Below are 72,089 nucleotides of genomic sequence, written 5' to 3'. Positions count from 1 at the left end.
GGTGTACAGCACCCACGGACCACGACTGGGATGCGAAGAGGATGAACTGCAAACACCGACTGTGACTGCTATGCGAAGCCGGTGTACAGCACCCACGGACCACGACTGGGATGCGAAGAGGATGAACTGCAAACACTGACTGTGACTGCTATGCGAAGCTGGTGTACAGCACCCACGGACCACGACTGGGATGCGAAGAGGATGAACTGCAAACACCGACTGTGACTGCTATGCGAAGCTGGTGTACAGCACCCACGGACCACGACTGGGATGCGAAGAGGATGAACTGCAAACACCGACTGTGACTGCTATGCGAAGCCGGTGTACAGCACCCACGGATCACGACTGTGATGCAAAGAGGATGAACTGCAAACACCGACTGTGACTGTTATGCGAAGCTGGTGTACAGCACCCACGGACCACGACTGGGATGCAAAGAGGATGAACTGCAAACACCGACTGTGACTGCTATGCGAAGCCAGTGTACAGCACCCACGGACCACGACTGGGATGCGAAGAGGATGAACTGCAAACACCGACAGTGACTGCTATGCGAAGCCAGTGTACAGCACCCACGGACCACGACTGGGATGCGAAGAGGATGAACTGCAAACACCAACTGCAACTGCTATGTGAAGCCAGTGTACTGCATCCACCGAGTGCGACTACGATGCAAAGCCGATGATTTCATCGCCTGGACGCAGTAAAACACCGAGCCCTTGCCCCAAATGGCTTCTTATTCTTTTTTGTTTCTTGTACTGCCGTCGCCCCTGGATCGAGTCCTGCCATGTCTGTGTCACATGAAGTGGCACGGCAACTTGGCTTGGTGACGAAAAGGTGCTATCTGTCAGTTACGATATGCTACTGCAGTCAAGCAAAGACATATTGTAACTGACGTACACTGTATAGTTCCGAAGATATAATCAATATGCAGGTTCAGTTTTAACGGTCGATTGTCGAGGGCGTAAGCGCATTGGTAACAGTAGCTTTAGTAGTATTCATGATTATAAAAATTTCCTTATCATGGTCTTGTTTATTATTTTGTCGACATAGCAACCCAAAGGTGTTCACTTTCTGTCAAGTTTCCACAGCAATTGATCTTTCGTCCTTACAACATATACTGTTGGAACAGTTTATGATTTTTCACTAAAAAAAACACAGACTCAGTTTCACTTTTAAAGAATAATTGGCTTTTGGACTAGTTACAAGTAACATTTTTCCATAATTAGTATGACTTTCCTCTTTAAAGTTACATTTAATGTAACTTACAATATCCAGCAACTTTAGTATAGTGGTCCGCTGCAGCTGCGCTTCAAGTACAAAGATAATCTTTGTCTGTTGATTTATAACTGTCACTTGAAACCTAATTTCGTCCGTAATTTGATAAACCTTCGTTTCTGCAATGTTATGAAATTATATTTACGTTTTGTATGCCTGCTAAAGAAAATCTCAGAATCCTAATCGCCATGAGTTGTAGTCATAAAATATAACGTCTGTGGATCCAATACTGCAAAGATCCCTGAGACACAATCACCCCGGAACTGTTCCAGCGTGACTGTGTCTCAGCGATCGCTCCCGAAGATGGCGGCCAGATGAGAGAGATGAAGTCCCATGCTTCTTGACAGAGCGTAGGGGAACGATGCGGGAGACCCGCACCGCCTTACTAGGCAAGGTCCTAATGGAGGTGGTTTGCCGTTGCCTTCCTCCGACCGTAATGGGGATGAATGATGATGATGAAGACAACACAACACCCAGTCATCTCGAGGCAGGAAAATTCCCTGACCCCGCCGGGAATCGAACCCGGGACCCCGTGCTCGGGAAGCGAGAACGCTACCGCGAGACCACGAGGAGCGGCCAGATGGATCGCCGAAATATCGTGTATTGAAGACGATCATATCCGGCAACATACCCGTGAAGAGCATAATCAGCTTGTATTGTTGTTTCTTAAACGTGAGAATGTACACACAAAACTATTGAAAACTGTCGGTTGTGTCATAAGACTAAACCCACCAGTGCCAACAGGCAGACTGAACTGTACTCTATTCTTCCAACAAAACCAATAAATATAGTATCAGTAGATCCTGCAGGACCTCTCCCCCTGGATAGGGGTAGTGTCAAACATTTCATAGCTATTTACGATATTTTCTGCACTTATGTTAAACTTTAAATGCTGCCAAGTCCTCTTGAGCAGCTCCCATTATTAGGCGGCTGATAGATAACTACATTGTAGCTGTCAGGAAACCCGACATCCTACTGTCAGACAATGCTGCGAATTTCACTCGTCAAAAATGGAAGGAATTTTTAAAAGAACAAGGAATCAAGCATGTGCTAATCTCAAAATTTCATCCTTAAGCGAACCTGGTTTCCAGGTTTTTGAGGAATTTAAACGTTTTATTACAACTTATGTGGCCAATCAATAGACAGAATGGGTTAACTATCTTGGCCTTTTTGAAGAAATTGTAAGTTAACTACAGTTTAGCTCGACTACATAGGCTCCAGAAAAAGTCGAAGAAAAGGTAAAAGAGAGCAGCGAGTGGGTAGACTCACTTCTGAAGTTTCTTAGGGGGGGCGTACTTTGGGAAGATAAGGTAAGGAAAATTCTAGTTACACTCATAGATGCAGCAAATTTGTGCAAGGAATATGATGATAGGTGTGTTGGTCAATCTCAAAAATGTATCACAGACGACCTATTGATCTTAAAGGCACATATTAAGTCTTCCTTATGGCATCAGAAAAATCAGCTGTGGCAATTATTTTATACAGGTCTATGTGAAATCATATGAATATCACATGGTAACAGCTACTTCCTGGCTTTGTCGAAAACAAAGAAAATAAAGGGACTATATCCCTTCTAGGATCTTGAGAGACATTACTCATAATTTAGTGTTAAGCAATCAATGGTTTTTATTGTTTTGTGTTATGCATGTATTTTTTCAGTGATTTACATTATTCCATGTGAACTGTTTACCTAGTTCAGTAAGCAATGGTGTAGCACAAAATATGCCTTAATATGTGAATATTTCTTGGAGAAGAGGGTTTTTTTTTTTTTTTGCTATGCATATAATAGCTTTCTCTCTAGAAGAATGAGAGGAATCATGGTCCTCACTGGACGCTGTATATAGTATTTTTAAAACCATAATTTAAATTACATAGCAGAAATTAATGCTCGATGAAAAGTAGGAAATAATAGTTTGTACTGTTTGCGTAGTCTTAACTCTTAGGTAGTCAGTAAAAGTTACACTTAGAGAAAGAACACTGTAATATTACTGAGATGAAATATATATACAGGGTAATTCTAATTAAAGTTAAACTTTCAAACCGCTGTAGAAATAACACAGCTGGTCAGAATGACATCAAGTTGCAACGAAATATTATCGGAGAACGGGGAAAACGTATGGCAGAAGAAAAATAAATGGTTACATAATGTAGCAATAGATGGCGCTTTAAGCATCATAATTTAATAGTGGTCGACTACAAATGACAAATGAATGATGCAACATTGCCTAGGGTACACGTTTGACGTTAAACAAACTGTACCACTCAGTGTGCATGAGTGCACAGGTGTGATACTGTTAGTTACGTAAGCCCATCCACCACGGCAAGGTCATAGTACTGGATAGGAAAAATCGGTTTTTAATTGTCCTGAGGCCAAAAACTGCATAAAAAGCATCAATCATACCGATTTTTAATTGTCCTGAGGCTAAAAACTGCATAAAAATATGAATCAAATTCAAATCGGATTATTAATTTTCGTGTGATTGGCGCAAAACATGTTCAATATGCTGTCCACCGTTTTCTGCAACAAGTTGAAATCGAGAAGCAGCATGTTTCACAACTAATCGAAATGTTTCCGGGGTCATATTCAGAATGTGTTGTGCTATACGTGCCTTCTATGCAGCTAAGTTTTCAGTCGGAACACTGAACACAACATCTTTCAGATAGCCCCCAAGCCAGAAGTCACACGGATTAAGATCAGGTGATCGGGACGGCCAGGCTGTTGGGAATTGGCGGCTGATAATTCTAGCATTTCCGAAATGGCCCTTCAGCAGCTGCTTAACTGTATTTTCAATGTGCAGAGGTGCGGCGTTTTGCATGTAAATGATCGCATCCACACATCCACACTGTTGGAGAGCTGGAATGTCGTGGTTGCGCAAAAGACACTCATAGCGCTTACCAGTGACAGTCCGGGTAACAGGACGGGAAGTACCTGCCTTTTCGAAAAAATGTGGCCCTACGATAAATGATGCCGTGAACCCGCACCACACAATGACCTTTTCAGGGTGAAGTGGTACTCGTTGATTTGCGTGTGGATTTTTCGTTGTCCATATTCGACGATTCTATGTATTGACATATCCTGTCAAATGGGAGTGGGCGTCGTCTGTCCACAAAATCTTCCACGGCCAATAATTGTCCACTTCCATGCGAGCAAGACATTCTGAAGCGAAGGTCTCTCTTGCTGGCAGGTAAACAGAAATCAATTCGTGCACATGGGTAATTTTGATTGGATAGGAAAGAAATATGTCTCGTGGGATTTTACGCACCGTGCTCACGGGTATGTCGAATGTTCGGGCAATTCTCCGTGCTCTACACATTTGCACACCACCACACGTCTCCTCCTGCATTGCTGTGGCCACTGCTTCCACTGACGTCGAATCAATCCGTTTCCTCCCTCTACCAGGTTGCACACCAAAAGAACCCGTCTTTTCGAATTTCCGAATCATTTTCTCCAGACCCACGGCAGTCATCGGACCAACGATTTTTTCAAACCCTTCAGTATCGGGAACTTCTGCAGAGCGACGTGTGCACGGTCATCATTCTTGTAACACAGCTTTACAAGCAGAGCGCGATCCTGCATTGAGAACGTCGGACACGCGAAAGGAGGAAAAGCCGTGTACCTGGCGTGTTTATACCAACTTCAATGAGTCGTGCGCATGACAGGTGTTTTCATTTACGTATTTTGACACTTACAGCGCCACTTGTTGGTCAATTTTCACACTATTTTGTTTCTTGTGCCATACGGCTTTCCCCTTCATCGATAATATTCCGTTGCAATTTGACGTCATTTTGACAAGCGTTTTGAAAATTTAATTATAATAACCCTGTGGATACATGTATATACAGGATCAGTCACCTAACATTACCGCTGGATATATATTTCGTAAACCACATCAAATACTGACGATTCGATTCCACAGACCGAACGTGAGGAGAGGGGCTAGTGTAATTGGTTAACACAAACCATACAAAAATGCACGGAAGTATGTTTTTTAACACAAACCTACGTTTTTTTAAACGGAACCACGTTAGTTTTGTTAGCACATCTGAACATATAAACAAATACGTAATCAGTGCCGTTTGTTGCATTGTAAAATGTTAATTACATCCCGAGATATTGTAACCTAAAGTTGACGCTTGAGTACCACTCCTCCGCTGTTCGATCGTGTGTGTCGGAGAGCACCGAATTACGTAGGGATCCAAAGGGAACGGTGATGGACCTTAGGTACAGAAGAGACTGGAACAGCACATTACGTCCACATGCTAACACCTTTTTATTGGTCTTTTTCACTGACGCACATGTACATTCCAATGAGGGGTGAGGTAAACGTACACACCTGGTTTCCGTTTTAAATTACGGAGTGGAATAGAGTGTGTCCCTACATGTCAGGCCAATAGATGTTCAATGTGGTAGCCATCATTTGCTGCACACAATTGCAATCTCTAGCGTAATGAATGTCGTACACGCCGCAGTACATCTGGTGTAATGTCGCCGCAGGCTGCCACAGTACGTTGTTTCATATCCTCTGGGGTTGTAGGCACATCACGGTACACATTCTCCTTTAACGTACCCCACAGAAAGAAGTCCAGAGAAGTGAGATCAGGAGAACGGGCTGGCCAATTTATGCGTCCTCCACGTCCTATGAAACGTCCGTCGAACATCCTGTCAAGGGTCAGCCTAGTGTTAATTGTGTAATGTGCAGGTGCACCATATGCTGATACCACATACGTCGACGCGTTTCCAGTGGGACATTTTCGAGCAACGTTGGCAGATCATCACCGTCCCCTCTGGATCCCTACGTAATTCGGTGCTCTCCGATACACACGATCGAACAGCGGAGGAGTGGTATTCAAGCGTCAACTTCAAGTTACAATATCTCCGGATGTAATTAACATTTTACAATACAACAAGCGGCACAGATTACGTATTTGTTTATATGTTCAGATGTGCTAACAAAACTAACGTGGTTCCATTTAAGAAAACGTAGGTTTGTGTTAAAAAACATACTTCCGTGCATTTTTGTATGGTTTGTATTAAACAATTACACTAGCCCCTCTCCTGACGTTCGGTCTGTGGTATCGGTTCGTCAGTATTTGATGTGGTTTACGAAATATATCCAGCGGTAACGTTAGGTGACTCACCCTGTATATAATACTGTCTGCAGAGCTTTGCTGTTATTTCCCTAATTGAAATTGACAGAGGGGACAGCCTTTTGGACACCGATGAATTTAGCTATCCATGGTCCATGCTTAGCACAATTGTGATTAGAAGAATTACATTATGCTGCAGTGCCTTTGCTCATGGTAGGCAACTGTGTTTGTAAGTAAACATTGTGGATAAAAACTTGTCAGGCGAATACCAAAACGAAGTTGTTGCTGCCTTCCGCCAGCACATCTCGTGATTAATACTGCATAAATCACGTGTAAGCCTGGTGTAAAATTTACCAATTGAACTGATGAGTTTGATGATCAATAATGTCCTTTGTGAAGCAAATGTAATGGAGAAAAATGAATAAGCACTGACCGCTATGTGTAGCGCGAAATAATATGTAAATATTGTTAATATGTATGAGTTTGCTTACTTGTTGGTCATAAGTACGTGAGTGACGTGAGACGCTGTAAACGTGCCAAACAGAAAGTAATAAATGAATAGTGGACACACACTGTTAGTCAAACACTAGTTAAAGTTATTAGTGTTAATGTCAGAATTGCTGGAACGATATTTTTCGTCCTGATACGTCAGTGAGAGTGTTATCTATGGCGGTGATTACGATGTGCTACACTTTTGACGCATAGTGTGATGGACGGTGGCGAAGGACAGCAAAGTTAATGTGATTCCTGACAGACTGTTTTCGGAGAGGGTCAGCAAGAATAATGCAAACCTCATGGCCAGCCCACTGGGAGCCGACTCACAATATGTCGCATAAACCTGGCCTATGTACATGTCGTAATGAGCATGCATGTTAACATGCAAAGAACTTTTCTTAATGCAATAATTATGTGTACGACGCCAAATAAAACATAGATTACGCGAGATATTACATAAATTAACGATTTCATGTGTTGTGTCTGTATGACTTAATGTGATAGCACATGCTCCATTTCAGACAATAATATGTTGTGAAAGTGCTGTATATACGAGTACATTAATGCCCTTGTTTAATCTTACATGTGCTCTACGGCTGATGGCTAGTGACAAATCTGCCAGTGACAATATAAACTATCAGCAAGATGAAAAACCTGTCATAACCCATGGTATGGCAGATTGCTGAGCCATTACCATGCATGACTTCTGAAGCCAGTTCCCATGACACCCAACTCTGACCATCCACCTGCTCCATCTGTTTACCTGACAGGCCTTCCGTCAAATGCAACCTATCTGATAAATGTAAACTGTTAAACTTAATTATGTACTCATAACTGTATATATCTGAACATAAATTATTAGAGGATCGTTAAAATCACTCGAATTTTAGCGTAAGCTTTGTCAACCCTTTACTGTAATTTAAATTTGATCTATTCATTGAGCGAAAATTTTTAACATCTGTGGTAAATGTGGTCTCGCCGAATTGTGTCATTAAAATAAATTATTTAACATCGAATTTCAGACAGTTCTGATCAAAACAGACCAGTGAGATAAATTAACATGACTTTATCTTTACCAAGATACACTGATGAATGTGTAACGACTGTAATTAGTACTATCACATCTAGAAGAAACTTCATTGCTCTATAAAAAGTATGTAAGTCTACCTATCTTAATTGGTAAAAGCCTAAACTGTAAAATATTCTTACAAAGTACAAGCATAATTACTGTGTAAAACCAGGCCAAAATTCTCTGATTTCTGTATGTAGTGGTTTTTATAACTGCACAAACTTATCCTAGGTAATCTAATAATTGGCGATGCATAATTTCTGATTGTAGATAGAAACAAGCTCACACAATAAAACCATTGAATATTTTGTAAATAATTTTGGATAATGAAGATACTAGCTTATAAAACTGAGTTACAGTTATGTATGCAGTATGTATATACACGACTTTTAATTCAGTTGTAAGGGACTATACCGATATTTGTATACGGTTTTGAACAAAATTCCCGGAAATCAGAGTTACTGCGCCTTGTAAAAGTATACTAAGTGTTATGGAAACACTAAAAAAGTGATGGTATGTGTACGGGTGTACTCAATTAGTGTTTCACACTGTGATTATGAAGCAGCTATCAAATTTTAACTTGTACCACAGTAATACAGCCTGATACAGGTGAATGGCAGCACCGAAAACTCTAAGATCGTGCCGCTGCCATTCAGAGGGATGTGTAACCCCTTCAGATAAATTTAGAAATTTCTCTACAAAGTCATGGTTCATGAATACTGTATTGGACATTGTTAATAATTAGATTTATCATTTTTCCGAAACATGAATTCTACGAGTTCTATGAAAATCTAAGGAAAGACGACAATACGATTGCATATCGAAAAATATGTATAGCGTATAATGTGATTGATCTAGCATCAGTGAACTCTATAATAACTTTAATGGACGATAAGACCTGCTACCGACTATTGTTCTCTTCCCTTCTGTATCTTGAACCAGGCATGTAAGCAACTGCTTTCGTCCACTAGCGAATTTTGTTAGTTCAACAATAATTAATTCAGATAATAGCTCGTTTTGTTTCAAGGGATTTGACTCTGTATCCTATTGACAAATGTTAACAAGAATCTAATTGTTGCTCGTCAGGATTTGGTAACATTAAGTTGACTAGAACATTCGATCACATACCAGCAGGCACAAATCGAGTCTTCTTAAAGTACAAATCTTGTTATGAAAGTAAATTTACTTTTGATGTAGCGGATAACAATTAGATTCTTTCTAAACCAATGTTAATTTAGGGCGGCAGTTTCAATTTCTAGCGCGTAATCAATTATTGACATGCCAATAACGATATACTTTACGCCCTGGCAGGGATAGCTGGATAAAAATTATACAGAGTTCTCATTGTAACTTCCAATGAAGATGATCAGTTGAGGAATCATTTTACTTTTTAGCAGTTCTGTGTGTAACTGAAGCCAAATTACCTACTTTCGACTTACGTCATGGGACTGCTAATTGTAACGTTTCTGCCCTCCCATATCTTAAATACAAATTTAACTTTAATTAAAGATAATTTTGTTTCCCCATTCTCCTATTCACGGGAACGCTATAATTTCCAGCTTACACTTTATGACCTAATTTTTATTCTTTGTCGTTGTCAATTCTCAATTTTTTTTGTGTCATAGTGAAAGGTTTGAAACTGCTTTAGTAGGAAGAAAACTAGTGATATATATTTTTGGCCTTTTATTTCACTTTTTTTAAAAAAAAAAAAGAGACTTCAGAATCTCGTCAGGTCATAATGGTCCAGTCACGACAGATATTACTTCATGAGAACTGATTCTCATAAAAACGATTTTCTCTCTCACTGGCATCTTACGATGGGAACATTTTGAACGAGTTCTTGGTTCTATATTGTAAATAGAGCAATCTTACATTTTCCATGGTTTGCAATAAAATATAGTCTTGAGCTCCAGGATTTTTGGTGCAAATTTCATTTGAAAGTGAAAAACCCTGCTTTCTTCTTTCGTTCTGAAAATAATAGGGAGATATTTCTTGTTATCCACTGCCATTTTCAGACTGAATTTCTTCAGCTTCTGGAGAATAAGAGGAAATATTTTGTTGGAGATAACGTATGTTCTGCTGACATTTTTTGTTTGTTTTGCCTGTAAATTTATGAGTTTAAATTATTCAAGAAATTATTTTGTTTCAGAATCATCACTTTCCTAAATTGATGTATCAATATCAGATTTGGAAAACTTCTAGAGTAACTGCATTATCTCCTTATCTTCCAATTTTCTTGCCATGGCCTGTCATGCAAAATCTTGAAGCTAGAGACTACGGAATTGGGGAAAAATTTGAAAATTAATTTATCACAGTAAATACCCAAAACCAAGCACAAAATTACCCACATCCCACTACACACAACTGAATAGCGTAAGAACCACAGAACACCGAAAGGTCAACAGTGCAGGGCCATTGTTAATATGTGAAAACAAAAAGATAGCAGCGCTCCTACAGGCCTGGCAGTGAACTTAGAGTACTTGAAAATATGGTGAGAGATTCCGTACTTTTACTCTAAATATGTCGTTTAGATGGCGATATTTTTCATTTATACTTTGTGGCTTGGCCTCGTAGTCTAGCAATAAAGCGCGCCTGGAAACCGAAACGAGTAGAAATATGATCTACTGATTTCCTTATTAAAAACTCCACCAACATTAAAGGTTCTGTAAGTAATGACGTCACGGTTATTAATACTTTTGAAGCCACCAATACCCTCAATAGCCATGATAAGCCTTCCAGTGCCATGACTAAATTTATCATCCTTTATAACTGAGAAATTCAAAATGCCACCTGCAAAAACACAAGGACCATCAATGATAGCATGGGAAGCAGTGCCTTTCACCTGAACTTTATTTTTCTCCTTGGTCCCAGCAGCGATTTCAGTATTATCAATGGTCTTGTAAACAGTAGCGTGTACTCCTTAGCGCAGATAAAAAGGAAAAATGTTATCTGATATGACATGACATGGCAGCTGGTTCCACTGCATTGCATTCTTGATTACATTTTCTTGTATGTATTGTAATCTTGCAGTTGCATTGTGAATATGTTGTCCGTGTTGTGCTTTATTCTTGCAAGCATCCATAATATTGGGTGGAGTAAATGATTTCATTTTGTTTTTGTTTCATACAGAAAAGAAGCTTGTTTTGTTGCATAGTTTTCTGTGGACATTTGTTCCTGCCTACGAATACATCTGTGATCTGCTCGATGTAAATGCGTTGTAAGTGTACCGCTCCTCTCTCTTTTACTTTAGTTAGTATCCGTTTTTCGTTCTTTCTCGTATTTAATGGAGAATCCCAGAATAAACAGCTTTTGACGGTCTTGTTATTTAACTAAATTACATCTTGTCATAGAATGAGTAGGGCCAATGCGTTTCTGCTTTGAATCGTGTTGCTTCCTGCAAAAGAGAACGCCTTGTAGTCTTGGTGAATGAGGGCTTCTGCCTTGGAAATGCTAAAACTACAACAGTAATTACCAAAATAGTGTGTTCACACGTTATTAACAGGTACTAAAAGCAATATATTTTGACAAAAATCAGTTTACTACTACCATCTCCCCTCTCCAACGAAAATTTGAAAGCAAATAATACACGTCGTCATGGTTTTATCATCGTATCAACTAGTGAATACAGTAGCATTCAATGAGGTGGAAGTACGTTCACGCTATACCACACAGTGTTATGTGTAAATATGCACTTCGATGTAAAATATTTTTTCTGTTTAATCGTATCTGGCACTGTAACTACGTACTCCGTCACTAATACTACAAAGCATACTCAGTTACAAGAAGCAACAACTTGCAAAGCAGAAAAACACACTATTTCCACGACACGAGGCAATGTAGTTGAATATCAATACTGTCAATAGCTGCTTATGAAAAACTTACCCGAACTAAAATAAGTTGAATAGGAACAATGTACTATACTTCTAATGCTTCTAAATCGAGCAGCTCACACATGGGTAAGTAGGCAAGAATAAATGTCACAGAACGGTATCTGACGAAACCAGATTCAGTTATACATTAAATAAAAAATGGCAACATTCACTCCACTAAGTATATGGTTGAAAATCAAGCAGAATACAAGCAACGTATTTATGATGCAGTGGCAAGCGAAATACACACATTAGTTCGTAGTCATGAACGAAACAAAAACCAATATGGACGACTTTAAATCGCCCAGCTAGAAACCGAGATGTTGAATTGATAAACGTGCAGTACTTAGAGTGGGATATCAGCGAAGCGTGTTACCCTAAGTCCCTATATGAGTTTCACCCCCGTGTTAAGGACTGCAAGTGTTGAGATTCAAACCGCTCTGGAGTCACAGACAGGACAGACTAGGATATCTTAGGAAAGTACCAACCTAAGAATAAACGGAGGTAAGGAGACCTGCCTCACTCCTAACGAAAGAGAATATTTTTAAGGTCGCCTCAGAATCCGCGTCAGATTATAAGGGGTAAGAAGTCACTGGTGGTTTCTTTGCGGAAGATCGCGAAATTACGTTTGCCATGAATGTTTATCTTAATGTCTAAGAAAATAGTAGATTTATTAACTTCTGTTTGCACCGTGAAAATAGTGATGTACTCTTAAACTGCAATTGCATTAAGTTACATGTGTCGTCAAAAGGGAGCATGACATCAGCCAACTACAAATCTATGGTAGTAAATAAATTTTATACGAAGTTCATTTGCCAATTTAAGGACCCATCTGAAGAACTGAAAATGAAATTCATATTCACGCGACTCATAGTGAGTAGCAAAAAATTAGAAAATGCATTTCGGTGTGTTAAGACTCATTAAAACTCCATGTATAAAATGAACTATACATCCATGCTTTAGCGGAAGGTGCACGTCTCTCTACTGGCCATTTGAACAAATGTAACAAAACGTGATTTCTTGACAATTCATACAGTGGACAGTTTTTAAATACACGTGTTAAAACTATTGAAATGAAACTGAATGAAATGTCCAGTGCTCCGCTATAGCTGTATTTGTTTGTGAGAGTTTACAAGTGACTTTGAGAAATACAGCTATAGCGGACCATTGGAGATTTCATTCAGTTTCATTTTCACATTTTTAAAATCTGTGTTTAAAAAACTGTTCACCGTATGAATTGTCAAGCAATCATGTATAACTATTTTGCTGCGGTTGCCCCAGTTTTAAAATTATCTGAAACAAAACGTCGTAATGGCTTTACAACGATCCACAAAAGACGTTTAAGACTTTTTAGAAATTAGTTACAACAATTTTTACAATATAGCGTTTATTGAACAAAAGTATTGAAATATGGTTATACAATAAATAAATCCATGAATATGACACATGCAAAACAGCTGCGTCCATAAAACGTGAAATTCATAGCTCCGGAATGTCATGGTATTGTAAGTTGCTATACATATAAAAAATAAACTACCTCTTAACTGCAATTCATACATCATTCATCTTGAGCACCATGCTACTTCCTCTCAAACAGGATTTTGTTGTGTTAATTTCTAGCATTATCATTTTCGTGTAACTTACATTTTTCAAATCCCAGCATGTGAGATTCGATTAGGATATCTGCGAGTATGAAGGGTAGCTACGGTTTTGTTTTTTTACAATCTTCAGCTGCGACGTAACTCCAGTAACGAAGGGGAAGATGATGGAAATAAGGTAAGACGTGCATTTATACAGTAAGTACGATATACCAGCTGCATTAATGTATTGCATATTAAGTGCACGTTCTTTGAATCACTGCTCATCCCCAGGCCGATACTTTTGATCGTTTATATAATTCACGGCAATTTTGACATCTACTGTGTGTTCTGTTTCTTATTCGCCGAAGTAGTCGTCTTAAGCAGCCCTTGAGTTTTTATATATGATTTCTAATAATACTGACACAGCACGACGTACCTAAACCATGGGAATTTATATGATAAATGTGTTGTTGCAGTAATCTTCTTTACAGGATTTCTAAGTCTAGTTGCTCTACAGAAGGTATACCGAAACTTCTCTGAGAGACTGTATACATTTTTCAGCGTCTTCACTGTATCTTTAAGGTCGTAGTAGTATCGCTGGTTTGACAGGAAGAAGCACAAGTGCCCGTGTGTCCTAAAAGTTTATATGTGGGTCAGTAATCAGGAACTATTCAGTGGATGAGGTAACGTACAGGTACATAATATTCAATACGGCAGGGTCTAAAATGTCCGCACATTCATCGCTCGAATGCCGTGCCGCTGACTGCCGCGATGAAAGTGCGCGTCCTTTTTTTTTTTTTTTTTAACTTTTTTCTCGCAGTCCCGCACGGGACCGGTTTGTAGTAATTCCCCCCAGTGGCTGGCTGGGTGATTGCCGCGGCCAGCGAGCCTCAGCAGTGTGAGAGGTCTGGCAGCGGCTTGTCCTTGCAGCGCTTGGTCCATCCGTGCCACGCGTTGAAGCCCTGCCGCGAGAAGATAAGGTGCGCACACTCGCAGTCGTCGTCGATGTCGTCGTCCAGCAGGTCTGCGGGCACAGCGAGATTGGTTATTAAACGAGACGTCAAGAAATATGGCAACATGTGAGGCAATACTGACCCTGTGACTCACTTTGGAAGTCGGCTTAAAGAAAGGCAAATCTACGTTTGTGGCGTTTGTAGATTTAAATCATACCTAACTGGAAGAGTGCAGAAAGTTGATATAAACAGTTCACATAATATGCAAAAAACAGGTGATTTCTCAAACTGGGGAACAATCAAGAATGGGATGCCGCAAGGTTCGGTCTTGGGTTCTCTGCTGTTCTTAATATACAGGGTGATTCAAAAAGAATACCACAACTTTAAAAATGTGTATTTAATGAAAGAAACATAATATAACCTTCTGTTATACATCATTACAAAGAGTATTTAAAAAGGTTTTTTTTCACTCAAAAACAAGTTCAGAGATGTTCAATATGGCCCCCTCCAGACACTCGAGCAATATCAACCCGATACTCCAACTCGTTCCACACTCTCTGGAGATGTTAGAGAATTGGCTGTTCCCTCGGCTCGAACAAGAAGCACAACAATTCATATTTCAGCAGGATGGAGCGCCACCACATTGGCACTTATCTGTCCGTAACTACCTGAACGTCAACTACCCGAGGCGATGGATCGGCGGCCAGGCAGCCCGTGACAGAGCACTTCATCACTGGCCTCCAAGAAGCCCTGATCTTACCCCCTGCTATTTTTTTCTTATGGGGGTATGTTAAGTATATGGTGTTTCGGCCACCTCTCCCAGCCACCATTGATGATTTGAAACGAGAAATAACAGCAGCTATCCAAACTGTTACGCCTGATATGCTACAGAGAGTGTAAAACGAGTTGGAGTATCGGGTTGATATTGCTCGAGTGTCTGGAGGGGGCCATATTGAACATCTCTGAACTTGTTTTTGAGTGAAAAAAAAAACCTTTTTAAATACTCTTTGTAATGATGTATAACAGAAGGTGTGGCTAGAAAAAAACCGGACTAGTACTGGTGAAACAATAAAACGAAAGCAATAAGGCTGAAAGTCGCGTGGCCTGTCACATGACTCTCGCTCCGCCTACTGCTCGAGTTTCATCTGCCTCCTGCACTCAGTCTGCCCGTGGCGTCTGTTTTAAGTAGTTGACGTTTTGTCTGTGCGTCGGAAAATGTTGAATGTACAGAAAGAACAGCGTGTTAACATCAAATTTTGTTTCAAACTAGGAAAATCTGCAAGTGAAACGTTTGTAATGTTACAACAAGTGTACGGCGATGATTGTTTATCGCGAACACAAGTGCTTGAGTGGTTTAAACGATTTAAAGATGGCCGCGAAGACACCAGTGATGACACTCACACTGGCAGACCATTGTCAGCAAAAACTGATGCAAACATTTAAAATATCGCTAAACTTGTTCGACAAGATCGCCGTTTAACAATCAGAGCAGTGTCTGAGTTAACAGGAGTTGACAAGGAAAGTGTTAGGCAGATTCTTCATGAAAGTTTCAACATGAACAAAGTGTGTTCAAAAATGGTTCCAAAGTGTCTCACAATTGAACAGAAGGAACGCCGAAGAATGATTTGTTCTGACATCCTGGAAAGCATTGAAAGTGATCCCACCTTCTTACAAAATGTTATTACTTGCGATGAATCGTGGTTTTTTACTTACGATCCCGAAACTAAACGCCAATCGATGCATTGGAAAACTCCTGGTTCTCCATGACAAAAAAAAGCACGAATGTCAAAATCGAAATTCAAGGCAATGATGATTGTCTTTTTTTGACATCAAAGGGATTGTGCACATTGATTGGGTACCAGAGGGACAAACAGTGAATCAGCATTACTACATTAGCGTCCTGGCTACCCTACGTGAGCGAGTACGGAGAAAACGGAACGATTTGTGGAGAAAAAAGTCATGGATCCTTCACCAAGACAATGCCCCAGCTCACAGTGCGTTGTCAGTGAAGACGTTTTTGGCAAAACACAACATTCCCATCTTAGATCATCCACCCTACTCACGTGATTTGGCCCCCTGTGACTTTTTTCTTTTCCCTAAAGTCAAGTCAGCTTTGAAAGGAACTAGATTTGAGACTGTTGAAGCAGTAAAAGAAAAAGCGACGGAAGTAATGTATGGACTTACCGAAAATGATCTGCAGCATTGCTATGAACAGTGGAAAATTCGTATGGAGCGGTGTAGAGACCGAGGAGGAGAGTACATTGAAGGAGATAACATGAAATTGTAAATAAATGTTTTTTCCAGCATCAGTCCTGTTTTTTTCTAGCCGCACCTCTTATTATGTTTCTTTCATTAAATACACATTTTTAAAGTTGTGGTATTCTTTTTGAATCACACTGTATATTAATGACTTGCCATTCTATATTCACGAAGATGCAAAGCTGGTACTTTTTGCCGATGATACCAGTATAGCTATCACACCCGACAGACAAGAATTAACTGGTGAAATTGTAAACGATGTTTTTCAGAAAATCACCAAGTGGTTCTCTGCAAATGGGCTCTTTGACAAAACACAGTATATACAGTTCCACCCAGTAAATGGAATGACCCCATTAATAAATAAAGACTTCGATCAGAAATCGGTAGCTAAGGTAGAATATTCAAAATTTCTAGGTGTATGCATTGATGATGGGTTGAACAGGAGAAAAACACACTGAGGATCTGCTGAAACGTTTGAGTTCAGCTACTTATGCTATTAGGGTCGTTGCAAATTTTGGCGATATACATCTCAGTAAATTAGCTTACCACGCCTATTTTCATTCTCTGCTTTCGTATGGCATCATATTCTGGGGTAACTCATCATTGAGTAAAAGAGTGTTCATTGCACAAATGCGTGTAATCAGAATAATTGCTGGAGCTCATCCAAGATTGTCCTGCAGACACTTATTTAAAGAGCTGAAGATCTTCACTGTAGCCTCACAATATATACATTCACTTATGAAATTTGTTATTAACAATCCGGACGAATTCAAAAGTAATAGGAGTGTACATGGCTACAACACTACGAGAAAGGATGATCTTCACTACTCAAGGTTAAATCTTTGGCTCAGAAGGGGGTAAATTATGCTGCCACAGAAGTCTTTGATCACTTACCTAATAGCATCAAAAGTCTGACAGACAGCCATATAGCATTTAAAGGGAAATTAAAAGAATTTCTTAATGGCAACTCCTTCTACTCATTAGATGAATTTTTGGATATAGTAAGTGGGTAATTTCCCAACCCCACAAAAAAAATTAAAAATATTTACTGTCCTGCAATATTTTGTCTAATGTAATATCTTGTATAGACGCCTTTTATTAGCCTGACACGTTCCACATCATTACGAAGTGTCGAATTCATGATCTATGGAACAAGTATTAATCTAATCTAATCTCTAATCTAAACAGTGTTAGCTTGAATACACTCTGGTATTCTGACTATATCAAGAATAAAATATGGAAAGCGAAAGGTTATCTTCGTCGTTTACAAAAACCAGGCACCATTTGCGAGGGACGTAATTCAACACTTTTCTTTTGTTTTTGCTCGGCCAATTTGGAAAAAAAGCGCAATTTGTTGTTGTCTCATGAAGTTCCAATGTGTGGCGGCGCCTTACGTAGCCTTGGAAATGGCGTCTGCAACGAAGGCGAGTTCCTGACATTGTGTTTCTTTTGGTGGAAAACCAGAGCATTGCAGATGTTCATATACTGATTGTTATTTACATTAAGGTCTTCAAACTTGTAATATCTTTATTATTTAATGAATTTAATCAGATACCTCGGTGCACAACTGGACGTTTCCGTTGATCGTGCTCACATCCTAGTCCACCAGTTGGCGTAACAAAGGTGTGTGCTCACTGGATTCGTCGCCGTCTTAGAGAAGCCTATAGAGAGAAACGAAGGACCCTCTGTGCGGAATTGTTTGCGTATTACGAGGCTAACTGTGACAATTTTTTGTCGAACGTCGGCACAGGTAATGAAACAAGGGTTCATCACTTCGAACCGGGAACAAAACGGCAATATCCTCTGAAGAAGAAGTTCAGAGCCGCACTCTCAGCCGGATTTTGAAGAGGTTATACTGTTTGATGTCCTCCATATGGTGCAATGATCAACTCAGACGCGTATTGCGTTACGCTCAGCAAATTGAAGAAAGGAGTTCAGTGTGTTCAAAATGGTTCAAATGGTTCTGAGCACTATGGGACTCAACTTCTGAGGTCATCAGTCCCCTAGAACTGAGAACTACTTAAACCTAACTAACCTAAGGATTTCACACACATCCATGCCCGAGGCAGGATTCGAACCTGCGACCGTAGCGGTCGCGCAGTTCCAGACTGTAGCGCCTAGAACCGCTTGGCCACCCCGGCCGGCAGTTCAGCGTGTTCGTCGGCACAATAATGCAAACCAACTTCTCCTTCTCCATGGCAACGCAAGGCATCTCCCACGTCTGCACACCCGGGAGAAACTCACAGAACTTCATCGGACTGTTCTTCCTCATCCACCCAACAGCCCGGATCTCGCACCTTCCGATTCCCATCTGTTTGGCCCAATGAACGACGCACACCGCGGGAAACAGTACATGGACAATGGGGAGGTTATTCATCCAGCAAGATGTTGGCTGCGCCGTCGACCAGTAGAATGGCACCATGGGGGTCATATAGGCCCCCCAAGTAACGTGGCGTAATGCCGTCGCATTGAACGGATATTATGCTGAAAAATAGGGTTTTGTAGTCAAAAGGGCGCGGAATAATATGCTGTATTGGCATCCTGAATAAAACTAACCTGCTTTCAGAAAAAAATGTGTTGCATTACTTACTGAAAGCGCTTCATATAAAAGTCGAATGGCATTAAAGAGAAGCAGTTGTTGGGAAGGGAGTGAGACTCGTTTGTAGGCTATCCCGATGTTACTCAATCTGTACATTGAGCAACCAGTAAAGGAAACCAACGATAAATTTGGGAAAGGAATTACTGTTCAGAGACAAGAAATAGAGAATGGTTGAACGGAATGGATAGTGTGTTTCAAAGAGGTTACGCGATGAATAGCTAAAATAAAAAAAAGGCCTGTGGAATGTAGCAGAATGAATTCTCGCGATGCTGTGGTAATTAGATTAGAAACTCAGACACTAAAAGGAACAGATAAACATTCTGCTATTTTGGCAGTAAAAGAACTGATGAACGAAAACGTAGAGAGCCTATAAAATGCAGACTGTCGGTAGGAAGAAAGGCACTTCTGCAAAAGAGGAATTTGTTAATATCTAATATAAATTGAAGTGTTACGAACTCTTTTCTGAAGGTGTTTGTCTTGAGTGCAGCCTTGTCCGAAAGTGAGGAATGGACGATGTAAAGTACAGAAAAATGAGTATAGAATCCTTTGAAATGCAGTGTTACAGAAGACTGCTTAAATTAGATGAACAGAGCGAGTCATTAATAGGGGCGGTACTGAATCTAATTGTGGGAAAAGAAATTTATGGCTCAGTTTGACCAAAAGAAAGGATGATTGACAGGACACATCCAAAGGCATCAAGGATACGTCGAATTGGCAATAGAAGGAAGTTTCTTCTGTTGGGGGTTCGAGAGAGGGAGGAATGGAGACAGAGACCTAAACTTGGAAATAGTAAGCAGGTTCAGATGGATGTAGGTTGTAGTAGTTATTCAGCGATGAAAATCCTTGCGCAGTTTAGGTTACCGTGGAAGGCTGAATTAAGCCAGTCTTAGGACTGAGAACCACAACAACGTGGCCTGTATAGTCAGCAGAGGAAAATGGGAGAAAAAAATGGTTCAAATTGCTCTGAGCACTATGGGACTTGACTGCTGAGGTCATCAGTCCCCTAGAACTTGGAACTACTTAAACGTAACTAACCTAAGGACATCAAACACATCCATGCCCGAGGCAGGATTCGAACCTACGACCGTAACGGTCGCGCGGCTCCAGACTGTAGCGCCTAGAAATTGGGAGAAGCGCGGCTCAGAAAGTGTTCTCGACACTGGGGCAGGCACAAGTCATCTCATAAACATGCTGTAGCTTCCCTCATAGGAACCTGTAGACCAGTAGCGCATAGCATGAAGGCTGCTCCAACCTAACGACTGTTGTCCAGCCGGCATAGTGCCATCCTCTATGCGCAGACAACTGGCCACACGTATCGAAAGGCATTGAGTAAAACTGGATATTAGCTTTGGTCTGCATATCTCTTACCTCTAAGAGGTATCCTGCATCACTACTTTTCAAGAAAGACTTCATATACTGTGTAATTGTGGCTAACTCTCCACCTTTTAACATTATATGATTTGATAAGCGCTTGAACTACCCAAAATATGTCCATTTTGATGGGAGACAGTACGTAATCATTTGCAAATGCGCAGTACTAAAAAAAGTAAAGAGCTGTTTTAATCCATCCACTGGCAGCTAGGGTGGCAGAACGTTACCATACGGCAAATCTTCGAGATTCGACAGAAGATGCAGAATACAGAGGCGTAAGTGTTTACCTTTGCAAGCGACGTGACAGGATCCTTCAGTACCATTCCAACTGTCGCACCAATAGCGGTTGTTTATCTGTGAACAAAACGAAAGTTCCACATTTCAGAATAATGAATAGTACTCCTGTAAAGAACGTTTGACATAGTTAAGAAACAAAGAACACATACGAGAAATAAATGTATCATCGCCATCCACCTGGGAGTAACAAATCGTAATCACTGCAGATACTTGACTGCATTATTGACTACCCCTAGTGTTGTAGAGGATCGTTAATACAATCACAATTTAACATTTGTACTTGGCTAGGTCAATAGGTGCAGTAATTCTATTTCTGCTGCTGTACGTGATGTCAGTTTGTGGCTGACAAGCTAAAGACATTTCCAGTTACTCTGGAATTCAGTATACTGTGTTGATAATATGATTCTAGTAATTATTCATATACTATTTTTTTTTTTTTCCTTTATTGAATTTCAATTCCCCCTGAAGGGGGCGGGCTGGCAGCAGCTTAGGACGCCGCTCTGCAGCCTACAGGTTTTCTGACAAAGAGCAGGAGAATAAATAATAATAAAAAACAGGCGATAAAATCGGGGACTCATTGAGTAACAAGGTGAAAAGAAAATGGGGAAATGACAACAAACAACAGAGGGATGATGAAGCGAATAAAAATACATACGGAGCAGACAGGGGAAACAATAGACAATTAAAAAAACACGGCGACAGTCTGGATTCTGTTCGCAAAGTATATAAAACGCACACCCAGCGACAGCATGGTTTCTGTTCGCAACACAACACTGAATAGTCACTAGAACACAGCACGAAAAAGTCGGCAAAGGTGACACCACAGTCGAGAGCAGGTGGGGGGAAACTGAACAGGAGATGGGAAAACAAAAAGGGGGGGAAAGGAGAGTAAAAGCGAAGGGGGGGGGGGGAACCGGGAAAGGAGCTGATGGAGGATGAGGACCCATAAGAGGGGTGGGGGGCAGACGCGACAGGGAGGGGGGTAGGCAGAGGAGGGGAATACAAAAGGACTGGGGGGGAGAAGGGAGGTAGGGAGAGGTGTAGTGGGGAGGAAACAGGACGGAAGGGGGGGGAGGAGGGAGCCCAGGGAAAGGACAGAGGAAAGGAGGGGGAGGGAGGATCAGAGTTGATAGGAAGGATAAATGGAGGGAGAGAGGGCATCATCCGGGAGGGGGAGTTGACGGAAGCCACCTTGGGAAAGGAGATGGAGGGTGTAGAGATGGAGGGTAGGGGGGACACAACGGTGAAGACGGGGCAGGGGGCGAGGATGGGAGAGGAGAGGAGCAACCAGGGGGTGAGGGGGTTCAAGACGGCGGGAGGTGTAGAGGATGCGGATATGTTCGAGGAAGAGGAGCAGATGGGGGAAAGGAATGAGATCATAGAGGAGCCACGTGGGGGACGGGAGGCGGATACGGAAGGCGAGGCGGAGTGCATGACGCTCAAGGATCTGGAGGGACTGATAGAATTTGGGGGGGGCAGATATCCAGGCAGGACTGGCATAACAGAGGATGGGACGGATTAAGGATTTGTAGGTGTGGAGGATGGTAGAGGGGTGCAACCCCCATGTCCGGCCAGAGAGGAGTTTGAGGAGGCGGAGGCGGTTGTGGGCTTTGGATTGGATGGATCGGAGATGAGGGATCCAGGTGAGGTGACGGTCAATGGTGAGGCCAAGGTAGGTGAGGGTGGGGGTGAGATGGACAGGACGTGCGCAGACAGTAAGGGAGAAATCCAGGAGCCGGAAGGAGCGAGTGGTACGACCTACGATGATTGCCTGGGTCTTGGAAGGATTGAGTTTCAGGAGCCATTGGTTACACCATGCAGCAAAAAGGTCAAGGTGATTCTGGAGAAGGCGTTGGGACCATTGGAGGGTAGGAGCGAGGGCGAGGAATGCGGTGTTATCAGCATATTGCAAGAGGTGCACTGGAGGGGGGGTTGGGGCATATCTGCTGTGTACAGGAGGTAGAGGAGAGGGGAGAGGACAGAGCCCTGGGGCACACCGGCAGAGGGGTAGAAGGTGCGGGAATTGGCATGATGGATGGTAACGTAGGAGGGGCGGCGGGAGAGGAAGGAGGCCACCAGACGGATGTAGTTGATAGGAAGGGCGTAGGTTTGGAGTTTAAACAGGAGACCGGGATGCCAGACACGGTCGTAGGCCTTTTCAAGGTCAAGTGAGACAAAAATGGCGGAGCGACGGGAGTTAAGCTGGAGGGAGAGGAGATGAGTGAGGCGGAGGAGTTGGTCATCAGCAGAGAAGGAAGGTCGAAAGCCACATTGGGTGTTTGGGAGGAGGTGGTTTTGGTGGAGGTGGAGATGGATGCGCCGGGAAAGGATGGATTCCAAGAGCTTGCTGAACACCGACGTGAGACAGATAGGACGATAGGAAGAGGCATCAGATGGAGGCTTATTGGGTTTGGAGAACATCAGGATACGGGAGGTTTTCCACAGGTCGGGATAGAAGCCAGTGGCAAGGATGACATTGTAGAGGGCGGCAAGGAGGGAAAGGAAGGAGGGAGGGCAGTGTTTGAGGTGGCGGTAGGTAACGCAGTCGTGGCCGGGAGCAGTGTTGCGTATATATACTAGTTTCGCGCCAGATTAATATGTTGATCTAGGACGTTTTTGAAGAGAGTAGTGTGTGCTGGAATTTTTCTATAGTTTTGCGTTTCTTGACAAGCAGTTGGGATCGTATCGTGCTCTGCGTCGTAGTACTTTTCCTCCTACCTCCACCATTACGTCATTACCATGGTAGACTACACAAACGGCGGTTCCACAGCTGAAGTCTGTGTGCATACAGTGACTTTGGCGCACCTCACACAGATGTCGCCAGTCTCCTGTACTGACCCGACAGTGCACTCTTCCTAGCACGACCCCTTTTTCTACCTCTTGTAGGTTGTCATTCCTTCATTATCCTTTCCGGAGCTCAAAAGCCTTTTAGCTTCCAGCGACTGCCAGCCCAGTTATCGCTGCATGAATGGAGAAAGAGAGCACGACTTTGCTAACAACATCAACACTGCTAAGGCAAACTTTTCCAATAACTGTTGAAACGAAACCTGAAATTTTTCTGTTTAATGATTTCTCCTTAAATTCTGCATAAAAAGTGTACCTATCTAATAGTCATGATACGGTGAAACTTTGGGCCAGGAAAACTGAGATGGCTGTGCTTTCAATGGCCAGAATCCTAGCCATCATCCCGTCTAAACCTCTGCTTCAAACGTGTGTGTGTGTGTGTGTGTGTGTGTGTGGTGAGAGAGCTGACCATAGATACTCTCCTAATAACATAACATTATAGAACGAGCTCCTGATTGCACAATTTGAACGGGATAACAAACTATGGTCTACATCTTTGTTATTTTCCGACACTTCCCTCCGATGTCAATAAATAGTGACTTTTCAGAGTTCCGAACCTCAATTGGGAAAAACAGAACCCTCGTAGGATGGCTTTGTTGTCCGTGTGTCTGTCTGCCTGTCTTTCTGACAGTTAAGAACCCTTTTCTCTCAGGAACGCTAGACAAATTACGTTGAAATTTCTGTCACGTATTAAGTTCTACGGTGTCTTGGCTGCGCAAAATATTTAAGCTTCTAAGTCCATGCAGTCTTTGACGGCTATTTATGTCAAATATTTTGATACTCGCAAACTCATAAGAAATTATCGGGTACTTCCCTTTGACCTAAAATCAGGCATCTGGCAAGAATGTAGGTTTTGTAGTACCAGTAAATGAAAAAAATCAGGAAATTGTTAATTTCTAGATATGTCACGCAAAATATTTTCTGACATTCTTGATCCGTCTGTACTTCTGTGAAGACCCCTTTTTCTCAGGAACGGTAAACTTATTAGTTAAAATTTATGGCACATACCAAGATCTATGGTCCCTTGACGGTGTAAAAAATTTAAGCTTCTAAGTCAATGCAATCTATAGCACATACCAAGATCTTTGGTCCCCTGACGGTGTACAAAATTTAGGCTTCTAAGTCAATGCAATTATACCATACGACCACTTATATCACATATTTTTATACTCACCAACTCACTCACCAAAACATATGGGGCACTTCCCATTGACCTAGAATCATGAAATTTGGCCGGAAGCAAGGATTCACAGTATGGGGAAAACTCCGAAAATTGTAGGTTGTCATTCCGTCATTATTCTTTCCGGAGCTCATAAGCCTTCTAGCTTCCAGCGACTTCCTATCCATCGCATAAAAATATTTTTTTGAGATTAAAACTTACATTGCGTTCCGTCAAAAAGATGATACAAAAATTTATGGCGTAGAAACATAAGATGTAAGTTCTAGCCAGTTTTAGTAAGTAAATAAAAATATTTTATTAAATCTCCTGTCTCTCTATATATAAACTGGATTCCCCTGTACGCTTCTCTTTGTATGTCTAGGCTAGTCTCAGGTGCTACTGCAGAGATTTTGATATGGTCTTGAAATTCCCAGGACCAACATCTTTCCAGCGTCGATATCGATGACACGCAAAAATCTTTGATTCACGGGGTGTATGAATTATCTATAAACATAATGAAGTTGCTATGAAACCCTCAATGCGAGTAGCCTACTCGCACTTGAGCGTTTTCATAATGCCTACAGCTATTTCATTAGTTATTTAATAGTCACGCTAAATAGCGCCAGCCACTCACGATTTGCAAAACTAACCAAATCTGTCTCTTTTCTCATTTTACTCAGACAAACATCAAATCACTTGTGGAATCGTTCCAGATAAACAAGTGTATTTCTTTGTAAATTCAATAGATTCAAGATGTTCTTAAAATGGCTCCGAGGGCATAACGTGGTTACTAAGTTAGTTGCTGCAATTTTGATTCATAAACATCGGAAATACTCTACCAAAATATGTAAGCCTATTTCGTGTACAAATATTAAAAGGCCACTATCCATCGGGAACATGAAATTGTTTCTTCTTCGTAAAATGTATTGTTACGTCTGTGGTACGTTGTATGTGGGATGTGTTCTCACTTTGCCCTTGAATACTGTAACTGAGGCACTGAAATCCATAAGAGCCTAAGAACACTCTCGTCGATTTTGAGATTCAGGCAGGCATGCATGTTCACAACATCTGTTGATCTTATGGTGAACCAGCTTTATCTCTTCTGAACCCCTACACTGTGTATTATAAAAATCTGCGAAAATCTGCCTCACTGACTTTTCTCATATTCACTTCCTTATGGGCCGAAGCACAAATTTTCATTGCAGTAGGAATACTTACTGACTACAATGACATCCATTTGTTCATAAAAAAGGCAGAAGCTCTTGACACCTAAGATTCTATGCTCTCAGCATTCTGGTATGCAAAATTGGCGACGAGGATTTCAAGACCTTTAAGGGTATTACAAGCCCTCACTATCAACCCAAAAGTAGATGCTCATGATAATGTACATTTCTGATGTTTGACAATGAAGTTTCCAACAGATTGCCATGGACTGTTGTTTAAAGTAAACTACTCTTCATTGGAGTCGCGGGAGGCCACCATTTTCGTCAAATCACGTCGAGGGAGACCACAATTTCTTATTTCCCCCTAGTCTCTACATGTCTTGCCAAATCTAGTTCCAAAATAAACAACTGGAAGGCAAATATCAACCTTGAAAAACAAAGACATAAAGCTATTAGATCAAAATTGAAACACGTAGAGCTAACAGAACTACTAGATTTCATGCCCGAAGTGAAGACAGTTTCATCTCAACCTCACACCAGAGAACGTGCTTGATGAAAATAATAACGAGGACCACGAAGTGGTGCATTTATTATCTTTTCTTTATGGTCCAATTCTAGTTTCGCATTAATTACAACGTACACAACAGTCAAAAAGATACTGTTTCCACTGGCTGTATATAACAGTTTTTTGAATTAACATTAATAATAATAATTCTAAATATTGATTAAAATTACATGACAAAGTGGGAACATTATTTTTGTAAGGAATAACGATACTGAGACATGTTAAAAAACAAGCCAAACTCATGAGACTGGTGGTTTGCCTTCAAGTTTGACTTTGGAAACTTTTTCTCAAAACTTTGTTCCTGTGCTTTGGGCCATTGTGGTTCCCAGTGCCTCAGTTGCGTTTTCGGGTGGCTATGGAACTTAGCGATCTGTGGGCTGTTACGTTGATTGTACTTCATACTGCATCAAACGAAAATACCTGCTTACTGAAAAAAATCAGTTTCATCAGTCTGTCTGTACTAATAAACACATAGAACTATTCTTCAATAATGTCATAGATTTGTAGGAACCTACTATTTTAAAATGTTTGTTCTTATAATGTACTATAATTTACAGGCATAGCTGCATCTAGACACTCATTACTGATTCCTATCAATGCTAATCTGTTGTACTCATGTCAGAACCAGATTTCTTTATTGGCGGGTGGAGGAGTGGTGGCTGGGGGCCAGATTTTTTCTTATCATTTTTTTAATTTTACGACCTTTTTTTTTGCAGAATGGGTCAGGCAGAAATTGTTTTGAGTTTCGCGGTAAATGATGACAGCCAAAACAGTTGCAGGATAAAGATTTATTACAATTTTGACCAAGGTTTCGGTATATATAAATATACCTTCATCAGAAGTAAAATATCTAAAATCACATCTTGCAGTGGAGATCAATAAAACAATTGTGTCAAATGTTTGTGCTTAACTGTGTTCAAATTGACCCTGTGTCCATAATCACGTTGTATAAATGGAGATGATGTCTTAACTGCTGACGACGCCATTGGCACAATTGTTTTATTAATCTCCATTGCAAGAAGTAATTTTAGATATTTTTCTTCTGATGAAGGTATATTTATACATACCGAAACCATGGTGAAGAATTTTAATAAATCTTTATCCTGCAACTGTTTTGGCTGTCATCATTTACCGTGAAGAATTTCAACAGTTGCTGTTTCAGCCATGTTTGAAATCTTGTTTTGAGTTTAATGTTGTATTGTAGGATGCTACAGATGCGTCCATCTGGAGTCAGTAATTCTGCTGTTGTTTTCCATAGCGCCGAAGCCCAGAAGTGACTATATTCCGCCCTCTTACCTGGAAAAGTCCGAAGTCCTGGCTGCCATTGGTGTTGATGGGACTCAGCGCTGACGTGTTGCGGGCACTCTCGTTCTCCACCAGGCACACCCCTGCAAACAAACGCTTTTGTCACAAAGACAAACGTGGCATCCACCTGTCACCTGTACTCTGGTTGCAACTTAAGGTTTGTACCTATTCTCCATACTGGTAGGAGTCTCTAGGCTAAATGTTCACATGGACTTGAAAAATGGTCAGTAACCTTTTGTTCACAAAGTTTAAACTGTTTAGGTCGTAATACACTGAAAGATCCCATTATAAATCAGTTTACACAAACTGAGCATATCATCTTAGGTGAACACAATGAATGTCTTGTAATTTTTTTTTAGTGCTGTATGTTTCAGCCTAAGGCAAACCTACGTTTCTAGCATTTGTAGACTTAGAGAAAGCTTTTGACAATGTTAACTGGAATACTCTCTTTCAAATTCTGAAGGTGGCAGGTATAAAATACAGGGAGCGAAAGGCTATTTACAATTTGTACAGAAATCAGATGGCAGTTGTAAGAGTCGAGGGGCATGAAAGGGAAGCAGTGGTTGGGAAAGGAGTGAGACAGGGTTGTAGCCTCTCCCCGATGTTATTCAATCTGTATATTGAGCAAGCAGTAAAGGAAACAAAAGAAAAATTCGGAGTAGGTATTAAAATTCATGGAGAAGAAGTAAAAACTTTGAGGTTCGCCGATGACATTGTAATTCTGTCAGAGACAGCAAAGGACTTGGAAGAGCAGTTGAACGGAATGGACAGTTTCTAGAAAGGAGGATATAAGATGAACATCAACAAAAGCAAAACGAGGATAATGGAATGTAGTCAAATTAAATCGGGTGATGCTGCGGGAATTAGATTAGGAAATGAGACACTTAAAGTAGTAAAGGAGTTTTGCTATTTAGGGAGTAAAATAACTGATGATGCTCGAAGTAGAGAGGATATAAAATGTAGACTGGCAATGGCAAGGAAATCGTTTCTGAAGAAGAGAAATTTGTTAACATCGAGTATAGATTTAAGTGTCAGGAAGTCGTTTCTGAAAGTATTTGTATGGAGTGTAGCCATGTATGGAAGTGAAACATGGACGATAACTAGTTTGGATAAGAAGAGAATAGAAGCTTTCGAAATGTGGTGCTACAGAAGAATGCTGAAGATAGGGTGGGTAGATCACGTAACTAATGAGGAGGTATTGAATAGGATTGGGGAGAAGAGAAGTTCGTGGCACAACTTGACTAGAAGAAGGGATCGGTTGGTAGCACATGTTCTGAGGCATCAAGGGATCACCAATTTAGTATTGGAGGGCAGCGTGGAGGGTAAAAATCGTAGAGGGAGACCGAGAGATGAATACACTAAGCAGGTTCAGAAGGATGTAGGTTGCAGTAGGTACTGGGAGATGAAGAAGCTTGCACAGGATAGAGTAGCATGGAGAGCTGCATCAAACCAGTCTCAGGACTGAAGACCACAACAACAACAACATGTTTCAGCCTATGGAGACAAGTTGTATCGTTAATGGTTTTGACTCATTGCAAACGCCAGTCTGTGCTTCTACAGCTTACAAGTTTCTATGTAACGTATTCAGACAATGCTGTCATGATCTGGTAATGAGTCAAAACCAGTAACGATACCACATGTGTGACCTCTAGCTGAAATACATAACTGTAAAAGAAGATCTGTTTCTTCATAATGGGTAGACAGGGTTCGTTACTGTAGTTCACCTATCACTCTGGACAAAATAAATCCTGTGTCATGTCGCCAACTACTGTTCGTCAGTTTAAGAAGTGTGAAATCGAAATTCTAAAAACTACATTAGCCATTAAATGTCAAGGCGTACCAGGTTACATAAAAGTGAAAACTAACCACCATAATAAATCATCTTTAGCGCAGACGCGAAAAATAATACAGTTGATGTGGAATCTAAAGCGTGACAGAATAAAAATAAATTTTTAATCGAGAAGTACGTAAAACTAATGTAAATTCATCTGAAATTGAGCTCCGTGGCTCTAAATACTTCATTGGTATTCAGTTGTCAACGATTTCTGACTGAAAGTGTGGGAGGTTGCACGCCACTCTTTCACTTTAACAGGTTTGTCAGTCAGATTAACGTTCATATTTTAGCTCATGATCCCAGTGTTCCCCATTACTACATTTGGTATGTGCGGTTTATGACTTTTTCGCATAAGGAAATTATGGACAGAATGTTTTTATAACTGTGTTTGTAGCCCGTAGAAAACTTGTACCCGAGGGACCGTAGTCGAGGTGAAGGAAAACAGGGAGAGAGAGATGGGCTGCTGGTCGTAAATACTAGGTAGCAGCACTCAGTGGATCATACCTGCAGACTAACTTCTGGCCGTTTCATCCTTCTCCTTCCGCTTAGTTGGACAAGAGGGCGCCGATTCACAAAACAGTTTACCTGGGCCAGGTGGCAGTCTCTCACAAGGGTGGCCAGCTGGCGGAAAGTGGGTGAGGAAGCCATTTTAGAAAGACTCCTGCAAAATGCCTTTGTGCAAATGGTGGGAAGGTCATAAGACTCCATGCATTATTAGCAGGTGTAACAATACAGACACAGAGGTTGGTGCACGTTTTTAATGGAGGCAAGACTGTAACTCTCCTGACGCCAGGAAGTCGCCAGGTTCTTTTAGCGAGCTGCGAAAACATATGCATTTCACAAGCCTGACTGTCTGGGAAGCTTGACAACCTTCTTCCAGAAATTGGAAATGCTTGGTCTCGAAAGATGAGATCTCTCCTGTCTTGGTGGATTTCTTTTTCTTGGCCAAACATAGACAGCTTGCCATGAGAGCGACGCCTCCCCAGTCTAAAATCCCCTTTTTTCAGACAACAGAGTTTTGGAGTCACTGATTTGCTCCTCTCAGGATAAGCAAAATGGAGGCTTACTCCCCTGGAGTGCAGACTCCAGCACTGTGTCTGGATTCACTATCAGGTCAACAGAACAGTCAAGAGGGTGTAAGGTGGCGTGGTCTCCTGACCTTCATTTCTTACTTATTCCGTCCTCACAATCGTATTCTGCACATCAAGACGCTTCATTCGAACCCAAACTCGATAAGGTAGAGTCAATTTTGTATGAATTCATGTAATCGATATGCAGATCTAATAAGTAAATCGCAAGTGCGCACCGTGGTTGAAAAAGTCGAGGCTGGCGAACACAATATGATGGCCACAGGAATTTCCGTTCTAAAGAGGCAACCAGCCCACTGGGAGGCCCATCCCTTCAGAGGGGTGAGTCAACACACACCTACGTCGGCCGGAGCGACCGCCCAGAGATACGACAGCTTTTGCCAGAGCGAAGGGATAACGACCCCCGTGTTCGACTTAAAAGCAAATTCCGCTACATTCTGTGGGAGCGCCCAGAAGACGCATTTTTTCACAGGCCGACTGTGTAGTTATGGAGTTCTCACAGGAGGACAGTATACACATAATGGAGATGCTACACGTTTCCGCATTAGTCAACTAAAAACGAAACTTCATTCTCCCGTTTAAAAGAGCAACGCTGGTTGGCGGATTATTTCAGACACAAAGAGCCGGAGGAGTGAGGGAAGACAGAGAATGATATACCTTGCAATTTTTCCAGAAAAGGGGGCCATTCCGTTGTCGCTCTTGGAGCAGGAATACGTAACGAGAGCGAGTGCTCTCGTAAGTGTACACAAAGAGCGAGCAACAAAGTCTCTCCTCAGTACTTCACTGGGAGAGCACCTCTGTCGCTAGCGAATTGGAGTGATACTCTATATTGAGTCGCTTGCGATTAAGTGTTGTTCACTGTGCCGGCTGCGGTGGCCGTGCAGTTCTAGGCACTGCGGTCCGGAACCATGGGACTGCTACGGTCGCAGGTTCGAATACTACCTCGGGCATGGAGGTGCGTGATGTCCTTAGGTTAGTTAGGTTTAAGTAGTTCTAAGTTCCAGGGGACTGATGACCTAAGATATTAAGTCCCATAGTGCTCAGAGCCATTTGAACCATTTTGTTCATTGTGTTGGCCGCCATACTTATTGTGCGGTGTGAACACGGACAGAGTACTAGTTAAAGACGTGGGAGCGAATATTGAGTGGCATTGCAGTGGACTGGTTATCTGACCGGTGTACAATGCCATTAGTTAGACTAGGGGTGGATAGGAGTCCTTGACTTCATCAAGGTGTAGGGAGAGTTTGATTGGCGAAGGTCAATCCAGATAGACAGAGATAGTTTTGTTATTGGTCAGCAGCGAGCGACGCAGGCAGCAGTCGTCGCAGCTCACGGTATTGTGTGCTACAGCGTATGCAAGCCCCATCTTTCCTCCCTAACAGTACACTTCATTACATTTCTCATGCGACAGCCTTGACCGTACCTAGAAAAGTTATTCAAGTTGTGTAGGCGCGGCTATCAGCCATCCTGCCGAGTAAATAACATTCTTAAAGAAAAGGGAGAAAAGAACCTTTCCATACTTTGTAAAATAATAGCATTCCTATCCATAAGAGGCAATCTACTGTTCTAAAAAGAACCTGGAAATTTATTAATTTATAAGAAAAAAATTCACTTGATTACTCAGAATTTTTTTTGCAATAAATAATATTTGTCGTTCGTTTAATGTTTTTGTTACACTAACTAGCAATACTCCAGTACCCAAGTATTCCACTAGTTACATAAGAATATAGAATATTTTTGTGTCCTTTCCTTACAGCGGACGACTCCAGAAGATATTTGTTGCTGAATGTTTTTCTAGCAGTTCTTGTTGGTACATCAGGAGCATCTGTCTGACTTCTGTAGTAGTGTGAGGTGGAAATTTTTTCTTGTAGGAGCCAAAGGGTACTTGTTGGATCAATCCATTGCCCAGCTTGACAAAGTAAAACACACACACTCACAAGGTTCAAATGGTTCAAATGGCTCTGAGGACTATGGGACTTAACTTCTAAGGTCATCAGTCCCCTAGAACTTAGACCTACTTAAACCTAACTAACCTAAGGACATCACACACCTCCATGCCCGAGGCAGGATTCGAACCTGCGACCGTTGCAGTCGCGCGGTTACAGACTGTAGCGCCTAGAACCGCTCGGCCAGACTCACAAGGGGAGGTACAATGAGTACATGATAGTTTGAACGGTTTGTGCAATGTGGCCACAGTTTCGTTTTTGGTAATTCGGCTTGGCTTTGTGGAGATTCGTTGTGATTCTTTGCTTCCTTAGTGTTCTAGTTCTCCCCTGGTGGAGAACTTCAAGTCTTTCTCTAGTGGGTGACACTTCTGATCTGTAACTCATGCGGACTGAGAGCCAGTGGCAGTATCCAACTGTTCCAACAGTGGAACTGCATACCATCTCAGACATATCGTGTGTCACGGGGGTGAACTTATTCGTCCTGAGTTGGCTGCCTGACATTTGACAATTCCAGAATGCACTGTTGCGCCTGTGAGTCAAATTGGTTTGAGCAGACCAGAGAACGAGTGCTCCTCACTTTGAAATCTGCCGGAATTTCAGGGCTCTGGTAGGGAGGTTTCCCTCATCCCGATAAGTAGAACGCCAGACCACATAGTTTTCAAATTTTCGTGGACGCGTCAGACCATTACAGCTGGTGCAGTGCGCGGGTCCTCGCCATAGCCCGCCGTTTTATGCTGCCGCCTCAATCAAGGTGAAAAGGTGAAATATTGTTCCACTGGCGTAGTGTTATTAAATGATGTTCATAGGCCTCTGTTCTCAGGCGGACTATAGTTTGTGGTATACTTGGTCTTAGTTGATTCCATTTGAATAGAGTAAGGACTCACAGTGGATTCGTGTAAACGAAGTCAGATGGTGTTTTAAAGGGATTAATTTAGGGAAGAACTGGTATAGCCTCCACCCCAATGTATGCTTTTCCAATCAGACACCATCGCTTTTCTGATTTGTGTCTATAATTTTTATGTAACATTTATCAGCTCGTTGTAGTTTAAAAAAAGGATTAATAAAACTTGTCATTATTTTGTAAACTTAAATATACCACTGTTCTCATTCATACTCCCAAAACTATTCACAGTTTTTATTTTATTGTGGTGGTACATGGGTACACCATTAATTTAAAGTTCAATTTTATTAAATTAATTAATATAGTTATTAATTTGAGTTCTGAAACTAACTGCAGGCATAGGCAACAGAAGTGCCTTGAGTAAATTCACTAATTCCACATATAAAAATTAAGGGTGCACCTCTCGATTCGAAGGTATTTCAGAATATAATATTTTTCTTTATGTAAAGATAACAACATTTAGCATCACTCAAGCATATATTTATGATTAAAGCAAGCGACGGCTTGCAAGTGGATTCCTTGAAAGTTTTGCATTGTGATATGTTATTGCGTCATAAGGATCGTGATTATATCTGTACCATTGTACCCAGTCGCAAAAAAGTACGTCTTTCCAGCGACTTGGGCTGAGCCCCAAGTTATAGCAGAGCAATGACCTTTCAGGTTAACAGATCTGCCCAATGATGCCGAGGTGTTGGGGGTAAAGGAAAAGAGACGCTTTCTGTTGCAAAGGCAGGCCTCATTTCAGGCGCTACTTGCCAACAGCGCACCTCTAAATACAGTACATTAGACAAAAGCGATTCCTTTATCTTAATCCAGGACTGTGGGAATTTTATTGTAACACCATGTGTTACACACCAGAAAGGTTAACCTGACGGTCGTGACTAGCACTGGAGATTTACCATATTTTGTTCACATTTTTAATGGCAAAAACTATGTCAGCTTTTGTACGATTAACTACACTTTGACAGTTCGCGGGTGCTTAGAGAGCGTACTTTTGAACCGGTATATTATAATAAATTACTAGTTGTCACGCTGAGTCAGCGATACAGCGGGGACCGTTTAGGTACTTCCCCGGAAACAAACTTGTTACGTTCCAGCTATGAATTACGGCGGCGAGTGGTTAACATTGAAGTGCTCTCGTAAGCTATGCGGGGGGAAAAACTGAGGGAAAACCGTAGAAAGTAGAAAACTGGCTGAAGAGTTGGAGCGAGCTGGTCAAGCGAGTACTTGCAATCCGCGAAGAGATGTTTCATTGCAAATGGCGACGTTGGTTGTCGACAATACACCAATCGCACGCAATACGAAATTGAACACTTTTTTGAAAAGGCTCAGTTAATGCGTAATGCGCGAACTGGTTTAGAATCAAGGCTTTGTAAAGCTGAATTAGTGAAGGACGTCATTGTTCCGCAGAGATATTTCTGTACTACACCACAGCCTTTGCCTGATAATTATCTCCTTTAACCCATAGATAGTCAATCTTTTTTGCCTACCGCCCGCTTTTGTATGTGTGTTAGTACTAAAAGTGTCTAACTGCCCACCAGTTCCACAAAAATGGCTCCAAGCACTATGGGACTTAACATCTGAGGTCATCAGTCCCCTAGACTTAGAGCTACTTAAACCTAACTAACCTAAAGACATCACACACATCCATGCCCGAGGCAGGACTGAAGCTCCTAGAACCGCTCGGCCACAACGCCCGGAGGGTAACACAGTAATTGTAATCTATAAAGTAGAGAGAAACTATACCTAAAAAAAATTATAAAGCAGAGTTACAGCAAGTCAAAGCATATAATAATAATTACTTACCATATACTTTATGTCAAAATTTTACGAGAACCTAATGAAACTGTTTTTAAAACCTCTATCGTCCACCAAATGGGCAACAGGAACCAGGTTGACTAGCAATGCCTTAACCTATTTACGAGCACTGTGAAACCCAGCACGAAGAAAACTTTCCAGGGACACATGATCACGTCAATAGTCCAAAAGATTATTAACATACCTTTAATGACGAGGTCGTTAGAGTCAGAAGGTCTCAGTAATGTCAGTTGGTCCTACCCCCCCCCCCCCCCCCACTCTGACAACCCTTCGCTCATCGCCATTCTGACCCTATGACGATGCGTTCAAAATTAAGAGGAAAAAATCAACAAACTTCTTCAAAAACACTGTAAATCTCATGGTTGCTGCCCCCTTCTCCATCCTAGTTGTCAGCTGTTTAGGACAACACATCTTAACGATGGAAGACCCAAATTTTTGCAGACGATCACGAATAAGAGGCACTTTGAGAGACATTTTCATTATGGACGTTATGCTAATGATCGCGTCAGCAAGATGACAGGAAAAACAAAAACTTTTTGGAAAATTCTCTTGCTCTAACCGTGAGACAGGGTGTCACAATTATTCTGTATGAACCGAAAAACAAGTTAAATACCATACAGGAATGGTGAGAGTTCAGCTACATCTTCATTGATGAAATTCTTTGGAATTAGTGCCTCTGATTAGCGGCAGACTGTTTCGATGTCAAAAGCAGCCTAGCATACATCTCCCTACGTTAGGAACGTCTGTTCGAAATATAGTGTTTAATAAGTTTTAACTGCGTTTGCCATTATTAAAATAATGCCCGCGTGTGAAACAATCGTGTTTGTGAACATTCACACCACAAATCAACATCATGTTCAGATGCAGTATAAAGGTGATGAGGTTGGCTAATGGGGTGGGGGGGGAGGGGGGGGGGGACTTACCGTGTCACTGGGTCTTATTCGCTAATTACAGGGACGACTTTCTTCGGCTTGTATCTGCGCACTGCAGTATGATGTTCTCTTAGGGGCCACAATTATTCACGATATTAGGCGGACTGAATATGTCATGTCAGGGGATCCTTTCACTCTCGCTTTAACTTATTAGGTCATCCCAGTACGTCTCGAAGACCTAATCAAACTTTCAGTGACACTAATAGGTAATCATTTCATCTGTGCTGAACCTCCAAGGCAATGAAGATGGGAAATCTTTAATGCCACTCTATGGTCTGGACAGTATTGGTGGCCTAGTCGGATGACAAGGCAATTGCGATCAATAGGTAGGAGATTAAAGTTCGAAACTCCGACCCAACAAATTCTCGTTTATCACAACTGCAGAATTTTAGTATGGAGATATCTAGAACGGTCTTATATTCAGGGACAAGAAAAAGAAATTTCGAGGTTTGCCAATGACGTAATTCTCACACCGGCAAAATCAAGGAACCTATTTCTGAAAAAGATAAATTTCTTCCCCATGCGAAAGTGAAACATGAACGATAAGCAGTTCAGACAAGAAGACAATAATAACATTCGAGATGTGGTGCTAGATAAGAATGCAGAGGATTAGATGAGTAGATATAGTAACTAATGAGGTGATACCACAGTGGTGAAAGTAAATAGGGGTAAAATTAAATTCACGGCCAGCTTGTCTAAAAGAAGGAATCGGTTGACAAGACACATTCTGAGGAATGGAGAAACTGTCAGTTTTCTAGTGAAGGGAAATGTGGGGCGGTAAAATTGTAGTGGGAGACCAAACTTTGAATACAGTAAGCACATTCAAATGGTTGTAGGTTGAAGTAGCGTGGAGAGCTGTATCAATTTTTCATTTAGCGCGGCTGCAGTCTAAATATTGTGAAGAAGTAACTAAAATTAGAATGAATATTTGAGTGAATCCTTGAAGCGTTTTCAGGAAAGCATTTCATAGCGCTCTGCTTCGCTAAACGCAGAGGTTTGGGTTCAAATTTCGCTCCGGTAGCATTTTCAGCTTCACACAATTGTTGAAAAATTGTTTAATCCGTTTGAAGTTACGCATGGGCGGGTAATGTCCTTCGTTCCCAATGTATAAAATAACTGTTTACTTCGCCAGTCTATACACTGAGAGATATACTATGTCCATACTGTCTCATTCCCTTTGCCAGAAGGGGTCACAGAACTCCTACGTAGCCTAACGGAAAGCCCCCAATAGCAGGAGGAACGAATTCAGGAGTTTACAGCCTCAAACTAGTATCCCACGTTAAAAACTGCCTAGCAAATATTGAACGTGTATGATAAATACACAAACTGCAGCATTAATCTCATTGCTTTTATTTCTTTATTCTCAAGTATTTTTCGCTTGATTTGTGAGACAGATCTGTAGCAAAACGTGTTATCTAGTAGCAATGTGTTCATCGTTTTGGTGAAACTTTTCGCAGCTTGAGGACACAGTGCAAATTCGAGAAACAGCCGCAACCTCCTTCACCAAGACGAACAAGTTCTTAATAATGCGATCAATGCCTTGTGTAGCGGTAGTATGGTGCAATAGGGGTAACGCATTTCCACCTGCCATGGTCTTAAATATGATCATGCATACGTATATGCACCGAAGAAAAGAGAGAGAGAGAGAGAGAGAGAGAGAGAGAGAGAGAGAGAGAGAGAGAGATGGACGACGACGAATAGCTGTTTTCTACATCTACATCTACATGGATACTTTGCAAATCACACTTCAGTACCTCTCAGAGGGTTGATCGAACCACCTTCCCCATAATTTTCTATCATTCTACTCTCGAACAGTGCGCAGAAACAACGAACACCTATATATATCTGTGAGAGCTCTGATATCGCTTATTTTATTATGATGATCGTTTCTGTCTATGTAGGTAGGCGTCAACAAAATATTTTCGCATTCGGAGGAGGAAGTTGGTGATAGAAATTTCGTAAGAAGATTCCGCTGCAACGAAACACGCCTTTGTATTAATGGTGTCCATCCCAAATCTTGTATCATGTTCGTGATACTGTCCCCCCTGTTTCGTAATAATACAAAATATGCAGTCCTTCTTGGAACGTTCTCGATGTATTCCGTCAGTCCTACCCGGTAAGGATCCCAGACCGCGCAGCAGTATTCTAAAAGAGGACGGACAAGCGTAGTGTAGGCAGTCTCCTTAAGAGGTCTCGTACATTTTCTAAGTGTTCTGCCAGTAAAACGCAGTCTTCGGTTAGCCTTCCCCACAACATTTCCTATGTGTTCTTTCCAATTTAAGTTGTTTGTAATATTAATTCCTTCGTATTTAGCAGAATTTGCGGCCTTTGGATTTGACTGATTTATTGTGTGATCGAAGTTTAACTGATTCATTTTAGCACTCATGAGGATGACCTCACACTTTTCACTATTAAGGGTCAATTTCCAATTTTCTCACCCTTCAGATATCTTTTCTAAATCGTTTTGCAATTTGTTTTGATCTTCAGATGACTTTAGTAGACGATAAATGACAGCAACATTTGCAAACAACCTAAGACGGCTGCTCAGATTATCCCCTAAATCGTTTATAAAGTTAAGGAACAGGAGAGGGCCTATAACTCTGCCTTGGGAAACCCCAGAAATCACTTCTGTTTTACTTGATGACTTTCCGTCAATTACTACGAACTATGACCTCTCTGACAGGAAATCACGAATCCAGTCACATAGCTAAGACGATATTACGTAAGACCGCAATTTCGCTAGAAGCCGCCTCTGTGGTAGTGTGTCAAAAGCCTTTTGGAAATCTAGAAATACGGAATCAACTTGTAATGAATGTCTATAGCACCCAACACTTCGTGTGTGTAAAGAGCTAGTTGTGTTTCACAAGAAAGATGTTTTCCAAATCCTTGTTGACTCCGTCTTAATAGACCGTTTTCTTCGAGGTAATTCATAATGTTCGAACACAATATACGTCTCAAAATCGTACTGCATATCGACGTTAACGATATGGGCCTGTAATTTAGTAGACTACCCCTACTACCTTTCTTGAATATTCGTGTGACCTGTGCAACTTCCCAGTGTTTGGGAACGGATCTTTCGTCGAGCGAGCGGTTGCATATTTCAGTATGAAGTTATTGCATCAGCATACTTTTATGGAAGCTGTTACCTTACCACAGACAACGGACTGCATATGTTACAGAATCTACTGCACGCGGCACGTGGCTTTTGTCACAGAAAACAGGAAGCACTGAAACAGAGAGACAAAAAAAGCACCGGAGGCGAATGTGGTATTATGTGCGGAAAATTCCACCACGTCTGCGTATCCACAATACAGTCTCTCCGTGGCAGGATCGTCCTCAAGCAAACAAGCGTGAATCAACATCACCAAATTGAACAACACCGTATTGCAGTCTTCTTTTGAAAACCAATTTATGTGCCAATATCGGTATGTAAACACAATTACTGGATTAATAGTTTCGCCATTATGCGTGTCCACAGAATAGTCTCTCAGTGCCAGGTTAGCCGTTAAGCCCAAAAGTGTGAATCAACAGTAGCAAACTGAACAGTACCGTATTGGTCTTCTTTTGAAAACCAATTTACGTGCCAATATGGCTATGTAAACACTATTACTGGATTACTAATTTCGGTAATGTGCATTTCTTAGATCTGTAAGAAGAAAATATGTCGAGGTTACAGTCTTATAGTCAAAAAATAAAAGAATAATGTAGTAGGGCATATCACAACAGTTCGATGACAAAAATTACGTACTTATAAAACCGAACAGTGGTATTTACGAGCACATCATACCTTGCTTACACCACTCTGTCACAAGAGAACTATGCAATATAACAATTCTCCTAAAATTCTGTTCATATGGACGGATATAATCCAAAGTAAACATGTAACAGTGAATATTTGTGCAAAAATGCAAATGTGTGTCAAATCTTATGGGACTTAACTGCTAAGGTCATCAGTCCCTAAGCTTACACACTACTCAACCTAAATTATCCTAAGTACAAACACACACACCCATGCCCGAGGGAGGACTCGAACCTCCGCCGGGACCAGCCGCACAGTCCCCGACTGCAGCGCCCCAGACCACTCGGCTAATCCCGCGCGGCAGTGAATATTTCAAGTAAGTAAAAATTTCTAAATAAAATCATAGGTATTGCGAGTACAATGACGTGCCAGGTATCCCAAGATAAAGTATGTCCTACTTTGAGTACACAAGGCACGGCAAGACAGATACATGCTATATCTTGCCTCTTCGTGGTATAAAGCCATGCTGGCTGCGACGGGGTAACTGACAATTGGATTTGGGTTATAATTGAAGATAGTGCTGAGAGGCAACACCAGATGGCAGTCTGCACTGCCATACGTCAATTACAACTAATGTAATAGGGTCACAGTAATTACCAGAAGAAATGTAACATCAATGTAGTATACACCAAGCAATCAAAACGTCAAATTTCCACAAATTGTAGATAAAAGAAACAGTATGCTGTAAACTGCCGACTGCCTACACCATCAAGTAAATACTGGACAATTTGTGACGTAACGATGTTATACTATATTACATACATAAGCAGTTCATGGCATACAATATATGTAATAGAATTAGTTTCAGGGGAAAGCTACACAGTCGACATTTACAGAATTATGAAACAGGATTTGACCTTAATGGTCGGTTTCGCTGCAAGTGAAGGACGTCAGTTAACAATAATGTTATAGGGAATTGTAAAACAAGCCCCCACATAATGTAGGACGGTAGTATAAAATACAATTAACGTACAAAGTATTTGTTATTACAAGCAGAGTGGTGTAAGTATTGTATGATGTAATTCAACTGACCGGTTTTATTGATACGTAACTTTGTCATCGAGCTGCTACGAGGGTGAGAGTGCTACAAACAGCCTGCAGAATGGCCTGCAGGTGGCAGCATAGTGCAGATGCACACATACCGTCACAGTATCAGTATAAATATGGCCGCCCCACTTGCGACTTGCACCAAGGAAGAACAGCGTTCTGTTATTCGATTTTTGCGTAGTGAAGGTGTGAAACCTATTGAAATTCGTCGACGAATGAAGGTTCAGTACGGTGATGCATCTTTGTCACAGCAGTACGTCTACGAATGGAGTAGGAAGTTCGCAAATGGTGTGACTTCAGTGGAAGATGCTCCTCGTCCTGGTCATGCACAACGATTTGTGACTCCACAGAAAATTGCAGCAGTTGCCATAGCGAAGGAAAACCGCCGAGTGACACTGAATGACATTGCAGCATGTTTACATATAAGTCATGGGTCAGCACACCACATTGTGCATGATGTGCTCCAGTTTCACAAAGTGTCTGCAAGATGGGTGCCACGGCAGCTGACTCCTGAAATGGGAGATCGACGTGTTGATGCTTGTGAAGAACTTCTTCGGCGCTTTGAACGAGAAGATGATGGTTCCTTGTAAGAATCGTTACTGGAGACGAAACCTGGGTTCACTACCACCAACCGGAAACGAAGAGAGCGAGCAGCCCAGACCTTGCCCCAAGTGATTTCCATATGTTTGGACCACACAAAGATGCAATGAGAGGAAAGAAGTTCCGTTTTGATGAAGAGGTACGCCACGCGGTGCATGAGTGGTTGCGCGGGCTACCAAAAGAATTTTTTTCTAAAGGAATTTATGCACTTTGTAAGCGCTGGAGGACTTGCATTGAGCGTGGGGGAGATTATGTTGAAAAGTGATGCAGCTTTGCATCACTTCTGCACAATAAATAATATTTAAAAAAATATTTAAGGTTTTCATTTCACTCACCCTGGTATGTATGCCCTACTACAATCTTTTCTTTTTTTTAATTGTAAGTCCGTAACCTCGATATATTTTCTTCTCTTATAGATCAGAGGATAGCAATACACACTGCCGAAACTAGTAATGCAGTAAGTATGTTTACATAGCGAACTCAACAAATAAATTGGTTTTCAAAAGAAGACTACAATACAAAATTACTGTATAATCGCCTCCTGCAATGACTGATCGTGTCAAGTAACAACTGAACAATGGTGCCAGAATCGTTACAGTTTCATGTCCCCCATGTTAGGCTGCAGCCGGGACGAGACTCACAGTCCGGCAGCTGGTCCTCGGGGAAGTCCCTCTGCAGCAGCTCGTGGTACAGCTCGCACCTCGTGAAGACGACCGCCCGGGCACAAGACGTCAGCGTCATGAGCGCCAGCAAGCTGCAGTACAAGACCCTCATCTCTGCTAGCAGTGCTCGGCCGTTTACCAATCTGCAGGAAAAAATGTATTGTGCCCATCATCTTCACCAATTACATAGTCAAAGTCATCAAGGACGATGAACTAACACAAAAAATATATGTACTAATGTATATTACCAAACTGCTGAAACGGTCACCTGATCTCAGTTTCGGGTTGCAACAAAAATTTGATTTTCAGGTTCGAATACTGCCCATGTCATGAATGTGTGTGATGTCCTTAGGTTAGTTAGGTTTAAGTAGTTCTAAGTCTAGGGGACTGATGACCTCAGAAGTTAAGTCCCATAGTGCTCAGAGCCGTTTGAACCATTCTGAACCAAGGAAGTATTACAGACCCTCTGGTGTTCCCAATCTACACATATTATTTAGGAGACAATCTGGGCAGACCTCTTGCATTGTTTACAGATGATGCTGTCATTTAATGTCTACTTAAGTCATCGGGAGATCAAAACGAGTTGCAAAATGATGTAGAAAAGGCATCTGTATTGTGCGAAAAGTGGCAATTGATGCTAAGCAATCAAATATGTGAGGTCCTCCACATGGATACTAAAGGGAATCCGTTACATTTCGATTACTCGATAAATCACAGACATTTGAATGTCGTCGATTCAGCTAAATTCCTAGGGATTTCAAATGTAGTGCGGAAGCCGAACCAAAGACTGTGTTTTATTCGCAAAACACTCAGAAGATGCAACAAATCCATTAAAAATGTTGCTAATCTGACTTCTTCTGAGTGTTATGGCATTTTTACGACATTCTGTTGGTGGAGTAATTCGAAAATGCTCAAAGGAGGGCAACTAGTTTTGCATTATCGCGAATTAAGAGACAGAGTATCACTTATATGATACGCGAGTTGAGGTGTCACTGTCATTAAAACAAAGTCACTTTTCTTTGCGGCGATATGGTTTGACGAAATTTCAACCACCACCTTTCTCACTTGAATGCGAAAATATTTCGTTGGTCACCATCTACGTAGAGAGGTACGACCATCGTAATAAAATAAGAGGAATCAGAGCGCTCACGGAAACTTTTATGTGTTCCTTTTCCCACGAGGTATTCAAGAGAGCAGCGGTAGAAAAATAGTCTGAAGGAGGCTCTGTGAACTCTCGCCAAGCACTTAAGACGGAACTACAGAGTAACTATGCAGATGCGTAGATGCACATTACGCTCTCGGGTTATTTCCTGGCCAAGAAGGTAGTCGTACAACTTCCTTTAAATATAATTCGGCTTTTACAAATTTTTAGGACAAAGTGTATTGTTATAGATGAACCGGTCTTTAAGCAAATTTTCGATGTTAGACGTGTCACTTGGAAATGGCACAACAGCCCAAATTGCGATCGTTAGTAAATACTCTTGAAGACTGGAAATGGGAATTTCACAAAATTCGTCTTTCACAAAACGTGGTTTCAGTTTTTTGGTTTTCTTGGTACTCTGCTGCATATCACTAGACTTGTTCCGAGTGTCAAATCCCGAAGAAAATATTTCAGAGGTTCGTTACTAGATGGCGCATGGTCTATGTCCCTCCCGATTTCCAAGTGACCTGCATCAAGGTCGCATCCATTTAGCCTAAGATGGTTTGAAGATATAGCACACAGGTTTTTGGTGAGTGGGTACATCTTTTTGAGCTGTGATAGAGATTTTGCAATTACTGAGAAAAGAAGTAAGGTAAACAAGCCTTTGTTTCGCTAAATTTACAAAAGACTGCTGAGTCAACTAGAGCTATGTACCCAATCCAAAAAAAAAAAAAAAAAAAAAATGGTTCAAATGGCTCTGAGCACTATGGGACTTAACATCTGTGGTCATCAGTCCCCTAGAACTTAGAACTACTTAAACCCAACTAACCTAAGGACATCACACACATCCATGTCCGAGGCAGGATTCGAACCTGCGACCGTAGCGGTCACGCGGTTCCAGACTGAGGCGCCTAGAACCGCAGTGCCACACCGGCCGGCGTACCCAATCCATGTGATTCCAAAGTAAGGATCTGACTTCTTTGGTTTTAAACATGCTGATGAAATACTGTTGTCAATGCAGGCTTTAAGATCTCTAAATGTAGTACGATTAAAGTGTCTTATACTCATCCATTCCATATAGCTACTAAAAACTCTTAGTGTGCAACCGAAGAACGGAAAAATGCCCTTGTATTCAAAAGCCAGATATAAGGCATGCTGTACTTTATCTGAAAGATCAGCCATGTTTTATCAGTTGCTAAACAAAAAGAGTACTTGAAGTCGGATCCCAAGAATGCAGTTATGGAACAAACAGAAGTCAATATTGAGAGATTTTTTTCCTTGAAATACATTTCGGTGTTCACTTGCAAAAATTAAAGAAATGAAGCACGGTTTTTGTTGATTATAGTTCTACTAATTAAAGACTACACTTGGTTTATCACAAATGAAACGTAGTGGCTCTTCATTAATAGCACATGGAACAAAAATTTTCTTAGTCGCAATTAGAACCAGTCAGTTTCCAAGTGTGGAACTTCACAGTGCTATTAATAAACTATTTATTTTCTAATTTGTCTCATTTTTGCAGTGTGAGAGGGTAAGTATAACTCTGTGTTATCAGAATACATTCTCAATTTTACAGGTGCGATTAACTTGTATCGGAGACACATTATTTTTTGATTCTCCTAACAAAAGTGAGAGATGACAGTTTGAAGGTTTTCCATTTCCACTGGTCATTTAATGACAGAGCAGGCGGAAAATGTACCCACTTCTAGGAAACGTTGCAGAACACTATAGAGATTATCAGTGACACTGATGTTTATAGCAGTACATACGCTGAGATAACGCTGTTAGACAACAGGTGTTCCGCAACATCTCATCACACTCACAGATAAAGACTGGTAAAACTTGTCCAGACTTTTCTTTGTCTCTGAGAGATTCTTAGTCCGTGGCTTCCGGGAGCAGCAAATTTCCTTGGCCTTATCTATGCTCTGTGGATCTTTCGGCTGAGCCTCTGGTGCGGGCTCCACCAACGGATATTTTGTGATGGCAAGCAAAAACAGCAGTTGAGAGCAGTTTTCAAATTAAAAGCCTATAACGCATTAGTTAAGGTTTATTATTCAGTTGTATTGAATTCCACTGTACCGTTTGTCATTTAAGGAACTTATGAGATGAAAAAACGTAAACTGACTTGAAATCAATACAGAATTCAACACGATTTATTAACACTGCTATGAACAGTTATCTTTTCATAGAAAAAAACAAATCCTTCAGGTTGATGTCCACGCAAAAACCTGAATTTCAATTTTAAATATACAGTAATATAATTACACTACTGGCTATCCAAAATGCAACAACATGAAGGACAGGTAGTATCACAGCCGAATTGATTTGGAGCCGGCCGCTGTGGTCGAGCGGTTCTAGGCGCTTCAGTCCGGAACCGCGCAGCTGCTACGGTCGCAGGTTCGAATCCTGCCTCGGGCATGGATGTGTGTGATGTCCTCAGGTTAGTTAGGTTTAAGTAGACCTATGTTCTAGGAGACTGATGACCTCAGAAGTTAAGTCCCATATTGCTTGGAGCCATTTGAACCATTTGAATTGATTTGGGAGATAACTCGTTGTACAAAGATCACATGACTGAAAATACAGCCCTATGTGATGCGAGGAAGATGATGAAATGAGCGTTGAGTGTTGGCGCCATTGCTGACAAAAATGGTTCAAATGGCTCTGAGCACTATGCGACTTAACGTCTGAGGTCATCAGTCGCCTAGAACTTAGAACTACTTAAACCTAACTAACCTAAGGACATCACACAACACCCATGCCCGAGGCAGGATTCGAACCTCGCTCGGCTCCAGACTGTAGCGCCTAGAATCGCACGGCCACTCCGTCCGGCTGAATGCTGACCATAACCGCTGTTACACCCCTCGGCGCAGAATCAAAGAGGCTCTGGATGTGTTGCTGGGGTACAGCAGTCCATGCTGCGTCCACATACTGCCAAAGTTCATCCGGTGTATCTTGCGTCAGTTGTTCCGCAATCATCAACCAGACGTTTTCGATAGGCGAGAGGTCGGGAGAACAGGGAGGCCAAAACAGCTATGTGGTCCAATGGGTGCCGAAGAAGTCTTTAACACTGCGTGCCACATCAGGTCACCCATTATCCTGTTGCAATGTGGCCGCCCGCAAGCTCCGAAGGAAGTACAACAGGCTCCAACAGTTCAGAGATCTAACGCTGGCTGGTTGGCGCACCGGCAGTGCTTGTGCTGCGGGGTGCGGGAATCCTGTACCACCCCAAACCATAATACCAGGTGCAGGACCAGTATGATATCTCTCGCTACGGTGTTTCCAGACTCTAATCCGACCATGGTGGTGGTGGTGGTGGTGCAGGCAGAATCGGGATTCCTTGGTAATAACTACGTCGTTCCATTCGGTTCTCCATGACCGTCGTTCACCGCGCTCTTGCCGGCACAAACGCCTGTGGCGTCGACTCAGTGGTAAACACAGCAATGGACGCCTCGCAGACAGTCCAATCTGCCGCAAACGACGTTGGATGGGGATTTGTTGTGATGTGGTGCGTGATGTGGCAGAGTGATCCATCGCTACCATCCGTACAATATGCCTGTTATCAGGAGTAGTGGTGCAACGAGGTGGATCCAATAGAATGCCTCGGTCCGTCGTTCCTCTATCCAACGTTTACAGATACGCATCATAGCTGCTTGGTTCCATCCTACATGATCACCGATTTCTCTGAAGGATAATCCGCAATCCGTGTAGGCAACTATTCTTCCCCAGTACAACCCCAGAACGTGCTCGAAAGACGCTCGTTGTCTTCTACAGGGCATGCTGAAGCTGCTTGCTCAAAACAATCGCACGAAAGAACAATAGGGTGTTCGACTGTTTTTCTGGAAATCGTCTTATATGTTTTGTCATTTTATGCTCCTGAAATGCTTTTTCTTCTCTTCAATTTCGGTATTCTTTTATAAAAACGGAAATTAATTTCAAATAATTTGGAAGTCCGCTAAATCGCTCCATTCGTGTCATGTGATGTCTGTGACGTCACTGGCTAGCTCGCTGCTCCTACTGTCAGAACGTGAATTCACAGTGATGTCTCGTTCTGGAATTTACTTTTCGGAAACGGGGTTACAACTGGTATGTAGTACCATACAGTACAAATACATCTATAAAAACTCCTGAAAAGTTGTTTTGAATACTGCAGACAATGAGAAGTTGCATAAAATGTGGTTGCGCTGTACCGGCAAATTGTCACCACGTGGACGCAAAAGTTCACTAACTTAATTAAAAATGATTTGCACTGTGAGTTTAATAATAATTCATCTCCGAGATATGCTTTCCCACTATTACAAGGAAGATTGGTGTCAGTTACTAAAATTAAACTCTTAGTGAAAATTGTCTTTTTACCTAGCTTAACATAAATTATTCGGTAGGTCAGTTGTTAGGGCGGTAACACGTCGAATTATATATGATGGTGTCAATAAATCGCTGGTTCGAATCAAACCCGAAAGAATATGTTAATTTATTTGTAAAACGACTCGACAATCCTCTCATGTCAAAACCAAATCACAATTACAAAATTTCCTCACACAGATCAGAAACAGAACATTATTGCGTTTTCCTTGCTGTTTATATGAGCTTGCATTGGCATTCGCTATACAAACACGTCACGTTTCTAGTTAATATGGCCACATACATTTTACTTTATTACAAATAATGTTTTTTTTTATCTTCGTACTGTCCATCTAGGGTCTTTATTGTTTAAACTTTTTCAAGTTTCATCATCTTACATACAGATGAAGTAAGTCTGCTTCAGACACTAACATCAGCTTACACTCACAAACATCACAGACCTTACGTTTGCGTTAGCTGCAAGCTGTACTGTTCTATATCTCTCTGCATACAAAGCCTAACTGTCCTACACCTCGTTGTAGGGTGAGCGTATGGTGATATCTAAACTACTAGCAGTGCTTTCCAAAAAAAGTGAATTGTTTGTTCAAAAAGCAAATGCATTTATCCTCTTTCATCCATTTCTCAAACTAAGATTAATACGAATCTATTATAATATATACCACCATCGAAGCAACTGCTACAAATGAGTTCTTACTAACGCTAATTTCGTATTTCGTGTACAACTTTTAAAAATACGGTATATGGCCCCATGACTGGCAGTCTACTACGCTATCCGTTGCGCCACGGAATGGCTACTGTAACTTACACCTCTGCCGAGTGTGTATAAGGGAAATCAGCACTAAGGTTTGCCAAGAACAATTTTCTGGTGCTTTGTGTTTTAGCTCATGACTCATAGTCGTCAATCTAGTTATAATATAAGGACCCATTTGCAAAAGTTCTACAATTCCTTAGTTTTGAACGAGTTTAATGCCGCTGCATGGAGCAGGGAAAATAATGCCCGTCGTTGCACATTTCGCCGCTCTAAATTGGCGGAGCATAAACTTACCAACTTCCACTATCAGCGTCCACAAAATTCCTTTCGATTGTTACTTGAAAGATGTAATTGCGTTTTTCCATTACTAAATAGCTGTTTGCAGAAAAAGTACGTAAAAGCTTCGAAACTTCGGCTAACACTACTATATCACACGTAAGCTTCGTCTTACTTGTAGTCTGTGACGTTACCAACTTTTTCGATCACGTGACCAAATCTTGATTATTTAATGATTTTTAAGCTTTAATTACATAAAAATAACAGATATTTTGTGAGAATATTGACCGTAAATGCTATTTGAATGTAATGATCAATCAGGATAACAACAATCCGAACCATATTTTTAACGTATGAAAATAGCCTATTTTAGTACGTCCACACGGCCTTATGTTCCCCCTTTACATAGCTCCTGCAGGTGGCGCTACTAGAGTTCGATTATGTGTACCTGTGCTGAAATGCTAATCAATCTCTCTAGTCGCCGAAACATCATGCTGCAAATTTCACCTGATTTGGATGCTTCCTTCAGGGTCTTGCGTTTTGGGTGTTCAACAGTGTACACATGTTTTTATGCAGATTGTCTTTGCTTTCTTATGTATAGTGCGGGAACATCGCCCCAAAGATTTATAAACGCATTATTAAGAATGAAAACACACACGACACTGGTGTGATATTCTACAGTATTTGTTATTAACTTCACATACCAGTTTTTGGCTGTTACGCCAGTCTTCATTCAGCTGTTGACGAACATGAGCATGTGTAGTCGGTACAATATACACGGCATTATATGTAATGATTGTTTTATGCTTGACGTGCCGGTGTACACTGAAGTGGCAAAATTCATGGAATAGCGATACGCACATATACAGATGACGATAGTATCGTGTACACAAAGTGTAAAAGGGCAGTACATTTGCGGAACTGTCAATTGTACTCAGGTGATTCATGCGAAAAAGTCTGCGACGTGATTATCGCCGTACGGCGGGAATTAACAGACTTTGAACGCCGAACAGTTTTTAGAGCCAGACGCATGGGCATTGCACTTCGAAAATCGTTGGGGAATTCAATATTCCGAGATCAGCGGGCTCAAGAGTGTGCCGAGAACACAAATTTCAGGCATTACCTGTCACCACGGACAACGCAGAGGCCGACGGACTTCACGTAGTGACCGAGAGAAGCGGCGTTTGCGTAGAGCTGTCAGTGTTAACAGACAAGCAACACTGTGTGACATAATTGCAGAAATGCAGCGTCTTTCCTGGGCTCGTGACCACATCGCCTGGACCCTTGACGACTGGAAAGCCATGGCCTGCCCGGAAGAGTCCCGGTTTCGGTTGGTAAGAACTGGTGGTAGGTTTTGAGTGTGGTGCAGACCCCACGAAGCCATGGACCCAAGTTGTCGACAAGGCACTCTGCAAGCTGGAAGTGGCTCCATAATGGTGTGGACTGTGTTTACATAGAATTGACTGGGTTTTCTGGTCCAACTGTACCGATCATTCACTAGAAATGGTTATGTTTAGCTACTTGGAGACCGTTTGCAACCATTCAGCGATGGAATTTGTATGTATGACAATGATCCACGTCACCAGGCCACACTTGTTCGCGACTGAATGGTTCAAATGGCTCTCAGCACTATGAGACTTAACTTCTGAGGTCATCAGTCCCCTAGAGCTTAGAACTACTTAAACCTAACTAACCTAAGGACATCACACACACCCATGCCCGAGGCAGAATTCGAACCTGCGACCGTAGCGGTCGCGCGGTTCTGTTCGCGATTGATTTGAAGGACATTTTGGACAATTCGAGAGAATGATTTGACCACCCACATCGCCTGGCATGAATCCTGAAGAACTTTTATGGGGCATAATCGAGAGATCAGTTCATGCACAAAATCCTGTCCCGGCAACACTTACTAAATTCTGGGCTGCTATAGAGACAGCATGGCTCAATATTCATGCATGAGACTTCCAACGACTTATCGAGTCCATGCCACATCGAATTCCTACTCTATACAGGGCAAAAGGAGGTCCGACACAATATTACGAGGTATCCCATAACTTTCCTCACCTGAGTGTACTGCTGTTTTCATGTTCTTGAAATGTCTTTCGGGGTGGCCGAGCGGTTCTAGGCGCTACAGTCTGGAACCGCGTGACCGCTACGGTCGCAGGTTCGAATCCTGCCTCGGGCATGGGTGTGTGTGATGTCCTTAGGTTAGTTAGGTTTAAGTAGTTCTAAGTTCTAGGGGACTTATGACCTAAGATGTTGAGTCCCATAGTGCTCAGAGCCATTTGAGCCATTTGAAATGTCTTTTTGTGATTTGGAACGGAATAATGTGCACACAGTCGATTTTCATTGAAGTGTATTGCCTGAGATCCGAAGACGGCAACATAGTTTGCTGAAATCGGTAATCAAAATAAATGCTGTACTCTAGCGATCTTGACTGTCTGATGTTTTTACTTCTAATTTCGTAACGTCAGACGGGGTGATTTTGGACACCAGCGCGAATTCGGACAGTATGGCTTATTTGCTCTTTGCTACTGCATAGAAACAAAGAGTTACTTATTTTAACGTCCGTGCGCCAGTTATTTTAAGCGCAAGATTGCACTTATCGCTTTCCACAACTTTTATATTCCGTCAATTGTTTCCCTAGGTGAATAACTGACGAAAGGTCTCACTGTTAAAAATCCGTGCATTATCGTAAAGTGGGAACTTTCTATTGTTGCGCCGAGCGGGAAGTTATTGTAACCGTCATTGTCGACTCGCTCAGTAGCTAACAGCATTGAGACAATTTCTGAACAAGTTTGTCGAGTCTCTCGTGCAAGGTTATAAAATAACGACGGTTTTTGTAAAACTGTGTACTGTGTGGGGTGATTTCGGACAATGCCATGAATGTATAAGAGCAGGAGAGGTGGTACAGTACGGTATAATTATGACCCGGAACATTTAGATAAAGCTGTTCGTGATATTCAGAGTGGTACATTTCCGTACAGAAAAAGCATGTGATTTGTATGGTATACCTAAATCAACCCTACAAAATAAAGTGCAGGAAGCACATTCGAAAAAAATGGGAGAACAGCCAGTGCTAAATAAAGACGAAGAAGAAATGTTGAAGCAAGGTATCTTGAGGGCTGCACATTGGGGATTTCCCTTCACTAAACTGGATATTAGATATTAGTTAAAGGCTACGTTGATAAATCTAGCCGAAAAGAGAAGAAAATTTCGTAATATCTTGCCAGCAGATGGATGGGTGCATTTATTCCTCAAACGACAGTCAGAAGGTCTTTCCGTTCCATTAAGCGAAAATATTAAATGAGCTCGTGCAGAAGTGAACAAAGAGACTGTTTATTTAAATTCTTGCAAAATAAAAACTTATCTGTAATATATAAAATTCATTGTATCATTCCATATCACTTGTTGTTGTTGTGGCCTTCAGTCCTGAAACTGGTTTGATGCAGCTCTCCATGCTACTCTATCCTGTGCAAGCTTCTTCATCTCCCAGTACCTACTGCAACCTACATCCTTCTGAATCTGTTTAGTGTAGTCATCTCTTGGTCTCCCTCTACGATTTTTACCCTCCACGCTGCCCTCCAATACTAAATTGGCAGTTCCTTGATGCCGCAGAACATGTGCTACCAACCGATCCCTTCTTCTAGTCAAGTTGTGCCACAAACTCCTCTTCTCCCCAATTCTATTAAGTACCTCCTCATTAGATATGTGATCTACCCATCTAATCTTCAGCATATAACTTATTCGTAACAAAGGGCTCCCTTAAAATGTGTAAAATGTCACCAAAATCAAATAAAAAGCATGCAGAATTTTAAAAACGGGCAGTAACTGCCCTAATTCGCCCTCTATATACTGTAACTTCGGACAGAGATTTAAAAGACACATGTGTCCGAAATCACCCCAATCCATGGGGTGCCTTTGGGCACTTTATTTAACTGCCTCAGATAAATATACCTACACATACACTTTCTGGTTCTGGGATGTTTTATTCGTTACACATATACCCTACCATTTCCATAACAATCAATTTAATCTAACAATACATACAAAAGTTACAATCAAAACAACGACAAAAAAATGGTTCAAATGGCTCTGAGCACTATGGGACTCAACATCTTAGGTCATAAGTCCCCTAGAACGTAGAACTACTTAAATCTAACTAACGTAAGGACATCACACACACGCATGCCCGAGGCAGGATTCGAACCTGCGACCGTAGCAGTCCCGCGGTTCCGGACTGCAGCGCCAGAACCGCACGGCCACCGCAGCCGGCAAAACAACGACAAAACCGTCCGAAATCACCCCGTTTGACGGTACTGAAACCTGATTGCTAGGTAGTATTCAACGCATAAGCAGGCGTTTTGTGTACTAGGTGACGGTGCAGAATTGTGTCGGAGGCTCACCAGAAGAAAAAGAACGCTGAATCAACCTGGGCTTCGCTACCCTGATTCTTTTGTATCCCACGTGATGATGACAAGCTGCTGTAGTCTGTCGGTAAACTGAAGAGTGAGCGAGCGAGTCCCCACTCTGCCAACCAAGCTACGTCACAGGGCGCTTCTACAGGCTGTTTCGCAACGTAGTACCGGCCCTGCCGCGGCGCGCGCTTTAAATCTGTGGCGACTCTGTGTACATATATGTCTCGGCTGCTTTCATTTTTAGACAAATGCATTAAGATCATAAGGAATACAAAAAACCATAGCTTCTTCCGAAACACAACATTATAGAGTAAATATTATTAACATAAGAACGTAAGTCAGATTATACTAGAAACATAGAACCGAATGTCTGTTCATGTGAATGTATGTTCCTCTGTTGCTACTAGTGAAACGAACCCCATATAATGTAATCAGTCTGTACAATTTAAGGCTTGTTCTCACTTTGTGTTTCTACCAAGAGGTAGACGTTTCCTTTGAAGCACTGCATTGAAACCTAACAATTCTTGCAGCACGAAGAGTGTTTAAAAAGTAAGCAGAAATTTATAATTTTGTGTGTTGTATTAGTCCGATTTGCACTACTTTTTCGTCACTGTCTTTGTAAACATGCCTCAAAATTATGTGTACAATGTTATGCATATTGGGTATTTACTCAGCTGTCAGAAACGTTACATGTGTTTTGGTAGCATCAACGATTATTTGTAATGTTTAAAAATAAATTAGAGAATCTGTATTAAATTTTGTTATAAGAATGGAATAAAGTGTATGAAATTTTTAGAAACGGTAAATATTGCTTTTGGTGAGCCTGTTCTGAGTAAACCAATGGCAGACAAGTGGTATAAACATTTCAAAGCAGGCCTTAAAAGACAGCTGTTTTACAAGCATGGATGAGATTAAAAACGCACAGTTAAGAGACGTATAAACTGTCCCGAAGAAACAGCTCCTGAAGTGTTTCGGGAATTGGAAAAAGCACTGGCGTAAGTGTATAGCATGTATTGGGGAATATTTTGAAGAGGATAACATTACTGTAGATTAACAAATAAAGTTCTTACCAAAAAATAAAAATGAATATGTGAAAGCACCTCGAATGTCAAGCTTTTTGCTTAGAATTCCAGAATCGGTGTACATGCTACGAAGGAAATTTCAGCAGTGTTTAGAAAATCTGTTGCGCACATGTTTTAAGCAATATGGCTTAGGATCAGGTGAATAGTGACCGAGATACAGATTTAGTGTTCCACAAGCATCAAAGATTTTACGTGATATTGAAACTGTCTATAACGATGGGTTTCTTCCCAAAATTATTAGTTTTCCTTGGTGGCGTTTCCAGTAAACCATGCGGCTTATTTTTCCGCTCCTTACTTATGCGCCCTATTGGGTGAGGCTGACGTTTGCATGGATTTCAGCCCTTTAATTGGGACTGGTAATATTAGCCAACAGTTCTTTTTGGGCCGCCTCTTTAATACAAACTGTAATAACATTAGAGAGAATCGAACGCTCGTTACTCCGCAAATACCTCTTCTTCCTAGTATTCTGCATATTTTCTTGCAATGCTAAACGATTATCCATCACTTCCGGATATCTACATCTGCATCTACATGACTACTCTGCAATTCACATTTAAGTGCTTGGCAGAGGGTTCATCGAACCACAATCATACTATCTCTCTACCATTCCACTCCCGAACAGCGCGCGGGAAAATCGAACACCTAAACTTTTCTGTTCGAGCTCTGATTTCTCTTATTTTATTTTGATGATCATTCCTACCTATGTAGGTTGGGCTCAACAAAACATTTTCGCATTCGGAAGAGAACGTTGGTGACTGGAATTTCGTAAATAGATCTCGCCGCGACGAAAAACGTCTTTGCTTTAATGACTTCCATCCCAACTCGCGTATCATATCTGCCACACTTTCTCCCCTATTACGTGATAATACAAAACGAGCTGCCCTTTTTTGCACCCTTTCGATGTCTTCCGTCAATCCCACCTGGTAAGGATCCCACACCGCGCAGCAATATTCTAACAGAGGACGAACGAGTGTAGTGTAAGATGTCTCTTTAATGGACTTTTTGCATCTTCTAAGTGTCTTGCCAATGAAACGCAACCTTTGGCTCGCCTTCCCCACAGTATTATCTATGTGGTCTTTCCAACTGAAGTTGTTCGTAATTTTAACACCCAGGTACTTAGTTGAATTGACAGCCTTGAGAATTGTACTATTTATCGAGTAATCGAATTCCAACGGATTTCTTTTGGAACTCATGTGGATCACCTCACACTTTTCGTTATTTAGCGACAACTGCCATCTGCCACACCGTACAGCAATCTTTTCTAAATCGCTATGCAACTGATACTGGTCTTCGGATGACCTTACTAGACGGTAAATTACAGCATCATCTGCGAACAACCTAAGAGAACTGCTCAGATTGTCACCCAGGTCATTTATATAGATCAGGAACAGCAGAGGTCCCAGGACGCTTCCCTGGGGAACACCTGATATCACTTCAGTTTTACTCGATGATTTGCCGTCTATTACTACGAACTGCGACCTTCCTGACAGGAAATCACGAATCCAGTCGCACAACTGAGACGATACCCCATAGGCCCGCAGCTTGATTAGAAGTCGCTTGTGAGGAACGGTGTCAAAAGCTTTCCGGAAATCTAGAAATACGGAATCAACTTGAGAGCCCCTGTCGATAGCGGCCATTACTTCGTGCGAATAAAGAGCTAGCTGCGTTGCACAAGAACGATGCTTTCTGAAACCATGCTGATTACGTATCAATAGATCATTCCCTTCGAGGTGATTCATAATGTTTGAATACAGTATATGCTCCAAAACCCTACCGCAAACCGACGTCAATCATATAGGTCTGTAGTTCGATGGATTACTCCTACTACCCTTCTTAAACACTGGTGCGACCTGCGCAATTTTCCAATCTGTAGGTACAGATCTATCGGTGAGCGAGCGGTTGTGTATGATTGCTAAGTAGGGAGCTATTATATCAGCGTAATCTGAAAGGAACCTAACCGGTATACAATCTGGACCTGAAGACTTGCCCGTATCAAGCGATTTAAGTTGCTTCGCAACCCCTAAGGCATCTACTTCTAAGAAACTCATGCTAGCAGCTGTTCGTGTTTCAAATTCTGTATCGAAGTACATCAGTAAGTATACAAAGTTAACTCACAGACACTGTCAACTAAGATCCCACGAACAGAAACAACGTATGTCACTGCACGCCGATCTACACCGCTAGACCGACAACGGGCAACAGATTTTGGATGTCCCTGTAGGCCGGTGGCATCGTTCTTCCCCCACCAAAAGCGCTGCTCGCTCTTGAGTTTACAGACTATAGGAGATGGGTCAGTAGCGAGAATGAGGCACTGCGGTACGTACCAGGTCAGGGCTGTGACGACGGCGCGCGGCTGCTGTGTGACGTGACGAGTCGCCGGCGTCGGCGTCGGCGTCGCTTTTATGTGGCGCGGCTTCTGTGCTGCGGGCGGGAAGTGTGGCCGGGGGGGGGGGGGGGGAACCGGTAGGCGGGGGGGGGGGGGGGGGGGAGTTGCCTGTGGCGTCAGGCTTCGTGTCGGCCAAAAAGCACCCGTGACCTTGCCGGCCTCGCTTCAGTCCGCTACGTTACGTTGCTACCGCGTATCGGATAATAGCCGGCGATGGTTGGTTTATTCCACGCCACACTTCACAGCTAGCTCGATATTTTGTTCCGATTTGCGTATTATCTCCCGATCCTCTTTTTTTTTCTGTGTACAGTTCTTCCCCGCCAGACAGCTGCCGAGATGAGCGAAGCGGAACATTGGCCTCGACTCGATTACAAGCGTGACATTCTCTCTCTCTCGGAGAAAGTTGTACCTGTACAACTAACCTGCTCACTAGACTTGGCCACTGTTTCTATGTTTCGATACAGTGTATCGATACGTGGAACTGTTTCAGTGTTTCGGAACGGCTGTGGTTCACTGTTTCGAAACAGTGGTGTTTCATTCCGTCCCTGTCTCGGATAACCGGACCAGATTCGATCTCGAGCCAGCCACAGAAACTGTATCGTTGTTTCAAAATAAGGCTGTTTCAGTCCACCTGTGCTTGGAACGGACTAATTGTATCGAAACAGTGATGTTTCATTCCGCTCTGTGTCGGACGAGATTCAGGTACTGAAACACAACATACCACTTCATGAAACACTTTCAAGAGCGTCGAAATCTTTTTGACAAGCAATAGCATGAAGCTTAAGATATCCGAAAATAAAGCTTCGTCTCTAGCTGACTGTCCTATTTCGAAATGGCGTAACATCTGCTTTATAAACACTAACCAAACAATAAAACAACGCATACTATTCACATTCAAAATAATAAATATGTGAAAATCATTCAGTTAAATTACCCTTTTTTTATAACACACGCTTCTCTGTTCATGTACAGTAATCATATTAAGCAACGCAAGTCAGCCTACAACATTTTGAATAAAAAAGGCGTAGAGTGACAGTTATTAGACATATACATAAATTTGATGTAGGTATAATTGCAAGCAATTTGTTTGACATATCACTGATAGTGTAATGGTGAACAGGAAGGGCTGGGAAGCATGGTGAATTTATAGTAACGGTTCGAAACACCTTGAAAGACAAAATTTTTTGTGTTATATTTTGTTATTTATTCGAATTATTTGGCGTTATTTGTGAGTCTATAGTCACTGTGCCTATTATCCACAATGATTCCATCTGTATGCATGGAAATTAGCAGGATGGATTATCCATACAAACGGAATGTGGGAATCCCAGTAGCATATCCGTTGTTTCCGCAGTTTGCTCCCACCTCCAGTTCCGTTCGTGGTGGTTCTTCTGTCTTCAGCTATGAAAAGTATGAAAGTCACACGTCACGAAAGCAACGCATTTGCTGCAGGAAATACGAAACTGCCAAGACGCCTAAGTTATAGTTTCATACTTTCTGCGATATGATTATCGGTCTCGCACATCATTTTTGTTTATGACATACTTATACAGTAGACATTCAAGATGATAAAATGTGTAGGTTTATTAGATTACAAAACACAAACTGTTTCACTGTTTCGAAACAGCGTATCGAGACATTACATTGTACTGTTTCATTTGTTTCGAAACAGTTACGTGTTTCATTTTGCCCATCTCTACTTCTCACCAGTTTCTCCAACAGGTGCGACCGCATTGAGGAGGTTCCGTTCGATGCCGACTCGAAATAATCGTACTCCATCCTACTTACAGCCGAGCAACAATCACATTCTTTAACCAGGTTCATTCATGAGTATTTGGTGAATGGGGCGGGCACAATCAGAATTACAACAACGGAAAGATCCGAAATGTGATTTTATAAATGATATACACAGGTTCTTTCAAAAATATTCAGTCTACTTCACAATACCATATATCTCCTGGATGATAGAAACATGAAGTGAATTTTAACATACGCATAGGAAGCTAAAGCTTACGTTGGCACCAGCGTTGAATTGTTGGTTCAAGCCTCTAGGAATCTCTCCCTGGCGCAGCTAGCTCGCTCGCTCATCTGAATGTTCCGAACGGTTCATTTTTCAACACGGTAGAGCGTTACCGCACTGACGCCTGTAGGTAAAGAGCATTCCATAACGATGAGCTGCCTCAATGTCAATCGGTCCTCAAGCTAAGTACATTTCTCGCATCGTACCAGAGGCCTACGCGATCGGCTGATCTCTCGCTATTTGATAGTCCTTACACTTTGTGAAGGTTCTTGAAAGACATCATGTTTCCGCCAGTGACTGTTAAACTTTTTATTTCCATTATTGAAATTTCGGTCTTTGCACGGCAGGGTAGCCGAGAGTGCTAATGCGCTGCTTCCTGGACTCGGGCAGGGGCGCCGGCCCCGGATCGAATCCGCCCGGCGGATTAACGACGACGGCCGGTGTGCCGGCCAGCCTGGATGTGGTTTTTAGGCGCTTTTCCACATCACGCTAGGTGAATACCGGGCTGGTCCCCACGTTCCACCTCAGTTACGCGCGTCACAGACATTTGAATCACGTCCACACTATTCCACGATTTACACTAGACACAGGCAGTTGGGGCACACTGACTGCGTCCGGGGGCATACGGGATGGCGGCAGCAAAGGGCATCTGGCCATCCCTAACACTCACGTTGCCAAATCCGTTGTAACCACGCCAACCCTGCGATCGCTGCAGGACTATGGCGTAAGCGAAAGAAAGAAAGAAATTATAATTTCGGCCTTAGGCCATTATCAAGTGCAGATGTTTTGGCTTTAAGCTGTGTCTACTTTATACAAGCTGACATATATATGTCGTTGTCATTTGCCGTTATATACATACGTAACTTTGTGAAGGTTTAAAAAGAAACGCGATCTATGTAGCACTCAATGCAAAAACTTTGGGTGAATCGTGACTCTGCCAAGTAATGGGCAGTGAATTCAGTAACTCCAGACATTGCTGCAGAAACAGGGACCGCGTCTGACTAACGTCTTGTTGCTCTTGTTCGTTCGCTGGAGGATCCATTGAACGTAGGTGCTAATTAAATGAAAACTTTTGTCCTGAAGGTAAATGTAAAATGTGCCTCAAAGTTGTATGTGCTTGCGTGCAAAAAATATATCCTTGAAAAATCGGATTTTTTTTTTAAATTATACTTTTTAGTTGCATGCATAACGTGAAAAAAATGTAACCAAAGTTCCGATTTTCACTGATGTACAAGATATAGTCTTACGAAGTCGGATGAATCTTTTTGTGACACCTAGTATTGTTCACCAAAGATTTACCTAAACTTAAGCAAACAATTAAGTTCCAGTGAAACTGCGAGAAAAGTGTCCACTACTATTGGTTGTGAGGTTTCACAGGTTAACACAGAACAACATTAGGAAATGAGCACCTTCTGACATTTTAAAAGCAACAAGAAAAACCTCATTCTCTTAAAGGCTGGCCAGTCGTTCTGGCTGAGCGGTTCTAGGCGCTTCAGTCCGGAACCGCGCTGCTGCTACAGTCGCAGGTTCGAATCCCGCCTCGGGCATGGATGTGTGTGATGTCCTTAAGTTACTTAGGTTTAAATAGTTCTAAGTTCTAGGGGACTGATGACCTTAGAAGCTAAGTCCTATAGTGCTTAGAGCCGTTTGAACCATCTTAAAGGCTATTTAGTGAAATTAAATGTTTTTATTTTGTTACACACACACTAGGTACTACATTTGTACCATTATCTAGTGCACTAGACGTGCAAAAAATAAAATACAAAACTATTTCTACATAGATGTGCATGATCTAGACTATAACAGATACAAGATACCAAGCAAGTGTGTTTGACATTCAACATACATAAGAGTGCATGACGTACCAACTATCGATGGTCTTTGACTTATCCTAAGTGGTTATATTTTAATTCACTGTCAACCTGCACGAACTTGGATACGCCTATTAGAATCATTAATCCAAGTGCACTCCATACATATGGGCTTAGAGGTTTACATCCCATGTCGGTTTTTTAACTGATTCAGTTAACCAGCCCTGGATACTCTTTCCAGTTATCTGAGCCCGTATTCAGCGTGAGGAGAAATCATGACTACCGCGACTGCTAAAAATTTCAGCTTCCAGATAAGCTACAGCTCTTTCTAGGAATAAACAGTGTGTCACTTTGAAGCAAATATTTTAAAACGTAATAACGAGTGTTGCTCTTCAATATGAAACTTCAACCAGGCAAGTACATTAATAAATTCACTCCACAAAGTCCACTACCAATCACATGTCAAGAATTTCGTAGCGATATATTCTTCCCATTCTTATACAGATATCACGCCTAATTCCCTAGCTTTCAGTAATATTTCAATTCAAAGTCCAATCAAGTAAACATAATCTGGCGCGTCCAGGTAATACAAGATAAGTCTCTGTACAAGAACAATATAAGACTGGTTCTTAACAATATTTTTTAAATATTTTCCTATGAACGCTGGCTAAGTTGGAAGTTCCGTGAGGACAGCTGCATTCTTGCCTCGCTGTAGTGCACCCCGCTTCCAACGGCCAGTTACTGTTACTCCACCGGTAGCGTCAGTGGCAGCGTAGCTCGAGCAATCAGAATTTTATGGAACAGTTTTTTGCCACTTAATACGGAAATATTATGTAACCAGCCTGAAAATCATGACTGCGGCCCTTGAATACGAACCTGACTGCGTAATGCACGCTCCGCGCCCTGTGAACATGCCAAGAGTACTCTCTAATCAATTAATGTCATACTTCCAAAAAGCAATTATTAATAAAACTGAACACTGGACTCAGTTGAGAATAAATAAAAACATATATTTTTGTATGGTAAAGACAGTCACTGCACCTTGTAATATTGACTGTGTAAGCGTTTCAAATCAGTGTTAATAATGTTAACTGTAGTCCTAGCGAGGGGCTGAAAATACGTTAGTCGAAAATGAATGTAAATGGACGACTGGCTCTATACGCTGAGTTTCAGTCTTCATTCTCCTGTAAATGACGGCTGGTTGAGGTCACCCTGTCTCCTCCTCCATTACGGTAGTCCCACGCCCCCACTGCATCTCCTTGGTCTTGTGTGAACTACATCCCTAGGGATGTGATGCTGCCTGGCACCTCGGAAACTGTTTGCTTGCGACAGATTTTCAAAAGATCATTAATAAAGGTATTTTTTCCCTCTCAGTGCAATTCCCTCATTACTCAGAAAATGTTCAAAGTTAATTTACCCAAGCTTTAGATTTGGAATTAATATTTTAGGTGGCAATAAACAAACGGATATAATTTATCTGTTACATAATCCATATGCAGTTAATGGTACAAATGCCAAGATTAATAAAAAAGAAAAGTGTCACGCAGAAGACACGGTGCACTTTTCCTGGCGCGTGTAGAACTGCCCAGCTGTCTGGTGTCTCACGGCATAACAGTCATAGATCATTCTTGTTCTTTCCTTGGGATGAACCTACCGTACGACATGTGGAGGGTATCCATAACAGAAACACTCCGGCGTGCTGTCTTCTGTTCTCCGAATGTGCGTTTTTCTGTGCAGCAGTAATACTGACGAGAAAATTGATAGTAGCTGTGTCGCCTAAAACCTTGAATGTTGTCTGTAGCAGCACATATCCTGGGTGTCTGACTACATTACTCAATGCTGGTCTGCTTCGTAGAATCTGCATCAATTAACAATGCTATCTTGTCCTGCGTGGATTCTACATCCAACGCCGCTACTTCCAGCCGTCTGGGTTCGACGATGACATATATAACAAACACTCGAAATCCTTCCCTGTTCGCGCTAGTAACGATGCGAGGTTTTGATGGTCTTCCATAACTGCCAGCCGCGCGGGATTAGCTGAGCGGTCTTGGGCGCTGCAGTCATGGACTGTGCGGCTGGTCCCGGCGGAGTCCGCCCTCGGGCATGCGTGTGTGTGTGTTTGTCCTTAGGATAATTTAGGTTAAGTAGTGTGTAAGCTTAGGGACTGATGACCTTAGCAGTTAAGACCCATAAGATTTCACACACATCTGAACATTTTTTAACATAACTGCCAACGATGCGACATTCGGAAGTCCACCCGGGGACTGGATGTTTGCGTTGTCCTCATCATTCCATCGTCATCCGTGAAAGTGGCTAGATTGGAATGTGTACAAAGTTGGAATCTGGACGGGTGCTGATGACCGCGCAGTTGTGCGCTACACAAACCAAACATCATCATCATCATCATCATCATCGGAAGTCCATCGAACGTCTTTCTGCTCACTCTTTTCATGTTTACTGCCACGATGTCTTGACACCACTTCATGAAGTCCTCTGTTGTGGTAACATTCTTCAAAAGAAGGGCATTACACACGTCCTGTGCCACACGCATCATTAGGTATGAAACTTGTCAGCATCCGCCATATTCAGGTTCACGGCGTGACACAGCGCCCGAGCGCACTGCATTTACGACTTGTCTTCTGCTCCTGCCGCTTGTCTCCGTCATCCCGTTGATCTTTGGCTATGCGAACCTGCTGCTGTTTGACACCGCCCGAAGTTTGATCCAGATCCTTAGCAGTCACATGGTCAAAGCACTAATCCGCTGCTGGATGCATGATGTGCATCAGACTCACTTATGTTTCTGCATCCAATAGTACCACGTCCATGGGGACCATACGAGGAATGTGCTTTTGGTACTCGCGTTTCTACCCATAAAGACGACGGCTCCTGCGTAGCTTTATTGGAGCCATGGCAATGTTGATGATTGCGACATCCGGTGTCTCCACCAAACTACGTCACATAGAATCCGGAATCAAGCACCAGCTACGAGAGCAGTGAACAAGCACTGACGCATCGCATTGAAATCACGTTTGCTGGGTGTTGTAGACTGGCAAGACAGCCACTATGACGGGAGGCCGAAAGGCACGCGTTTAAGCTCACGCAGGATAGCGTGAGGTCTGGAAAATGACAAGGAATTGAGACTACCAAAAATGGTACGTAGCTTCTGGAATACTTAACTTTAATCCATAATTGGTGAACATCGGTCTGACGATACATGCATCACAAGATAAATAGCAATTGATAATGGCGGCTTGCTAGGTCGTAGCAAATGACGTAGCTGAAGGCTATGCTAACTATCGTCTCGGCAAATGAGAGCGTAATTTGTCAGTGAACCATTGCTAGCAAAGTCGGCTGTACAACTGGGGCGAGTGCTAGGACGTCTCTCTAGACCTGCCGTGTGGCGGCGCTCGGTCTGCAATCACTGACAGTGGCGACACGCGGGTCCGACGTATACTAACGGACCGCGGCCGATTTAAAGGCTACCACCTAGCAAGTGTGGTGTCTGGCGGTGACACCACACTGGGAACACCGAAACAACACAGGCGAAGCTGAAGTGTCTGGCTCAGCAGAGTGTGCTCCTATACTGGTGTCCAAAATTAAAGCAAGAAACGGGAAATTCTGCAAGGTTGCGTTTAATTGCCACAAAACGGTATAAACACATGATAGTAAAGCAAAAACGATGTACGGAACACAGAACGTAATCAACTGCAACATGCATAACGGTAGACAAGAATGTTCTTCGTTTCTTCCAACTTAATGGATTTGGACACACATTCTGGCAACTGGTTAATGTGCTCAGTAGTGGGTATGACGACCTCTGGCATCAATGCAGGACTGAAAACGACGGGAAATTCTGTGAATGCTGCCATCAGTCTCAGGTTAAGGCAATAACGCCCATTCGTCCTGCAGAGCTGCTTACCAGTCTTGGACAGTGGTTAGTGGATGCTGACGTGATTCAGTGCGTCTCCCTAGTACATCCCAGATGTGCTCTACCGGATTCAAATCGGCAGAGCGAGTAGGTCACGCCATGCCTGCAATATCTTCCGTTTCCAAAAAAAAAAAAAAAAAAAAATCGTCTACCACCCGTGCTCTACGAGGTCGCACATTATCGTCCACCCATACGAAGCCTGGGCCCACAGCACCTCGCAAAAACCACGCATGAGATCCAAAGATTTCCTCACGGTACCTGACAGCTGTTAAATCTTACTGATTCAGCCGTACAATTTCATGAAGAGATGTTCGAACGGTCAACATAATCCCTGCCCTCACCATTAGAGATCCTCCTCAATATCGGTCTCTTTCCACAATGTTTGGGTCCAAAAATCGTCTTCCACGTGCCCTCTTCATGAGAATCCGTCGAGAATCACTCTCCAGACCAAATCGGGACTCATCTGTGAAAAGAACATGGGCCCACCGTTCGACCGTCGAGGTGGCATGTTGACGGCTCCACTCTAGACATTTCCTTCTGCGAAGACACGCCAGAAGTAAACAGACAGCAGGTCTCCAACAATAAAGCCCTCTGCTGAAGCCTTCTGTACACCGTTTGCCTCGATACAACACCTCCAGAGGATGATGCTAGCTCACATGGCAGTTGCAGTACAGTAGTAAGGCGGTACCGTCATCCCCTTACGGCCAAATAACGGTCCACTCTTTCTGATATCACACGTGGTCAGCTCTGTCCTGGTCTCTGGGACACAGTTTTGATCTCTATAGACTATCGGCTCCTCCGAGAAACAACAGACCGATTCACATTAAGCCGTCGGACCACATCAGTTTGCGCTCTCCTGCTTCCATTCTTCCTATGGCCCTCCACAGCAGATAGTCCTAGGTGTCTTCACTGTGCTATACTACCCCGTCTGTGACTGTGTACCCAGCGATTGTGGATGTGGGACTACCCTGTTAACACTACCCCGCTTGATAGATGCCCTGACGTTATTGCTGGCGTGGTTGTCAGTTGATGGGAATGCCATCTTCCGTGCAGAACACGACCGTAACGACATCTGTTGACAGTTTGTATGATTATACCGTGAATTAGACGAGTACGGGGAAATAGCACTTTTTTGCTTTAATTTTGGACATTATTGTATTTATACAAACGCAGAATGTTGCAGCAAATTGCAATATTCCATTAATGAGTAAGTACCACGCTCTTCGATAAATAACAAACGTTAAGTGATAAAAAATAAAAGGGAGCGGAAATCTCCCAACGAACCGTACGCATCACCCGGAAACTGGTCATGTTTTTTATATTTCCTTAGGCCTCCTCTTCCTCTTACATCTGTGTCATTTACTTCGCCTTTATTTGCATAACCGATCGGCTTCTCCAACATAAATTCACATTTGTACAGTAAACGGAAAATAAGAAACCCTTCTTCATTCAAACTGAGTCATGGCAAATTAATGCATGAAACAAACGCTTTGCTCTTCAATACTCATTTGAACTAAAAATCACGAAAATCTGCGTCTTCTGCTAGTATTTTGAGTCAGTTCTCAGCTCTAAATTTTCTATATTTAACATCTGAGTGAGGTCAACAGCTGGGTAAAGTCCAAGGGAGACGGTTGTTTACTATGCATTACGTATTAAATATCTTATCCCCATAACAAGGCGAGACTGTCATTTTATTCTCCAGAATAACAAGCGCTATCTGACCTGACGTATCAGACAGACATATATTTGCTTCTCGCTATCACTTGTCATTATCAGTATTCATTCGGCCATATGAGTCCTTAGCTGCTGTGCATTTCTTGGAGGAAGTCTTTTTCTCACGTAGGCGGATTTGCTTTGAAATAATCACTTGGTTTCGCGATTTAGGTAATAGTTAATTGCACCCACTTTGCTCTTATCATGCTACCTCGTGGTACAAACAGTACCAAACGTTATTGCAGTGTCAGTAAGAATCAATAATTAAAGTAAAAAAATACAAAGATAAAAATTTACACACTTCTGTTATTTACATCACAGTAAAACATTGCAAGCATATGGCATCATATATTCCACACATCTGAACTGAGAAAGCAACATTTCATGTCTTCCCTAATAGCGGTTTCAGACACACCTTGGTAGTTACGGGCACAGCCTGTATAAAGAACTTTGCTGGAACAAGTAGTAGTTCTAGCTGTGTTCTTCAGTCGAGAGATTGGTTTGATGCATCTCTCCATGCTACCCCATCCTGTACAAGCTTCCTCATCTCGAAGTACCTACTGCAACCTACATTCTTCTGAATCTGCTTAGTGTATTCATCTCTTGGTCTCCCTCTACGATTTTTACCCTCCAAGCTGCCCTCCAATACTAAATTGGTGATCCCTTGGTGCCTCAGAACATGTCCTACCAACCGATCCCTTCTTCTAGTCAAGTTCTGCCACAAATTCCTCTTCTCCCCAATTCTGCTCAGTACCTCCTCATCAGTTACGTGATCTATCCATCTAATCTTCAGCATTCTTCTGTAGCACCACCTTTCGAAAGCCTCTATCCTTTTCTTTTCTAAACTATCATCCATGATTCGCTTCCATACATCACCACACTCCATACAAATATTTTCAGAAAAAATATCCTGACACTTATATCCATACTCGGTGTTAATAAATTTCTGTTCTTCAGAAACGCTTTCCTTGCTGTTGCCAGCCTACATTTTATATCCTCTCTACTTTGACCATCATCAGTTATTTTGCTCCCCAAATAGCAAAACTTATCTACTACTTCAAGTGTCTGATTTCCTAATCTAATTCCTTCAGCATCACCCGACTTAATTCGACTACATTCCGTTATCCTCGTTTTGCTTTTGTTGATGTTCATCTTGTACCCTCCTTTCAAGACACTATCCATTCCGTTCAACTGCTCTTCCAAGTCCTTTGCCGTCTCTAACAGAATTACAATGTCATCGGCAAACCTCAAAGTTATAATTTCTTTTCCATGGATTTTAATTCCTAGTCCAATTTTTTTTGTTTCCTTTACTGCTTGCTCAATATACAGATTGAATAACATCGGGGACAGGCTACAACCATGTCTCACTCCCTTCCCATCCACTGCTTCCCTTTCATGCCCCTCGACTTTTATAATTGCCATCTGGTTTTTGTACAAATTGTAAATAGCCTTTCGTTCCGTGTATGTGATCCCTGCCACTTTCAGAATTTGAAAGAGAATATTCCACTCAACATTGTCAAAATCTTTCTCTAAGTCTACAAATTCTAGAAACGTAAGTTTGTCATTCCTTAATCTGTCTTCTAAGATAAATCATAGGGTCAATATTATCTCACGTATTCCAACATTAGTGTGGAACCTGAACTGATCTTTCCCAAGGTCTGCTTCTACCAGTTTTTCCATTCATCTGAAAAGAATTCGTGTCAATATTTTTCAGCCGTGATTTATTAAACTGATAGTTCGGTAATTTTCACATCTGTCAACATCTGCTTTCTTTGGGAATGGAATTATTATATTCTTCTTGAAGTCTGAGGGTATTTCGCTTGTCTCATACATCTTTCTCAGCAGAGGGTAAAATTTTGTCAGGGCTGGCTCTCCCAAGGCTATCAGTAGTTCTAATGGAATGTTGTCTACTCCTGGGGCCTTGTTTCGACTTAGGTCTTTCAGTGCTCTGTCAAACTCTTCAAGCAGTATCGTATCTCCCATTTCATCTTCATCTACATCCTCTTCCATTTCTATAACATTGCCTTTCAATACATAGCCCTTGTATATACCCTCTATGTATTCCTTCCACCTTTCTGCTTTCCCTTCTTTGCTTAGAACTGGTTTCCCACCTGAACTCTTGATACTCATACAAGTGGTTCTCTTTTCTCCAAAGGTCTCTTTAATTTTCCTGTAGGCAGTATCTACCTTACCCCTAGTGATATATGCCTCTATATCCTTACATTTGTCGTCCCTGGTTAGCCATTTTGCACTTCCTGTCGATCTCATTTTTGAGACGTTTGTATTCCTTTTTGCCTGCTTCATTTACTGCATTTCTATATTTTCTCCTTTCATCAATTAAATTCATATCTCTTCTGTTACCCGAGGATTTCTACTAGCCCTTACACCGATGTCTCTTCTTTACTATTTTTCTTCTTCTTGTTTATCCCGGCTTCTTGAAATGTCTTGTGAAGAGACACGATACAACAAGATCCGTAATGGTGTATTACTCATTGAAGTTACACAACAGCTAAAAATTTAACTTTTGAAACTGCCGGTTTATTTGCATTTATGGAAAGAAAAACACTCTCATACCCTCATGCAGTCAGCAAACTTCGTGTAACATTTTGTTTGTGTAATGGGCCTTACTATGTCACAAATCGTGCAAATGAATTAATTAATTTCCAACTTCGTGCATTAAGTCCAAACGCATTTGCAACTATTGTACTCGATTTATAGGACAGTTCGATCACGCACTGGCGTGTAACGTATTTCAAATCGAGCGCGCAGGTTTCGACTTTCCCTAATGGGCTAAACAACTATTTTGTAATAACGTGATGTGTATATCCCACGTTAAGTTTAAATGAAACTGGATTTACTCTCCATTCGGGTCAGGATCACAAAATAAAATTGACCACATAGATCAGCGAACTGTACACGGGCACGTTTAGCAATCTAAGTGATAACTCGTCTCAAGAGTAAAAGCCACACATAAATAAACACTTTATTTTTATGCATACAAAATTCAAAACACCTTTATATAAAACAAATAAATTATGGCATGTAATTACTATTTAAACATTTCCGATTCTGAATAAACTTCAAGAACTTATATTTCATTATCAATAAAATTTTATCGCCTGAGAGAAATTATATGTTTGCTGAAACGGATTCAGATTACAGTCAACTCGTGTCTGGACGATGACATCACGAATCGACACTTGCTTGGAATGAACGAAATACCTGTACTGAAAAATACTGTCCGTTGAGTAATTTACTGACTTTTATAACAAATTTGGTACCCATTGCATCGCTGCACCCTCGTCTTTTTACCTACTCGATCCTCTGCTGCCTTCACTATTTCATCTCTCAAAGCTACCCATTCTTGTTCTACTGTATTTCGTTTCCCCGTTCTTGTCAATCGTACCCTAATGGTCTCTCTGAAACTCTCTTTCAGTTTATCCAGGTCCCATCTCCTTAAATTCCTACCTTTTTGCAAAGTCGTCAGTTTTAGTCTACAGTTCATAACCAATAAATTGTGGTCAGAGTCCACGTCTGCCCCTGGAAATGTCTTACAATTTAAAACCTGGTTCCGAAACATCTGTCTCACCATTATATAATGTATCTGAAACCTTCCAGTGTCTCCAGACCTCTTCCACGTATACAGCCTTCTTTTTTGATTCTTAAACCAAGTGTTAGCTATGATTAAGTTATACTCTGTGCAAAATTCTACCAGGCGGCTTCCTCTTTCACCCCTTACCCCAATTCCATATTCATCTACTACTTTTCTTTCTCTTCCTTTTCCTACTATCGAACTGCAGTTCCTCATGACTTAAATTTTCGTCTCCCCTCACTATGTGAATGATTTCTTTTATCTCATCATACATTTCTTCGATGTCTTCGTCATCTGCGCAGCTAGTTGGCATATAAACTTGTACTACTGTGGTAGCCGTGGGTTTCGTGTCTATCTTGGCTACAATAATGCGCTCACTATGCTTGCTGTTTGTAGTAGATTACCCGCGCTCCTACTTTTTTATCCATTATTAAACCTACTCCTGCATTACCCCTATTTGATTTTGTATTTGCAACCCTGTACTCACCTAACCAAAAGTCTTGTTCCCCCTGCCACCAAATTTCACTAATTCCCGTTATATCTAACTTTAACTTATCCATTTCCCTTTTTAAGTTTTCTAACCTACCTGCCCGGTTGAGGGATCTGACATTCCACTCTCCGATCCGTAGAACGCCTGTTTTGTTTATCCTGATAACTACGTCTTCCTGAGTAGTCCTCGCCCGGAGATCCGATTGGGCAATAGGTGGTATAGCACTTAGCAGCCTCATCAGTCAAGCAAATCAGTAACAGTTTGCAGTGTACGTGCTTGAGCATTGTGCTGCAAAATGATGGTCACTTACTGCACTGCTCTGAATTAAGCCCTCGTAAGTTCAACTCGATTTATAAACTGAAGGAAACACTTCACGGCATTCGCTTCAGAACTGCTACAAATTCGTCGGGCAATAGACCTCACCGCTCGACCTGTCAACACAACTGTCACTGCTAAATTGGCTGCCTACGGTTGTACACAATGTTGGTGACTACGGTGAAGGTCAGTAAAACTTTGAAACACTTATCTATTTTGTTCGAGCTGTAAATAAATAGTTGCCACTATTACCGTTCCAACCTCGTATAAGCATGCAACATGGAATTTTTGTATTATAAGAATACTTAAAAGTTTCATGACGATATATTTGCTTTCTGGTTCCGAAAGTTACTTCTTCAGACCACGTAGCTGTCCACATACACTGATGAGCCAAAAATACGCAGTACGGCAGCGCTTCTACGAGTCATGTATTGGACGAGTCCTTGGCAGGTTACCGAAGGTATGTGGCACCAGATGTGTACCCAAAGGTCACGCAGTTCCAAAGGAGTCGATGGTTTGTAGGCGAATTTTATGGCTGTGACCTCAACTAAGTTTCCTATCCTGCCCATGAAACGACTGTAGCACGATTCTAGACTTGTGACATGAGTAACTACGCCGCTGGAAGATGCCATCGCCGTCGGGAAGAAATCAGGTGGTCCGCAATAGCGTTCACGTGGTCCGTAGCAGTCGTGGCGCCTTCGATTACTACAGATCTCATGACAGCCCAGGCGAATGTTCAGCGTAACATAATACTGAACCCACCGGCCCGTGTAGGGCCACAGGCCATGTTTTGAGCATATATTAACCTGACTGACGCGGTACTGAACTGGTAATCTACCAAAATTCTAAGGGACGGTCGCCTATCCCTGACGAATCTGAAGGAAGGCCGGCTACCGCTGACGATTTCTTATTTTTGGATTTTTTTGTGTGTCAAAAACTTCCGGCTTTGTATATCCTTTACCAGCGCCACATTACGCCCTCCGTCTATTTCTATACTAATTGATGAAAGGAGAAAATACAAAAATGCAGCAAATGAATCAGGTGAACGAAAATATAAACGCCTAAAAAATTAGATTGATAAGAAGTGCAAAATGGCTGATGTGGAATGGCTAGAGGACAAATGTATGGATTTAGAAGCATATATCGCTAGGGGTAAGACAGATACCGCCTACAGGTAAATGAAAGAGGCATTTGGAGCAAAGAGAAACAGCTGTGTGAATATGAAGAGCCGAGATGGAGAACCAGTACTAGGCAAAGAAGGGAAAGCTGAAAGGTGGAAGGAGTAT

At 41.9% G+C, this 72,089-nt stretch overlaps 1 protein-coding gene across 1 annotated transcript; it reads right to left on the bottom strand.

Moving 5' to 3' along the window:
- Positions 1–14,129: 14,129 nt before the first annotated feature.
- On the bottom strand, positions 14,130–56,949 carry LOC124798441 (lysozyme c-1-like). Its single transcript, XM_047261858.1, has 5 exons — positions 56,873–56,949; positions 42,501–42,664; positions 27,886–27,977; positions 20,849–20,915; positions 14,130–14,403 (listed from the first exon to the last, which is right to left on the bottom strand). Exons 2-5 carry the CDS (start codon positions 42,631–42,633, stop codon positions 14,270–14,272), a joined length of 426 nt encoding a protein of 141 aa, XP_047117814.1. The 5' UTR covers positions 42,634–42,664; positions 56,873–56,949; the 3' UTR covers positions 14,130–14,269.
- Between the last annotated feature and the right edge of the window lie 15,140 nt (positions 56,950–72,089).

This window comes from Schistocerca piceifrons, chromosome 5, assembly GCF_021461385.2.
Source record: "Schistocerca piceifrons isolate TAMUIC-IGC-003096 chromosome 5, iqSchPice1.1, whole genome shotgun sequence".
NCBI classification, from domain to species: domain Eukaryota; kingdom Metazoa; phylum Arthropoda; class Insecta; order Orthoptera; family Acrididae; genus Schistocerca; species Schistocerca piceifrons.
This window is presented reverse-complemented; position numbering and strand designations above follow the sequence as displayed.

Coding starts and splice junctions, on each gene's coding strand:
- LOC124798441 (XM_047261858.1), bottom strand. CDS start 42,633: ATGAGGGTCTTGTACTGCAGCTTGCTGGCGCTCATGACGCTGACGTCT. Junction 27,978..42,500: donor CGAGGACCAGCTGCCGGACT/GTGAGTCTCGTC, acceptor GTTTGTTTGCAG/GGGTGTGCCTGGTGGAGAAC. Junction 14,404..20,848: donor CTGTCACGTCGCTTGCAAAG/GTAAACACTTAC, acceptor CTGTGCCCGCAG/ACCTGCTGGACGACGACATC.